Genomic DNA, 72,089 nt, shown 5'->3' with positions numbered 1-72,089 from the left:
GGTATTTAGAAGTAGGACCCCTGGGAACTAATTAGGTCCAGGAGTAAAGCATTATTAATGAACTTAGTGCCCTAAAAAGAACACAAGAAAAATCACCCCCTTTCCCTGCTCTCTCTCGCCCCTATTGTACTTCTCATTGTGTGAAAAATATAGGGAAAGTCTTATCAGCAGTAAAGCAGAAAGAAGGTGCTCATCAGGGACAGAATCAAATCAGCAACTTGATCTCTGACTTACCAGCCTACAGAATTATGAGAAATAAATTTTCTTAAGCCACCCACTCTCTATCACTTTTTACAGCAATCAAGAGGAACTAGAACAGAAATCAGCACCAATAAGTGGGGTGTTGCTCTAAAAAGTACCTACAAATATGAAAGCAGCTTTGAAACTAGGTAATGGGGGGGAAATTGAAAGAGTTTTGAAGTGCATGCTAGAAAATGTCAATATTGACAAGAAAGGACTTTAAAAGGAGAGTGATGAAGACTCTGAAAGAAAAGAAGTCCCAGGAGGAAGCAGTTCTGAGAAAGTCTTTCTCAAATGATATCATTTGCTCCAAAATATGCTTAAAACTTATGGGTGAAAATACACTGTCATATCACTAGTGTTCCCTTTAGTCATTAACGATTTGTCCTATTCATCAACATATTGGACAGTCAGAATATCTCCCAGATTGAAGCCACTCAGCTTTTGCAAGCCATTTGCAGGCTGCCATTCAACCTGGTAAGGTTCCCAAAGTAGAGGGGGTCTTGGCAAACATATAGCTTCATTCTTCCAGGCATCTAATATAATAGCACTGAAAAATATTATCCTTTTGTTCTAAGCCTTCCTTAAGATATTAATGTAATGCTGAATTTCTGTCAATGCTTAACTCAGTTTTTCATTCCTTTACTCTCAGCTATTTTTCTTCTACCTCTTCATTTGTCTTCTATTTTTAGCTAACCCTGTGATAGCCAACCTGACTCCATTTGTCTAAAGTCAAGTGATTCTGGGTGGTCACCTTCCCCTTCTCCCTTGGGAATCCCCTCAGTTAATGAATAAGAGATCCCTGCATCCTGCATGAGTCTGCAACTATATGTTAAGTTTGTGACCTTTTGATAGAGCAATCTGCAACTATATTATCTTTACTACCTTGTGAACAGAAGACTCCTGCACCTGTGTGATATTTTAACTAAACTGTGTGAAATTGCCCTGACCCCCCACTAGTTTAGCAAAGTTCTGCCCCTGTGAAACTCTGCTTGTGCTCCCCCTCTCCCTGAGCCCTCCCCAAATAGAAGAGTCCTTAAAAGGACCCTGCAAACTGCTTCTCCATTGTTCAGAGTTTTTGGAGGCTTGAGCCCACTCTGGAACACTGGCTATAATAAAGGACTCCATTTAATTCAGTGTGGTGCATCTCTATAATTCCAACTCGCCTGGCCCTATTATAACCTTTTGCACATTTCAAAAGACTTTGATATCTCACTACAATATAATTACTCTGGGGATGATGTCCAACATGTTTCAGTTTGATGTAATATCTCTTTTCCCAAGGAGGGGGACAATATTGGCTATAAAGTATGTCCTTTGGTCTAAAGAAAAGTTAAGTTGACATGGCAAATTGATACAGTATCTTCTCAGTATTGAATAATATTTTGACCATTTATATCTACCAACTAGTATCCAAATTTTAGACTGGAGATAGTGTTCATTCTTGTCAGAATGGACAACTTGCATTGGTCCAATATAATCCACTTGCCAGCTATGTTCTCCTTATGGGAAGTGTTCCCTGTGACCATCTACCGTATCTGATTTCTTGGTGGATTAAAGTATAATTGTTATTTCCCTTGAGTACCTAAGATAATGCAATATCTAAATTCAACCAACTTTTTCTTGCTACTGTTGTACATATCATGTCCACTCATCTCAGGTGCCAGGTTAGCACTTTAAAGGAGTATAGGAAAAGTTCCACTTGATAGGACCAATCACTTTCCAAATTTTTAAGAGGGTTTCTCTAATGGACATTAATATTTCCTTTTTAATACATTTCTTAAATTCTCAGAGTGATTTTTATAGAGCTGTACCATATATGGACATCTGTTTAACAATCTTTTTCATCTCCCTGACGTATAAGGACTTGGCTATTGCCACGTGTCAGTGAGTACCTAAACAAATACACTTTTATCACTACTTAATTCTTCCACTTCTAGGAAAACATCATTCTGTTCAGTCTTGATCTTTCCATTATTTGGTCATAATTCATTAGTTTTCAAAATAGAATACTGTTAAGGTTTATATCCAGATGTCCCTGTAAAGCCCCATATGATTGTAGGTGGGGTTTTGAGGAGTTGATAGGAGCATGGGGCATGATACTCCTCAGTGTATTAGTCCACTTATGAGTTTATAGCTAATGAGGTATTCAGAGACTGGGCCTGGTGGGAAGAGGTGGGTCACAGGGGTCATATTCTGAAGGGTCTATCTCCTTCATGGGTCCAGCCTTGAGAATCTCTGCTTCTCAGTTGTTATGAGGTGAGCAGCCCCCCAGCACCCTCTGCCTTTGGAGCCAACCAATTCTAGACTGAAACCAATACAAAGTGTGAACCAAAATAAGCCTCTCTCTCTGTGTTGTGGGTATTGGGTACCAAGGATGTGTCAAAGTGATTTTTAAAAAATGACTAAGACAAATGCGTTCATGAGGAAAATGCCATCTGTAAATTAAGGACTTTTTTGTTGCTTAGTCAAAAGCTGCTCATAGGATCCTGTCCACATGAAATAAGTTCTCTTAGCTCCTCAGATGATTCCAAAGTCATTGTTAGAAGAAAAGAGGATATCTACTCATGATTACATAGGTTCCCCCTCTCAGTGCATTCTTATGGTGGTACACTCCAGTAAAGACTATTTCTGTTGTAGTTTTGTACTTTTTGGGTCACTGTCTAAACTTTTTATCAGTTTCTTGTATATAATCTAAGAGGTATTATGAGTATCTTTGGTTTCATCTTCATTTTGTCTTTCAATTATTGATGCTGTTTAAATTAATAGCAAAAACAACCTAGTAACTGCCTCTCAAATAGTATCAATCAGGCAGAAAAATCTGGAAATTCTGATTCCAGATCTCAGCAGTTGACACTGGAAGTGCTCATGGACTTTCACCATTTATTCCATTCTGTGAATTCTTGTGACAGATACTTGTCAATCATGTATAAATGGAGGTCATAAGGACCAATGGTATAGCTGACCTTTTATCAGGTCCTCATTAATCTAGGACTTTCTTTGAGGACTTTCTATCTATAAGAACAGATAGGCTATCCCAATACTCCTGGGTGTTCAATATTCATTTTCCCTCCCAAACAAAATTCTGAGCTTTTTGTTTAGTTCTAACTGTAGGTAGTAATATGAGATCACTTTTATTCATTTATGTAATAGCCCAGATTATTTCTAATAATTTCTCCTTATTGACAGAGTCTTTAAAATCCATATCTTTGCTCAATTTATTAAGCAGCCTCGATAAATCACAATTGCTTTCAAATCAGCCCTAGTCTACTATTCTATTTCTGACATTATCAAAATGGCTGTTATTTTATCTGGGACCTACATCAAGTCCAAATTTCTCCAGACAAAATTATGAAAATAAAGTGCTAAGTTCAGATATTTTGGTGACAAAACAGTAAACATAAATTACTATCCATCTCATGTGAAGCTAATTGAAGTTGGCTCTTTTCCATGACTGAGATAGGCATCACAAATATCTAGCTGTCAATTATTATCCAATGATTATCTATGAGTTTTTTAGTCAACAAAAACATGCTTTTTCACTCTGTAGCACTAAAAACCAAAAAATATTTCCTCTAAATTTGTTTCTATTACAATGCAATTCTTATAGAGATTATTCAGGAAGCTACTATCAATTCACAAAGTGAGATAATTTCTTCACATTATACCTTCTGTTTTGGGTAGTTTCTTGGTTTAGTCCTCCCTCACTTAGATTATTTTCTTGCTGATCAGCAATGTTAGTGGTGGTTTATCTTGTCCTGATGTGATATTACCTTTAAGGGCAGCTTGGGGGCTAGTGATCGAGCTTTGACCCAACAAAATCTGAGTTTATTCTATCATAAAGACCTAAACAGCACTTTTTTTTCTTTCATTTTATTGTAGCAAATACAACTCACAGTTTTGTAGCATTAGGTGATACAACAGAGTGTGGCCAAGAAGAATCGATCACACACCCTGGAAGTTGGAGGCAGGTTTATTTTGCTAGTGGACTGATCAGGGACTTCCTTGCAAAGCAATCAGTCCCATCTTGGGGATGAACAGGGTTTATACAGATTTGGGGAAAGAAGGTTGAGGATACAGTGGCAAGACACTTAACATTAGTTTATTGGTTGAGGTAGATACAGTCAGCTTATACAATTGGATAGTACTGTATGCTAGGATTCGTCTTTTTTACATATGGCGGTTAAGCAGGGGTCACAGAAACTCTACTGAGAACAAAGGACAATGGAGGAAAACATGCCCAAGTAAGTCTGGGTGAGACCCGGACATGTTTTAGGTGCAGGAGAGGTCAGAGCTAGGACAAGCCTTTTGCTTGCTACCTGGTTAGCTGCAGCATAGGCTTCTTCTGGTCAGAAATCATTTCCCTGTCCAATTTTAGCTATCACAGTGAACAGTAATGAAGCGGTTTTATTATTTTGCATTTCCATACATAGCTAATGAGTCAAGTTCTTGAGAGTCAGGTCTACTCACGTTTTTTAATTCATTCATTAACATTTATCTTAGCAGATGATGACAACACAGCTGAAATTTCATATTATGAGTGACTAGTAAGCCACCTATGGATCAAATGTTCTTCATCCTCTTTCATCTTTTTTCTTTGAAAACCACAGATTTTCCTGGTCTAGAAAATCATACTTCTGACAATAATTACCATTACTATGATCTAATTTACTCACAACTCTTCTGATGCCAACTGTATGTGGTATTTTTCCAAACCAACATCCAATTCTATAACTTTCTGAACCAAACTGAATATACAATGATGCTACTTATTTCTGACACTGACTACCCAGAATTAGTGTTAGACCCTATAGACTGAGGTCTCAGTACCACAAGACAAATCCTAAGTTAGATACCAACTGCAAGTCTAGACCTTCTATATTTCTGATCAATTGGCTATGAATCAGCAGTCTCCACGCCACCCACTTAAGGTTTGAAAATATGTTAGAATGGCTAAGAAAATGCTGGAAAGCACTTTATTTAAACTCATAAAGATGCTATAAAGGATACAGATGACTAATAAAAAAAAAAAGGCCAAGAGAAATGTCTGGAAGGATCTGGATGGATTATGAAAAGGTCTCAAAGCTTCTGAAGTTAGGGATTTCTTTGTCCATGTGGGTGTGATCACTAACTCAGTTTCTCTTCATTTATCTGATTCTCTTCATTTATCGTGTTACAGAGATTTCATTTTGTAGGCATAACTGAATAAACAATTGACTTTTGATGATTAATTCAAGTCACAGTCTCTATCTTCTTTTGACAGTCCCGAGAGATAAGGTTTAAATTTCCAAATATCTAATAACAGGGTTGCTTCTTTTAGCAACCAGTCCTCACCTTGAAACCATCTAGAAACTTGTAGCCACAAACTCAGGTATAATTGGAAAGGGCTTGTTAATGAATAAGAAGATACTTCTATTACCTCTATTATTTATGGCATTATAAGGTGTTTAGAACCTCTGAGCCAAAAAACAAGAATAAAAATTAAATAAATTTGTTATTTCACAATGTTACATTGATTTTAAAAATTGCATTGTAGTTAAAGCAACAGCTGATTTGTTTATAAAACCTTATTGGATGCATGCATATAATTATCTTAATTATAAAAATGTTCTATTATAATGAACATCAAATAAAATTTAGGGACAGAAAAGACTGCATGAGAGAATGATAATAGTAAAAATTGTGTCTTCTTATGGGTAGTCAAGGGTTAGTGTAAGTTAAAATTGAATGATAAGTGAAGATTTACTGGAAATTTTAGAATTATAAAGACAAAGCATATAAAAGCTACGTCACTAAAATATTGGAAGCAGAATGAAATACAAATATGTAGAAAGTTAATTCATTAAATTTTCAAGCTTCAGATAAGAGAGTCAGTAAATACTATATAAATTTAGTAAACTAATATAAATAATTATCCACTCAAAAAATCCCGCACAAGAAATGCTTAAATGTGTTTAACTGTTACCATTGAACAGAGAGTCTGACAGGTTATTTGATAATAGAATTGGCTAGTTTTTCTCCTTTATTTTACTCTTCTGAAACTGTTTTATATATTTAAACTTTACGTTTACATCATTTATAATCACTTTAAAGTTATGTGATCCTTGCCCTATTAATATCTTCGTGGGGCATAATAGAGGGAGAAAAGAAAGTTTTCCATTTCACAATGCCTGTAGTTTCCTTTTCTGTTTTTTACAGGATATTGTCAAGCAATATTTTATCATTTAAAATAATGACATTCCACATTAATTTATTAAAGATTGCTTTGTTTTCAAGATTCTGTTTTATAATTGCTTAGTTTTCACTATCACCTCCAACACCAAAATATTCTGTGCATTCAATCACTGCCATCATTCATGTTTCATTTCTAAGAAAAAATGGTACCCAATTTTTTTTCCCCAGTATTGCAAAGAGACAGCCCATAATGATGGAGGAATGAGATAAGCATGAAGACTTTTCTTAACACTTTAGATCCTAGTGTTTTCCTAGAACGCAGCCACTAAAAATTTCAAAAACAGTGCCACCATATTTTTAGTCTATTCGTTTTCCTCCCTCCCGTATAAATTCTACAATACAAATGTGCCCTCAGGTAAATCTTACATAAAGTCAAAACAGAAGTCATTATCACTAAACTGCCTTCTTTCACATATGTTTGTGTCCCCAAAGGAAATAATTGTCACTTTAAAAAATAATTGGTTTGCTGTTCTAATTTCAATATCGTATCTTTCCGATGTTTGAAGGAAAACATTATTATTTTAATATTTTAAAAGAGTAAAATTAGAGATTCCATTTGACACAGCTCTTCCCCTTCTTGGTATCTTTGCAAAAGAATCAAAAGCATCATATCACAGTGATATATGCACACCCATGTTTATATCACAGCAGTCTGTAATAGCTAAATCTTGGAAACAGCCCAAATGCCCATCAATTGATGAATGGATAAAGATGTGGGAGTTTTATACAATGGAGTATTACTCAGCCATGAAGAAGGATAAACTTGAGACATTTCTAGCTAAATGGATGCACCTTGAGACCATACACTTAAGTAAAATAAATCAGACACATATGTTTAAATATCACATTGTTTCTCTGATGTAAAGAACAAAAAATGTAAATATGAATGAAAATATATAACTGATATTGTGAAATGAGAAGAAAATGTTCAAATGGGAAAGGAAAGTGGGAGGGGAAGACCTGAGAAAAGAAGGAAAAAAAAGTGACACAAAGTTTTGTAAATAAGGAGGGGAAGAGGGGTTGAAGGGAGGGAAGGAAAAGGAGGAAAAAAAATCGCAAGATACATCTTGTGCAAGTACAAATTCACTATGATGAATGTGATCATTCTGTATATCTAAAATGTACCAATAAATCTAATTATTAAAAAAGTAATTATGCTTTCAGCCTAATATTATTAACATAAAAATAGAAAAGAGGAAAATAAAACAAAAACTAATAAACTAAAATATGATTTGATATCACAAGTATTCTGTATAATGAAGATCAATTTATAAATAATTCTTATTTTTATAAAGATTATTTGAAAATGGTGGCCTATGACCTTTATGACATATATAATCTTTTGCATTAAAACCCTTAAAATCAGTTTCTCTGCTAATATATGTCATTATCATGTACTGTAACCTCACACTATTTCCGTTTGTCACTATGTTCATAAGTTTAATTCTTTGAAAAAAGAAAATTTATCTAATATACAAATATAATTTTAGAAAATAATTATATAGAACAGGAAAGAATTTTTCTGTATATAGAGTTAATTTCTAAGCCCACTCCAGCTTCTCAGATTATCATGGATTATATTTCAAAGTTTAATTCTTCTCACAGTCACCATTACAAGGGTAAATGATGCATTTATAAGTCTGTTTATGGATGTACCAGCTATATAATCAAATAGTAATAGGTCAGACTAAACAAACACAAAAAGTCCACTCATATTACCTTCTACTTTTTCTGGCTTATCTCTAACTCTCAATTTTTAATTATTCCCTTTGATCACTTAATGTTGGTTTTAATATTTTAAATCATCCTTCCCTCTTAGTTTATCTTCTAATTTGTATTAGATGTGTTTTTACATTGTCACAATTTCTAATATTTGCATTAACTTTCATTAGTACAGTATAAATATGGCACTTCATTTTACTGTGTGGTACAGAGTCCGGCTTCCTAGCTTTCTGTATAACCCTCTGCCTTCTGGAAGCTGATGTGAGCTGCAGAGGAGATTTCTTGTGTATTGAAGTTTTTCCTTTCAGGAGTTGTTTCTGTAGTCAGGGAGACTGCTCTGGCCATGAAGGCAGTACTGCTATCCTGACATTAACATCCTTAGGGGCAAATGATAGAAGTAATTATCCCCAAAGAAATGGTATAAAATGGATTCTGCACTATTCCTCCAGTGTCTCCAGTGGGATTGGATTTTTAGATGATCACATCAGTGACATTTTCCTTAATTTTCTCCTGATGATGTTTTTTTCTTTCCATGTCTTGTTTTTTCTTCTCACTTAATTGTTTAATGTCTGATTGTGTCCCATGTATGTAACATTCAACCAAGATTTTGTCAGCATCTATTTTCTCAGAAACTTTAACTATAAAAGTGTGTTCTAATGCTTTCTCTCTAAAATAATACTAAATAGTGAAAATAAACGTATACACAGGAAACATGCACACAGTCATGCATAATACAGGATCTTTCTTATAAAGTTCGAACATAAATAAGTTTCCTAAAAGGGGTATATATTAGCCAGTTTCCAATGGCAAACCCCTAATAGAAGTACCGGGAGCTTTGTTTTGCTTTTAATAATCAAAGATATATTTTTCCTCCCTCAAAGAAGAGACAATTTGTATATACTCACACATTCTTGAACCAAATTTGTTGATTGTATTGTAATTGCAATCTTCTCATGAAGAATTAATTTGTGTAATTTGTAATTTGAACTAAGTGCCAACATATTGAAACACATATTTAGACTAAAGAATACCTAATTCATATCCATGAAAATTGATTTTCTTTTCAATTACCTCCAAAGAAATGAAGATAATAGATACACATTAATTTAAATAGGTAAATAGATGAAATATTATTAAGCTTTCCTCTCACAGAAACACAATACTCAACACAATACTCAACATCAACAATTTAAAGGAGGAGAGGTTTAATTTGACTCAATATTTGAAAGGATTCAGTCCCTAGTTCCTGGGCTCAAGGCAGAAGCATCATCATAGTGGAAGTGGTTGACAAAATAAAGATGTTTACTTCATGGCAGAACCAGAGATCAATAGAAGGGACCAGGGACCATATATATTTTCCATTGTCACTTTTGTGACCCACCCAAAATACCCAAAAGTGTGCTTTTCTTTTTTTCTTTTTTTTTTTGTGTGTGTTTTGTTTTTTGGTTTTTTGGTACTGGGGATCGAACTCGGGTCCTTGTGCTTGCACAGCAGGAGGCAAAACCACTGATCTAAATCCCTAGCTTTTCTAATCTCCTAGGCACTTCATAATGAATAGCATTAAAGATTCAATAAAACCTTAACAGTTCCAGCACTGCTTAAAAGTATAAGGCCAAAGCCTTCTGTGACACTCAAGCCAAACTTTTAGCTGTGAACCCCTTATAGAAATCAAAAAGAAAGATAAGGACTTCCAATGTATAATGACATCAGTTAAACTGTCCTGTTCTAAAAGGTAGAATGAGGTGGTGGGAGATTGGCCAAAACAAGACTGAACCCAACACGGAAAACATTAAATCCTATGGCACCATGTCCAGCATACAGGGCAAGATTTACCTAGGGCTGCACTTCAAAAGGCTTGCAAGGCTCCACCCCTATAGCATTGCTGGTTGCAGCCCTCAAGCCTTCATTCTTGTGGTGGGTGGTTTCATTTATTGCCTATAGTAGACATTCTATATTCCTGACTTCTCCAACTTCCTGGGGAATTCACTGAAATTTGTCTTCACTCTCATAGCTTCATGGACTGTAGTTAAGACTTCGTCAAATCTTAGATATGGACTGAATGCAATTAGCATGATGAGATGTATAAGTCTTTTGGATAAAAAGGAATGCTATGTTTTAGATCTAAAATGTTCTCCCAAATTCTCATGCCTTTGGAAGTTCACTGGATCGTAGGAACACTATACTTATTGATGGACTCTACCATTGGTGAGTTCAGTACCTCAATGTGCTGTTAGGAGGGAAAGCCTGGTTTGTTCTACATCACTGGCAGCATTACCTACAAGAATCTTACCTTGTCTTAGTTGTTCCCCTAGTTCTCTCTGCTTCTTGGGTGCAATGGGTTGAACATCTTTATTCTGCCATGTTCTTCCTCAGTGTCATTTGTTCCTTGAAGCCAATTGACCATGGACTGAAACACTAAGCTAAAATAAAACTTTCTTCCTTTAAGTTATTAGCGTTGAGCATTTTTTTTAGTGATGAAGTGGTTAAGACACTCAGCCCATTCAACTTGCAAACCTGTTAATTTTATAACCCCTTAGTAACTCTTCTCCCTTCCTTCTGATGGAGTATCAGCATATTTTTGCATATTGTAGTAGGAAGACAAAGACTCAAACAAATTCTTAGACACATTTCTAGGGTTCTCACTCTGAATATTCCTCTTTTCTGGTAAATGTTCCTCCAATCCTCCTCACTCATCGAAACCTTATATCTTTTATTTTTATATTCATAAAACTCTGTTTTCCACATTGCTCTTTTTCTGTACCACATTCAGGAATACTCTCTAGGGGTCTCTTCTTCAGTTTATCTTATATGACATTCGTTTTCAATGATTTGACTGTTTCTGATTTCCAGAAAACATTACTTCTCATATATTTTGGGTGGTTTGATTGTTATTTATAGCAGCAAAGTAAGTATGATAACTCTTATTCTGTTATGACAACACTATAAATTGTAATATCTGGTATAGATACACATTTTGATAAGAAACACTATATCTCCAAGAAACCCATTGAAAAGAATGAGAAATTCACTTTCAGAGTGACTTTATTTTCACACATATAAACATGTATGTTAAATATTTAAGATAGGGCTGGAGGTTTAGCTCAGTGGTTCTGCTGCCTGTCCTGGGAGTGCAAGGCCCCGAGTTTGATCCCTGGTACAAAAAAAAAAAAAATCATAAATATTTAAGATGGCATCTTAACCAAAATACATATTATTACTAATATTTCAAAATGAGAAAGATTAAAAAGAAGAAAAAGCCATGCTGAACTAATAGTCAAAGGCCTGATAGTCACAGGCTGTCAGGAAATGTGCAGTCAATTTAATACATTTTTTTTAAAAAACAAAAGCAATCTCTTACAGTAGAATTAGTAATGGTTCTGAAAGTAAAAGTAAAATTACTAGATTATTTAAGAACATTTTAGGAATATTTCAGCGTGGGCAAACCTTTTTAAATATTTCATTTGAAATGATTTTCAGGAGGGAAATTATTCTTAAATTCTCAAGAAAGTGGAAAATGATTAAAGTTGATAGAATAATTATTTTTTACTTTACCTATATACATGCACACATTTTTCTTTCCTTTACTTCTTTTACAAATTATCTTTTATATTCACATAAACAAAACTTTAAAACATGAAAACCAACATCCAAATGCAATGTACTCAAGCAATAAGCAAATCTCTTTCTATGTAACTCACTGCAAGCCAGACTATGATCATGAATTCTCTCTATGACCTCTAATTCCAAAGCAGTGTGGTCAAATTGTTACATTGAATATGCATATATTTAAAGAATTTTAATTTTAAGTTGTAAAATATGAAATAAGGTGAATGCTATTTTCAAAATATGTGGCTACATGAATACATTTAAAAGGTATGTATATTTTTGTGATACTGAAGATTGAACCAAAGCCTTTGCACTGAAGCATACCTACTTTGTTTATTTTTTATTTTGAGACAGAATCTCAGTAAGTTGGGCTGGGCTTGAACTGTGGTACTTTCTGCCTAAACTCACCAGAGTGCTGGGATTACAGACATGTGCCACAAACTCCGACTTAGAAAAGCTCTTTTACATAACAGCATATTACCATTCAACTTTCATTTCCAAAAAAAAAAAAAAAACATTAACAAGCTTGGGTACTTTTAGGTAATATTTTACTCTAGCTTTATATCCACACATTTATTTCATCTGTTTATTCCTTGTCTCAGATTTAGGCAAAAATTAATTGATTTTCTATGCAGCAGTCATTTCTGAGAATCTCTTAGAAGTGTCACTGGTAGTTATGGAGTTTATCATTATTAGGATCAAAGATATAAGTATTTTGTCATCTGCCAGTGAACAAGAGTAAGAAGAAACGGAGAAGAAATGTCAAGGTACCATTTCATATAGTATATGAAATATTTGGAAGTGGTATTAAAAATAGAGGTTTACTTATTTAAGGAGAGAGTAATAAAGCAATACGTTTTGAAAAAAAGTTTAAAATATTGGAAAGTTGCTGCTAGAAATAAGAGCTGAAATATTTATATTAGCAGTAAAGAAATATACAAAAAATTTAGCTAGCTATTGGCTATTAAATGCAATATTAACAGTCCTCATCATAGCGTAATAGCAGAGGCATTGATATTTGATTCATATAAAAGCCTATTCGACTTCAGATGAAATAGTATCCAATATTGAAATTTCTCCTTTGCAGCAATTTAACCCATCATAATTTGTACAAACCTGTGAGTAGTGCAGTGAGACTGGATTTTAGATAAAATTCTCTTTTTTTCATTAAGTTTATTGTACATTTTAGGTATACAATACATTTACATTTATCATTGGGAACTTGTACCTTTACATGATGTATCTTGGTTCTTATTTTTTCCTCATTCCCCTGCCCTCCTTTCTGCGCCTCTACCCTTCCCTATTTACAAAGACTTTGTTTCCAGTTTTTCCTTTTCTCATATCTTTTCTTTTCCCTTCTTTCCTTTCCCCTACCCCTCTCACTTCCCCTACTACTTTAGACCTTTTCTTCCTATTTCACATTATCAATCTGAAATGAACAGACATTTCTCAGACAAAGAAGTAAAAGCAGCAAATAAACATATGAAAAAATGTTCAACATCACTGGTGATTCGAGAGATGCAAATGAAAACAATGCTGAGATTCCACCTCACCCCAGAAAGAATGGGTGCTATCAAGAAATCAACCAATAATAAATGCTGGTGGGGTTGTGGGGAGAAAGGAACCCTTCTTCATTGTTGGTGGGAGTGCAGACTCATGCAAACACTGTGGAAATCAATACGGAGATACCTCAAAAAACTAGGATTAAAAATTTCATTTGACCCAGGTATTCTTCTGCTGGGTATCTTCCCAAAAGAACTAAAAGAATCATACCACAGTGGTATATGCGCATCCATGTTTATAGTGGCACAGTTTGTAATAGCTAAAGCATAGAAACAGCCCAGTTGTCCATAAACTGGAGACTGGATAAAGATGTGGGTTTTTTACAAAATGGAGTACTGCTCAGCCATAAAGAACAATAAACTAGACACATTTATAGCTAAATGGATGCACACTGAGGCCATACTCTTAAGGACAGACATGTAAATATGGAATTAATTCTCTGGTGTGAAAAACTGAAAGTGTAAATAGACAAACTTCTTATTCTTCCATGCCAGAAATTTTATTTTGAAAATAGAAGACTCATCTGTTTGTATAGTTTGTTACTGCTTTACTCTAGTGCAAATCTAATGGGGAACATACATTTAATCTAGTTTTTCATTAGTTTTTCTTTTTCTTTTTGGTACTGGGGATAGAACTTGGGACCTTGAGCTTGAGAGGCAGGCTGCAGAACCACCCAGCTAAATCCCCAGCCCTTATTTTTCTTTTCTAATGAAAATTTCTTAAAATATCTGTTGGAGAGCTGGGTGTGGTGGTGTATGCCTGTAGCACTTAGGAGGCTGGGGCAAGAGGATTGCCATGAGTTCTAGGCCAGCCTGGACTACATAGCAAGTTCAAGCCCAGCTTGAACTACACATAGCAAGACCATGTCTCAAAAATTAAAGAAAAAATAATCTGTTGGGAAGGAAATTTGTGACTAGTTTTCTAGAGGCAAATCTAAAATTCAAAAAGCACAGGATTTAATAATTGAAGTATAAATAAAGATAAAATGCCTTCACTTCTCATTTGTGAGATACAGATTGAATGAGGCCAGGAAAGATTATCCATTTGCTCGCTCAATCTTTCATAGGAAAATAATTATTTTACACATCATAACCTTTTTTGTTGCTATTATGGTTGATAATCATTAACAAGGTTGAATTTTAGCTCATGAATTTTTGTTTCTGTTGGATCTTCTGTGACATGTTCTTCTAACTAACTCAAGAAAAACTCAGTTATGGTTTCCAGTAGTATGAAAATCTTCAATTCTAATTTTTCAAGAAAATTTAAATATTTGCTACTACTTTAAAACAACTAGTAGTTTATCATTTATATGTGCTCACAAAATGTTAAATACCATATTTATTTATGTATATAAATCCAGAAATGTTTGAACTGTAGAAGATTTATATGTTGCAGTTTAAAAATATGCTAAAGCACATATGTGTATAAATTTGGAACTCTTAACTAGAATCAAATATATAAGAGAAAGAAGCAAAACTAGAAATAATATTTTTATCTGTTTTAGTCTGAAGAAAATCAATAAAAAGAAGTCAAAAAAGCTGTTACTAACTTGAATTTCATCCTTAAATTCATCAATGAAGTAAATTTAAAACAGTGTTTTTATTTATAGGAACTCAGCCTACGTGTGATTTGTTCTTTTTCACTAATTTTATTTATTTTATTATTTAAAATTTTACTTGTAGAAGTTTATGGGATACAATCTAATAATTTTTTATCTGTACAGTGTGTAATTATCAAAGCAATTTCCATCTTCTTAATTTTTAAATATTTTTATTAACACATAGTAACTATACCTATGTATGAGGTACAGTGTGATACTGCAATAGTTGTGTTCTATATATTCTTGATGACTTAGCTAAATTCATTTTATCCCCTAACACCCATTAACTTTTTCTTGAAAAATACCTTTTACCTATTATTAATCAGTTCATTGTTATGATGCATGACTTAATTTAATTATACTTATATAAAGAAACCAATGTTTTCATATTTGAGGACTGAACAAAAGACTGAGGTGACAACATAGTAAAAGTATTTGGAATTAGATAAGAAGGTTATAAGAGATTAGGAAGTGGATAAATAATTGTGATTCCTATAAGAAAATAACTGAACGGCTCCCATACTTCTAAAATGTGAGAGTTGAATCATTAGTAGAAGTTTCCTATCTACTATAAACATTGTAGTTTAATATAGCATGTGATGAATAATATATATCATTTTTATTATTTATAATACTTAATTAAATTAGATATTTTCTATTCTCCTTTCATCCAACTCTCAGCATTTTCTCAAACATGAACTATTCTTCTCACTAATGCACTCTTGCATTTTTTGCTGGTAATTCCATATGCAGAAATGAAATCAAATTATATTTTATTGAGAATTTAAGGACTTTTTCCAGGGTAAAGTTTTTAGGTCATCATTTAGTTAGTATTATCTTCTTGTGATATTTATTTATAAACAACACAGCTCCAGCGAAATGTTTAGAAAGTTAGTTTGCATACTAAGATACCATTTTGTTTAAAGATACCATACCTCACTTGTGGAAAGTTTTACTTATTACACAGTTTGCATAGACTTCTGATTTTACCTTGAGATTATGGAAGGAGGTTAGTGAAGCATTAATCAGAATTACAATATGTATTGGGCTTAAATTTCAAAATTTCTTTTATTTTTTGTTTTTCCAATGGCTTTTCCAAATATTTTATTTAGTTATTCATTTCCATATTGGCTCTCTATTTGATGGAAGTAGGGCCTGTAATCAGTAACTTTTTGATGTGGTATAGCACTCAGCTTCACTTGGATAAATTTAAGAAAAAGGAAATCATCAGAGAGGGTTGTTTTTGACTATTCAATATAATGTTCATTTCAGGTAAAATATTTTTTCTATCTTAATTTCTACTGATTTGTATCTTGTCATGTGGTAAAGTTTAATTTTCTTCCTACAGCAATATATGTAGAAAACAATTTTTGCAATTGTTATTTGATTTCTGCTTCGTTTAAAATCCATTTAACTTTCTTATATATCCAATCATATTTCATATTAATGTGATTTAAAAATCCAGAATATACCAAATTCATGGTCCTACCTTGTTAAATGATTACAATAGAATTTTTCAATTTAACACAATTATAAAGTAGTATAGAGATAAAAAATAATAAATCTTAGCCAGATAACAACATAAAAGCAATCAAACCATCCTCCTATCATGTGAAAAACTGGACATTCTTTATAAAACTTATGAATAATCTAATAATGATGCAGTAAATTCACTTACATGTAAACTTGAATTTCTTCATAGGCTTCCATTTATAATCTCAGTATTCATTTATTAAAATCCCTGTATTTATAAGAGAGTGAATCCATGTGTATTGGATTTTTTTGTAAGAACAGAAAATAATTGAAAACTTAAGGTTTCATTCCAGAAGGAAAAAAATATTGCAATATTGAAAATTAAGGCTTTTATAGCCTTTCACATTTTTGGTTTTAGTTAAGGGTTTATTCATATTTTATATTAAACACTAATATTGGAGTGAGATAGTTTTAAGGTATTTCCTGTACTCATTTGGTTCTACATATCTTTTTCTGGGCACACAGAAAGAACTCTTTTCAGGATTTCTGGAGCACTGAATACCTCTGCTACTGAGTCCACATAAAGCATCAGAAGAGATGATTTAATTACTTCATCTGGTAGCATAGGCTTTCCATTGTAATTTGTGAGAAGATATTTTTTGCAAATAGAAAGAAGTAAGTTAGAGTTTTTAGGAAAATTTCAAATAATATATAGCTATTCCAAGCTACGATGTCCTTGTGTATTTCCAAGAAATTCTAGAGTATTTCCTGAGGTATAATTGTGATATAATTCTTATATTCAGCTCCTAAAATATTTCAAACAAAAGTCTTGATCTCACAATAATTGCATGAATTTGGAGATTATGAGTCTACTAACCTTTTTCAATCCAAGTATTCCTTCTCTCAGTGATATTCACCCAAAACATGTTTCTTCAATATAAGATATAAACAGAAAAGGCTGTTCAGAGCCCTATGCCAGGAGAAGGTGTTATAAAGTAAGCTCAAACTTTTGAGAACACATTCTTATCATAAAGTATTCTATAAAAAAGGACAGTTAAAAGAAATGACTGACCTAGTTAGATATTTAATCAGTACACATAGGTTTAATTTTGCACAAAAGAGTCATTTATCTGAATTAAATTGCTATTTTCCATTTCTTTGTCAGATCAATTTGAAAATTAAAGTAAACATATGTTCTTACTTTTTATATTATAGAGAACCAATAAATTATCTATATTAGGGAGTTTTAAATGCTGTTAGTCATTTTTCAAAGGGATAAAAACATTTCAAAATATTTCAATTCAGTGATACTGTCTTTATGAGAAAAAATAGCATAATAAAGCTATTTCTATTGATCTTCTATAAACCTTGTATCCATAAATTATGGAAAGTAACTCACTGATAATGAAAATTTTAAATTTTATTCTTACTCTTTTGGTTTTGGCCTAATGTTAGTCCTTTTGCTTTCATTTTCATTAAAATGTAGATATACTAAGAATGGGGCTATTTCATTTATTCATTTACACTTTTCTGTGAACAATAAGTATACAAACAATACTTCTTAATTGACACTGTCAGATGATTTATTTTAAAAAAAGCATATTTGATCTTTGGATAAAATTGAAATATGAAGAAGCAATTCCTAACAAGGTTACAGTACAGAAAGAGAAAAGGATAACTGTTCAAGGAACTGAAAAACGAAATTTACTCCCGTGTAGACAACACTTTCAGAGTAAATGTAATAACATGGATAAGTTCTATATTTTCATAATATGCTTAGTGATGAAAACATGTATCAGAAATGGCTAACACTAGAAAGAATTTTATATTAGTTACTAAACATTGTAATGAAATATGAAGAATGATTTGAGATTTAAAATTTCCCATGGTAATAGCTCAACAGTAAAAGAGAAACAGATTTCTTCCTTTGCATGAATAAATGTAAGGAGGTGAGAAGAAAAGTTTTTTTCCAAATTTTTATGTGTATATTGAAATGAAAGGAGTACAGACTTTTTTATAGTCCTTGAATATTCTAGGAGGTAAAAATTATGTTGGCTATTGTATTAAATGGTTTTCAGTAGGAAACAATCAGCACAAATTGGGTTACTTGAAGATAGTTTAATAAAGTGAGTGTTTTCAAAATTTTTGAAATTTAAAGAGTACAATTTTCTTCATTGTCAGATGAATTTGTGTTAGCATTACATCACTGTGGCATAATATTCAGGAATAATAACTTAAAACAGGTAAAATTTATTTTCGTTCATAATTTCACAGATTTTAGTCGATGGTCATTTGACTCCATTTGTTGTCGGCCTGTGGAAATGCAAAAAGATTATGTATAAGAGTTTGGCCAAAGGACATTAAAGAATAAAGCCTGCCTCATGAAAGTCAAGAAAGAGAAAAATAGAGAGAGGGAGAGAGAGAGGAATGGGAAGAGAGGAAGAAGTAGAGACATAGAGAGAGAACCAGAGAGACTGACTGAACAAAGGGGATAAGCACAAAATACATCATTCAAAGCCATGTCCCCAAGGATCCACTTCATCCAGTTTTCTTGCACCTCCTCAAAAGTTCATTGAGCTATTAATTCAACTAATGGATTAACTCATTGGTGAGGAAAGAGATCCCCTTATACAATAATTTGCCAAAAGCTTGTTAGCTACAAACAAGCTTTCAAAACAATACAAGAACATTCTAGATTCCAGTCATAACAGTTTATATGTATATATGGACTTTTATAACCACAATCACACATAGTATACAGAACAATTTCAACACCTAAAGAGTCAACTGTATTCATAGTCTTCAACACACCTGTCCTGTGCAGCCATTTACTTGTTCTTTGATGCTGTATTTGCCATTTTGTATAATGTATAAATGGAATTATACTACATGCAGTATTTTCAGGATGGCCATTTTCACTTAGCATAAATGCAGTTGAGCATAAATCCATATTCTTGCATGTATCAATAGTTTTCTTTTTTATTAATTATAACATTCCATTGCTTGGAGCTATAGAAAAAATTATTTAGGACATCTGTTAAATTGCTAAGGAAATCTTTATTCAAGGGAAGGCTATTGTGATGCGTGTATGGAAAACCATAATGATGTATTTATTGGCAGACTGAGACTGAGCTTGACATCAAACACCTCATAGACAAGTAGAGGTTTATAGTCAAGAAATAGCATTGGTTCAGAGGATAGAAAATAACTAAATGAAAAAATGGGTGGTAAAGAGGATTCTGACTGAATCTATGGGACAGGATTCTTTCTGAAGGTAGGCCATGTAGATCTGATATCAACACAGGAGCATAAAAACTTACATCAGACATTGAGGGCTGTTAGAAACCAATGGGAAAGTGGATTTCCTAAAATGGCCCAGCAGGATTCTTGATTAAACTGGAGTGAACAAGCATAATCATTGGAACATGAATAGAGTTTAGGGTCTTGGACTAGACAGAAGAAAAGACTCCGTGCTGGATGACAATAGGTCTTAAACTATGGAACCCTGCAATTAGTACCCAGCTGCATAGTACCACAAATAAAACAGTAAACTTTGTAATTTTAAGGAGAAAAAAATTATAAAAATGATAGAATATTACTTAGATTTAGAGAATTTATATCAACTATTCATTTAAAAATATAATTGATCATGTAGCATGTGGAAAGACTAAGGAGAAAGTATTTCTTGAATGTAATGTAAGCCTTTTGATATTATTTTCCCCATTCTGCTCATTTACCATTGAGGACCCTCAATATTATTATAATTGACACTGGCTATCATAGAAATGAATTAGATGTTTTTTATGCTTTTACTTTTTATGCTTTTACTTTTTTGCTTTTACTTTTTATGCTTTTACATATTTATGCTTTTACTTTTTTATGCTTATACTTTTAAAAGATATATTTTTTATATTTTAAAAGATATATTTATATTTAAAAGATATATTTATATTTAATATATTATATATATTAATATATATAATATATTTATATTAAAAAGATATTTTTTATATTTTAAAAGATATATTTTTTATATATATATATATATATATATATATATATATATATATATATGATTTGCCAAGCAATGGCCAAATATTAGAAATGCCTGGTGCTATATCATCTTTTTTCTATATATATATATATGTATATTATATGCACTCAATTTCACTCTTATATCTGCTTCCTAGAATCCCCTGCCCACTAGATTCTAGTTAGGGTCTTCCAGGGGGAGAAATTCATAGTATTTATTTATTGATGTTTATGCATGTTTATTAATTTGCATCTTGAATTCATGCTTTTATAATAATTTCCAAAAACAGCATGGAGAGATTGTAGGTACTCATTTGTTTTACTCATTTTTTACACATTATACAATTCTGGTACAATATAAAAAATCAGATATTTGACATTTATAAAATGTGAGCACTAGGGTTGGGGATTAAACTCAATGGTGCCACCGCCTGCCTTGCAAGCTCAAGGTCCTGAGTTCTATCCTTGGTATCAAAAAACAAAAATGTGAGCACTGATCTCTTTATATATATATATATATATATATATATAGAGAGAGAGAGAGAGAGAGAGAGAGAGAGAGAGAGAGAGAGAGATTTGTGTAACCACCACTATAATCAAAATACTGTATTATTTTACAACACATTTTCCTCATTTTATCCCTTTACAGGCACTCCTTACCCCACCTTGTTCCACATCTCTAGCCCCAACTCTGGCCACAACTAATATGTCATTTAACACTAATATGTTTGTCACTTTGTTATATAACAATGTTACCCTGAAGAAATTGTAAATTATGTGCCCTTTTGGGTTTTGTTGAGATCATGAAATGGATTTTGAGAAGAGGGTTTTGAAAGCCAACAGTGAGTGTTGAATGACTTCAATGTCTTTGATCTTCGATAGCAGCAGTAGAAGAAGACTTTCAGTGCTGCTCGGGCCATAGACCTCAAAGCTTTCAGTGGAACGAAAGGCTAAAACAGAGAGTAGCTACCAGCTATAGCAGCTTCTAGAAGTTCTGACATTGGCAGTTTACAGCACATACACCCAGGGCTCAGGAAATAATCATCTCCTTTCCTTTAGTCTTTCCAACTCTCTGGGATGGGAGAAACTTCTAGAAATGATGAAGTCATTGTTCAAAGTCTTCTCCTTGATCTTTGTACCCTTCTAACCCCACCCTCTTTTAAACAGTGATTAGTTACTATTTTATGAGTTACCTAGCATGACTTCACTTTTCCTGGCCCTTTAATAGAGTCACCATCAGACAACTCTAATGGTAAGGAACTAGCAATATTAAATTATAAAATATAATGATAGCATCAGTATTATTGAGATTAATAATAAATGAGTTTTTTGTATTGAGAATCTATTTTGCGCCAGGAAGTTTGTATAACAATTTCCTTTCAAAGTGCTTACACATAAGAAACATTGAAAAATGTTGAAAGAGAAGAGTCATGTTTTTGCTAGCTTTGAATATATTCCCTTTGAATTGTAGAAAAGCATTTTCTATGTGAATAGGATGAGTAAAAAATTAATAGTCAATGCTCTGAGTCAACTATTTTGAAGTAATCTATCTCATGTGACAGCTCACTTAGGAGTCTAATGGTCACCCACTGTCAATATGGTTAAGTCTTTGATGTTTGATGATGGAATCAGAATATGCTGCCAATGTAAAACAATCCGGTGGTCTAGTATTCACACTGTGCAACATTACCCTGTCAAGTATCTAAGCTGCCAAGTCCAATTCAATATTCTTTAACTTGTGAAAATACTTTTGGCATTACACTTTATGTGTGCTGAAAAGTTGCTTTCAATATGAGGAATTTGGTGCTGCCATTTGAGGCCTTGTTCAGCTGGCAACTTTTTGTTTCCTGCACAGGCTTAGAATGACAATGATGCCAATGGCCTAGTTTAATAACTGATTATCTTTTTGGGAGAAATTTTATGTTTTTCTCTGAGTTGCTACATTTTTTAAAAAAGATTTCTTTAAATGAAAGAAAACTGCGTAAAAATCTTTGAATTTAATAAAATGTCAGAATTTTAAAATTTAAATTTCTTTGAAAAAAACTTTCAGCTGTCCTTTAATAATCTTTACTTATCTAATCGCTTTCTTCTTTTTCTTTTTTAATTTTTTTTGCTTCTTGTGCAATACTATGTACTGAACACTGGAGCTCAAAAATGCTAAGGAAAAATAACCAGCTTCTGTGATTATCACTTACAAATTCTCCTTGAATTTTAAGTGATGACTCTAAATTGAATTTTTCATAGAAACAAATTGCAATTCATAATACTCATAGGATATATCTTGTAATATTTCATTTTTTTGAAATTAATTCCTAGCCTCTTTGAATAATTGTATATATTTATATTAATATAAGTATATTAATAAAATCTTCAACTAACTCCTATATATGTCTATTTTATGTTCTCAATTACTATTTTAATGGTGAATTGTTAAAGGATTCCTTGCTGAACTAGAGAAGTGTGCAACTTCAGAATATGGAAACCATTTGATCATGGATCCATGCGGTTTAGGTCCCCTGTTTGTCAAGCGATTAAACTGGAAACGTATTCAGTAAATATTGACGCAGTATTAATGCTCAAGTGGAAACAAAGAATTCAGTGCAACATCAGAAAAGATCCTATTGTCATAAAACTCTGATTCAAGAGAAATATATACAAAAATACTAAATAAATAAGAATTTCATTATCCTGTATATTAAAAATCTTAAAAATACATTTATCTAAAAATATAATTTAGGGCCGGGTATTTAAGCTCAGTGGTTCTGCCACCTGCCTCACAAGCGCAAGGACCCAAGTTTGATCCCCGGTACCAAAAAAATAAAATAAAATAAAATAAAAATATAATTTAATGAAAAATAAATTTCTTCATGATAATGTTAAAGAAAAAAATAATAGAAAAATTTGATTTTAAAAAAAAGGATTTTACTCAAATAAACCAAGAAAGATTTTCCACAGGCATTTCACTACACAAAACACTACAAAGCTGTAGTAATTAAAAAACCAGAGTATTGACATGAAAAAACAGACACATAGGATAATGAATGAGAATAGAGAGCCTCAAAGTAAAACTAGATATCTGTAGCCAACTGATTTTCAACAGCAGTGATAATAATAATTTTCAAAGGAGGAGGCACTGAAAGGACAGTCTTTTTGATAAATTGTGCTGAGAAAGGTGGATACCCACATACAGGAGGCTGAAACTAAACATGAATAAAAATTACCCTGAAATGTACTAAAGGCTTACATATAAGCCCTAAAACTACTAATCTTATAGAAATCATAGGGAAATGACTCCAGGACACAGAATCGGGCAACACTATCTTTTTGGATTTGTCCATAAAAGCATAGAGAACAAAAGAAAAAATAGACAAATTGAATTACATCAAGCTAAAAAGCTTCTTTCTGTACAGAAAAAGAACAATCATCAGAGTAAAAATATGTTACATAATGGGAGAAAATATTTGGAAACTGCACATCAGACAAATATTAATTTCCAAAATAAACAATGAACTTTAAAGCTCAAAATCATAAAAGTTATAATCCAAATTTACAATGTGTGATAAACATTAGTAGACTTTTCTTAAAAGAAGAAATGGCCAACAGGCACATTAAAAAAGGCTCAATATCAACAAGTATCAGGGAATTGTAAGTGAAAACCACAGTGAAATATAACTTACCCTTGTAAGAATGGTTTTTACCAAAAAGACAAACAATAATGAATGCAAGCAGGAGTGTGGAAAAAAGGGAATTCTTGAAAACTGATGGTGGAAATGTAAATTAGTGCAGCCATTATTGAAAACTTTGTAAAATTGCCTCAAAAATTAAATATTGAACTACAATATGGCCCATCAGTCCCACTACCAGGTATATAGCCAAAAGAAATAAAAATCATTATATGAAAGAGATAACACAACACTATTGCATCAGCCATGAAATAATAGTTTCAACTATGTGATAAAGGGATAAAGTAAGTGTAGAACATCTATAAAACAGAATACAGGACACTCATAATGGAGAACTCAGAACATGTGATTTTTTTCCCAATGTCTAATAATAGGACTACCTATCGAGCCATACTATGATTCTATAGTAATATTAATAGGCTCTTGAGGGAGGAAATATGGCAATGTTTAGAAAGAAGCATCAGTATAGTCAGCTAGAAATGTGAGAACTAATATATTTATGTGGCAGATTATAGCCAAGTGCAAAGGAATGTTAGTTCTGTGATCTACAGTTGGTATGACTCAGAGTTTAAAAATTCTTATTAGGCCATTAAAACCCAAAGGTATAGAATTAATGTAGCTTTAAAATGAACCTCGTAGTAAACTGTTCTTAATGTCTTCATAATTTTTATCAAACTATATACTGAATCACAACATTTCTGATATCTGTCCAGATAATTCATCAATGTGTAGATTGTTTCCCCTTAAAATTAATAAAACAGTCAGAAATATAATCATTTAAACAAAAAACATGAAGCTAATTTCACATAATCAATCCTGAAAACTCTTAAACTTATTTCACTGAATCTAATTTTCTACATCTAAAGTCAACTCAGAAAGTCTAGTAACAAAAATCATTCCTCTGGATTTAAGAAAAAAAAAATTTTACTCAGAATTTTTAATGTTTTTAAAGGAATTTACTATCCTATAGTCTTAACAAATTGAGACCAAATCCATTCTTAAATGATGCATTCCATTAGTCTCAATTATTTGAGGCCTTGTAACATATACAGGCATGGCACAAAAATATAAAATATAAATATTTAAAAATTGATTTTACACTAATGTGCATTCCATTAATAAAACAAAGTTTAATATACTGAATTAGATACAATAAAAATAATGTAATTAATGCAATATATCTTTCAATAAAAATCTCTACAGATACTAGTACAGTAAAAATGGTAAGAAGAAATATATTCTTGTTCTTAAACTTTAGAATAACTTGGCATTATAAACAAATTTAATCATTTACTTTAGTGAATAAAGAAGGCCCATATATAATTAATTAAAAGTGAGTTATGAGGGCCAGGGATTTAGCTTAGTGGATCTGTTGTCTGCCTCACAAGTGCAAGGTCCTGAGATTGATCCCTGGTACCAAAAAAAAAAAAAAAAAAAAAAAAAAAGAGTTATTAAAATAATCCTAATTCCCCTGGCTATTACAATAATCTATAATTTTTATTTTTTTAACTACTGATATCATTCCTATTATTGGCGTGCTTGTGTTCAAATCACATTGATACAGATTAACCCAGAAGAAATGAACAAAATGTTTTTAAATAAAAATTCTCACAAAATCTAACAATTCCACTCATCTTCTTCAAAAAAGTTATATTTCAGAACTGAGGAAAGACTAAAATTAGGGCCTTTTCCTTGAGCTATATTCACAGCCTTTACTTATCTCTTTGTTTGTGTACCTATTTATTTCTTTTGAGGGAAGTTCTGCTAAATTGCTAAGTTCCCCAGGCTGGCTACCTGCCTCAGCCTCCCATGGAGTCCTAGGATGACAGACAGGTAAAACCACACCCAGCTTCTTCAAAATCTTATTGTGCCCATATATCATAACCTTCCACCTTCACATTTGCATTTGATTTTGATTGATGTATTCTTTAAAAAAAAAAAGATAAATTATCTTGCTTCTTTATTACCACCACGCATTTTTATTATATTACTATTCTGATGTATTTTGTTCTTCCTAGTAGAGATAGTTCAATATCAGTGTCAGAAGACTAATTTCTTTTTATTTGTCTTTTGAATTTTACATTTTTAATATAAAGATACAAAATAAGCTTAGACTATGATGACATACTGACTAGTTCATGTACTGTAATAAGAATAATTAAGTAGATACTCAAGTTCAATGAATGTTCAGAGCAAATTCTTAAAGAAAAGTAATTAATTTTTTTTTGATTCCTCAAAGATGTAGTTTTTAAAAAAAATTTTATCCTAATGTTTCAGTTTGGATAAAGCAGTGTTCCAAGATAAACAAAAATTACGTCTTTTCCCTTGATCTATTCGTCCTGCTGATGATAAAAAAAAATCAGTGTTTAAAGAAATGATTGCATGTTGTGGCTGCTACTATGGAGCCCAAAGCTAGAAATTTGATTGCAAATAAAAGGATAATCATCAAAACATTCTTGTCTGCATTGCCTTATTGCATTGGGAAAGAAAATTACAGTCAAATGAGTTTAAAAGGTGAATCCTTTGCTAAAGCAACTTGTCTGTCTTGTTGGGCTATCTTTATGTATTTTCAAATATTAAAGTACTGTATAATAAAAATGATTTTACCTTTTTAAAAAAATTCCTCTAATTCCACACAACCATATTTTTTCAATAAAGATTTTATATTAGAAGAAGTAATGCAGGTTGAGAATACCTTATCAGAAATGCTTACAAACAGAAACATTTTGGATTTTTTCACCTTTATAATATTTTGATATATATTTATATATGTATCTTTAGGATGAGATCTAAGTACATATAAGACATTGATTTATGCTTCACATACACCCTACACATATGCACTGAACACTGAAGGGAATGTTTTTTTTTTTTTTTGGTACCAGGGATAGAACTTGGAACATTGCACTTGCGAGGCAGGTGCTGGAACCACTGAGCTAAATCCCTGGCCCTGAAGGGAATTTTTTTCAGTTTAATTCTCAGATTTAACCATTTTAATTTTTTATGAAAATCTAAAACAAAAATTCATAATAAAGTAAGAATAACAATAGGTAACACACTGGGTTTAATTATCTTTAAAGTAGTTACTCAGAGACAAAAAATTCTCTCTTAAAAAGAAACAAACAGATAATGGCACAAAACTTTTTTAATGATCTAAGAGAAACCACTAGTATAAATGAAATGAATTAGCATATATATTAAAATATATTTGATATAGCAGAATAGCTATTTTAGGGAATTATTTGAACTTCTCTCTACTCCTTATTTATTTTTTCTTTTTCCCTGTGTACATATAAGGTAGTTTTATTAACACCTTTAATGTGCATGCTTTTTAACTACAACCCATCACATTAGGCTAGGTATGAAAGTTTCCACTTGTGACTTGATGTTAGCCTTCAAAAAAATTCAGATTCTAGAGAATTTCTGATTTCATATTTTTAGATGAGAGATACTCAAACACATTGCATTGGCAAATAAATTAATATATTTTAGATTTTCAGAAATCTATGAATAGTACACTATAATCAGGTTCTCCACTTGTATGATATTTAGCATCATAAATTACTATGATACATTGGTTAAAATTCATGAACTGTTATTCATCCACTATTAGGAGTGAAAGTTATATCTACCAAGATTTTGTTTTTCATTTTCAAAGTCCTATTTAAGACACAAACTTACATAAAACTCAATAGTAACTGATGAGCCAGTATTTTAGATTTTTGCCATTCTTATAATATTTTAATGGTATCTTATTGTTTTAGTTTACAATTCCATAAGAAAAATAAGTAAAACATCTTTTCATATTTATAAATGGGACCTCCATATAATATTTGATAAGATATATGTTTAGATATTTTCCCATTTTAAAAAAATGTGTTTTTTCTTTTAGTGAGTTCTATTTTGTAAAAGTCTTGGATGACATATATTTTTTAAAAGTATTATCTTTTACAGTATAGCATGGTTTTTATTCTCTTACAGAATTCTTCATAAAAAATTTAAAATGTCCATGTTATCATCTTGTCTTCCTTTTTTTGTTGAAATGTTATTATCAAACTGAGCATCAGCTAGATTTTCTCTTAAGTTTTTCCTAAAAGCTTTATAGTTTTACATATATATCTTTGATTCACTTTTTGAAGTAATTTTTATGACACATATATGTTCTTTGTTTTTATTGTTGTCGGTGGTGGGGGTGGTATTACATGTCTGTGTATGTGTGTCTATGCAACAATCTCAGCAAAATATGTCACAAACATCATTATTCTACATTAAATTTCCCTTATTCCTTAACAAAGACCTTTAGATTAAATACCTTTTTCCCTTGTGAACCCAGGTTTCTCTCATGCTAGGCAACCATCTTTCATTTGATTAAGTCCTCGTGGTTCTAGACTCTCTGTTCCATCCCATTAATTTATGCATGCTTCATTTTCATTGAAATCACACAATGTTGCTTGTTGTAGATTTATAATAAGCCTTGCAATTTGATTTTGGCTACTGTTTCTTTATTCTTCAGTATTACTTGGATATTTTCTATTTTTTGCTTTTCATTATAAAACCTAAAATCTACTAGTCAAGAAAACATTTTTAAGAAAACATTTTTTTGGGATTGTGATTGAGATTATATTGAATGTTTTAAGTCAGAAAGAATTGGCATTTTGGTAATATTGACTCTCCCATTTCATGAGCACAATTGTTTTTTGTTCACTTTTCCCATTGATCATTTTGCCTACTGATCAACCCTAGCTTTTTCCTTTCCTGTGTGGTATGTGCCCCCTCCACTGGACAATGGTGAATAGCAAACTATTCTTTCAGTAGCAGCCTTCTTCAGATTTGTTGCTCTCACCATAAATAATAATAAAACCTAGGGGAAGTAAAAAAGGATCAAGATCCAATGTGTATGTACCATTTCCCCATGGTGGATGTGTTAATTATGTATCATAAATATGTCCAGTACTGATAAAAGTGGAAAAAAATAAAGCATTGAAAAAAAAAAGCAGAGAGGAGGCTTCTGGGTCAATGTGCCACAGCTCCCAACACAGAGGAGGAGGCTTCTGGGTCAACATGCCACAGCTCCCAGTGCAGAGTGGGAGGCTTCTGTGACAACCTACCAATGCTCCCAGCACAAAGGAGGTGGCAACAGCACAGTTCCCCTCCCTTCCACCCCTCATCAAAATGAGGAGACATGTAAACAAGCCTCAGAACCAGACTTCCAGATCATTTACAGCAACACCAAAGGTAAACGAGATGGAACACTCTGATACTCAACCACATGGACTCCCTGAACTAACAACAAAACAGGATCTGAAAAAAATGAAATCAGAAATAATTTTTCACATAACAGTAGAGATTGTGCCCATAGTGCAAGACATGATTAATAAATCTGGATAGGATACAGATAAAAAAATAGAGGAGTTGAGGAACATGATGGAATCCTAACATGGGAAACAAATGGAATCCATAAAACACATCCAAACAGATTTGCAGCAGATTAAAAATTCCACTGAAAGTTTATGCAACAGAATGAGCCAATGTGAGGACAGAATTTCAGATATAGAAGATAAGATTGCAATCAGTGATAAGGAAAAGAAAAATTGCTTTAAAATTGTAAGGGACCAAGAGAAATCAATTCAGCAGCTGCTAGATGATGCAAAGAAGAATAACATAAGACTGATTGGAGTTAATGAAGAGACACAAGAGCGTACAGATGAAATAAAAATCTGTTCACAGAAGTAATGGCAGAAAACTTCCCAAGGAGGGGGAAAGAACTTGACATGCAGATAAGTGAGGCATATAGGACGCCAACTAGACTTGATCAAAAAAAACTACACATAGGTATATAATTGTTAAGATTCCAGAAACCCAACAGAAGAACAAAGTTCTACAAGCAGTCAGAGAAAAGAAACAAATCACGTACAAAAGAAAGCCTATCAGAATCACAGCAGACTTCTTAACACAAACCCTCAAGGCAAGAGGAGCTTGAAGTAACATACTTCAAGCCCTAAAGGAAAACAGCCCCCAATCCAGATTGATGTATCCTGAAAAAAGATCTTTCAAACTTGATGGAGAAATAAGATATTTTCCTGACAAAGAGCACCTTAAGAACTTCACGAATACAAAACCAGCACTCCAAAAAATTTTAGACAAGATCCTAGGAAAAGACAACAGGGATCACCAACACCGGATGCCCAACAGAATGAATTGATTGGGCACAACTTGTGAAGGGAACAATCCAAGAGGAAGAGATGACAATCCTAAATATATATGCACCAAATACAAATGCCCCTAAATGTACAAAACAAATATTAATGGACATGAAAAACCAAATAGCACTGATACAATTGTAGTGGGGGACCTCAACACTCCTCTATCACAAATAGACAGATCAACTAGAAAAAGAATTAATAATGAAATTCTAGAACTGAACCACACTATTGAACAAATGGACTTAATAGATGTTTAGAGTGTTCCACCCCACAAAATCAGAATACACATGCTTTTCATCTGCATATGGGTCATTCTCCAAAACAGATCACATGCTAGCTTATAGGACATGTTTAAGTCAATGTAAAAGAAGTGAAGTTATCCCCTGTATATTATCAGACCATAGTGCAATACAATTGGAGGTCAATAACATAAGAAACTGCAAAATTCCCACAAACACATGGAAATTGAATAATACCCTCCTGAACAACCAATGGGCCACAGAAGAAATTAAAGAAGAAATTAGACAGTTTCTACAAGTAAATGATAATGCCAGCACCACATACAGGAATAGGTTGGACACAATGAAAGCAGTTCTATGTGGGAAATTCATAGCAGTGAATGCCCATATTAGGACAACAGAGAGAACTCAGTTAAATAACCTAATGAAGAACCTCAAGCTCCTAGAAAAAGAAGAGCATAACAAACCCAAAGCTTGTACAAGAAAGGAAATTATAAATATCTGATCAGAAATCAATCCAATGGAGATTAACAGAATGATACAAAAAATTAATGAATCAAAGAGTTGGTTTTTTGAAAGTATAAATGAAATTGATAAACTTTTAGCTAAACTTATCAAAAAAAGGAAAGAAAAGGCTCAAATCCATGCAATTAAGAATGAAAAAGGTGAAGCAACAACAGACCCAGAAGAAATCCAGAGGATCATCAATACCTATTTTGAGAACCTGTATTCTAATAAAATGGAAAACACAGAAAAAATGGACAGACTCCTAGATACATACAAATTACCAAAGTTAAATGAAGAAGATATAGAAATTCTAAACACCCCAATAACAATGAGTGAAATTGAAAATGTAATAAAAAATTTACCAATAAAGAAAAGCACAGGTCCTGATGAATTCACTGCTGAATTCTACAAGACATTTAAAGAAGAACTATTGCCATTACTCTTTAAACTCATCAAGGAAATTGAAAGGGAACCAAAGCAAGTGTTACTTTGATTCTAAATCCAGAGAAGACCCAATCCAAAAAGAGAACTACAGGCCAATCTCCCTAATGAACATAGATGCAAAAATCCTCAACAAGATACTGGCACACAGAATATAGAGTGTCATCAAGAAATCATACACCCTGACCAAGTTGGATTTATCCCAGGGATGCAAGGATGGTTCAACATATGTAAATCAATAAATGTAATACACTCTCTTAACAGAGTTAAGGACAAAAACCATATGATCATCTCAATAGATGCAGAAAAAGCATTTGACAAAATCCAACACTCATTCATGATAAAAATGCTACAGAAAATTGGAATAGAAGGTCTTTATCTTAACCTGATTAAGGGTGTCTGTGAAAAACCAACAGCCAACATCATACTAAATGGTCAAAAACTGAAAAATTTCACATTAAAATCAGGAACAAGACAAAGATGCCCACTATCACCACTCCTGTTCAATATTGTTCTGGAAACATTAGACAAAGCAATTAGAAAAGAGAAAGAAATAAAAGGAATAAAGATAGGAAAGGAAGAAGTTAAACTATCATTATTTGCTGATGATATGATACTTTACATAGAAGACCCAAAAAACTCAGTCAAAGTCTTCTAGACCTAATTGACAGATTCAGTAGAATAGGTGGATACAAGATCAACACTCAAAAAACAATAGCCTTCTTATACACAAATAGCAGGCTCATTGAGAGAGAAATTCGGGAAATAATTCCTTTTACAATAGCATTTAAAAAGTGAAATATCTAGGAATCAACCTAACAAAGGAAGCAAAAGACCTCTACACTGAATACTACAGTACTCTGAGAAAGGAGATTGAAGAGGATATAAGAAAATGGAAAGATATCCCTTGTTCCTGAGTAGGAAGAACCAATATAATGAAAATGGCCATACTTCCAAAACTACTGTATGGATTTAATGCAATGCTGATTGAAATTCCAACAATACACTTCACAGAACTACAGAAAACAATCCAAAAATTGATTTAGAAGCAGAAGAAACCTAGAATAGCAAAAGCAATTCTAGCCAACAGAGACATACCTGGGGTTATCACAATCCCCAACTTGAAACTCTACTACAAAGCTACTGTGATAAAAACAGCATGGTACAGGCAAAGAAACAGACCTGATTATCAGTGGAATAGATTAGAAGATGCAGAAACAACTAAAGACATACTCAGCCACCTCTTCTTTGACAAAGGAGCCACCACCCTCATTGGAGGAAAGATAGCCTCTTTAATAAATGGTACTGGAAAAATTGGGCTTCAACTTGCCAAAGATTAAAACTAGACCTGTATGTCTCACCATGCACTAAACTAAAATCAAAATGGATTAAAGATCAAAATATTAAAATAGAAACTCTGAACCAGTTGGAACAGAGGTTAGGTAGAACCCTTGAAGACACTGGTGTAGGAAAAGATTTTATGAATAAAACCTCAGTTGTCCGTGAACTAGCACAAACAATCAACAAGTGGGATCTCTTTTTATTAAAAGGTTTCTGTACAGCAAGAGAAACCACCAACAGGGTGAAGAGACAACCCACAATGTGGGAAGAAATTTTTATCAGCTGTGCCTCAGACAAAGGTCTACTATTGAAAATATATAAAGAATTGAAAAAAATCAGACCCCCCAAATTCAAAGACTAAATTCAAAAATGGGCATCCAAAATAAACAGACATTTCTCAGACAAAAAAGCAAAAACAGCAAATAAATATATGAAAAACCGTTCAACATCACTGGTCATTTGAGAGATACAGATGAAAACAGCACTGAGATTCCACCTCACCCAAGAAAGAATGGGTGCTATCAAGAAATCAACCAATAAAAAATGCTGGTGCGGGTGTAGAGAGAAAGGAACCCTTCTCCATTATTGGTGGGAATGTAGACTGGTGCAAACACCGTGGAAATCAGTATAGAGATACCTCAAAGAACTACGACTACAGGTCCCATTTGACCCAGCTATTCCTCTACTGGGTATCTTTCCCAAAGAATTAAAAGAAATCACAGCAATATATGTGCACCTATGTTTATAGCAGCACAGTGTGTAATAGCTAAAGCTTGGAAACAGACCAAGTGCCCATCAAATGGAAACTGGATAAAGAAGATGTGTTTTTCTATAAAATAGAGTACTACTCAGCCATAAAGAATGAGAAATTAGAGACATTTATAGCTACATGGATGCATATTGAGGCCATACTCTTAAGTGAAATAAATAGGACACACCTGTAAATACTGAATAGTTTCTCTAGTGTGAGAAACTGAAAGTGTAAATAAGGATTAAAATGATTAAAATGAATAATTTATAATTTGCAATAAGAAAAGGTCCAAAGGTATAGGGGTGGTGGGAGGGGAAGGGGAAAGGGAAGTAGGGAAAGGAAAAATTGTGAGAAAAGGAAAAAAAATGGTAACAAAATCTACGTAAATAGGGAAGGGTGGAGGGGGTGGAGGGTGCACAGGCAATGGGGGGAAAATAAGAATTAAGATACATCATGTTCAGGTAAAAGCACCCAATGATAAATGTAAACATTCTGTATACCTAAAATGTAAAAATAAAAGAATTTTAAAAAAAGAAATTAAAAGCAAAGGGGGAGAATCCAACAAAAAGAAAAGGTCATGACAAGGATAAGTCAATGTGCATCAGTTATAACCATCAATGTTAATGGTCTCAATTCATCAAGCAAAAGAAATAGACTTGCAGAAAGGGTCAAGAAGCAAGATCCAACAATATGCTGCATACAGGAAACACACTTAATTGAAAAAGAAACTCAAAGACTGAAAGTTAAAGGGTTTGATGATACTGGAACCTGAAAAAAAGCAGGAGTAGCTATCCTCTTTGCAGATCAAGTGGATTTCAAACCAACACTGACTAGGGGAAACCAAGAAGGACATTACATTCTTGTAAAGGGAACAATCCAAGAGAACGTGATGACAATCATAAATATCTATGCACAAAACACTATTGTGCCCAATTATATAAAACAAATACTATCTAACATGAAAAATCAAATTAGCACTAATATGATAGTAGTGGGGGAAACTCAATAACCCACTGTCATGAATACATAGATCACCTCGACAAAAAATAAGCAATGAAATACTAGAACTCAGTCAAACTCTTGAAGAAATAACCTTAATAGATGTTTACAGAGTGTTCTAGCCCACAAAATCAGAATTCACTTTCTTTTCAGCTGCACATGGGTCCTTCTCCAAAATAGACCACATAGTCATTCATAGAACGTATTTAGGTAAGTGCAAAGGAATTGAAGTTATCCCCTGTATATTATCAGACCATAATGCAATCAAATTGGAGATCAATAGAAAAAGAAACTGCAAAAATTTCATAAACACATGGAAATTGAACAACACATCTGAATAATGAATGCGTCTCAGAGGAAATTAAAGAAGAAATCAGACAGTTTCTTCACTTAAATAACAATCACAATACAACATATCGGAGTCTATGGGACACAATGAAAGCAGTCTTAGGAGGGAAATTTACAGCAATGCATACTCATATAAGGAAAATAGAGTGAGCCCAATTAAACAACCTGATGCTGAACATCAAGCTTCTGGAAAAAGAAGAGTGGGACAAACCTAAAGCTCACACAAGGGAGGAAATTATAAAGATCAGAGAAGAAATCAATGGAATGGAGACTAAGTGAATGATACAAAAAAATCAATGAAGCCAAGAGTTGGTTCTTTGAAAGAATCAACAAAATTGACAAACCCTTAGCCAATCTTATCACAAAAAGAAAAGAAAAGGCCCAAATCCATGCAATTAGGAATCAAAAGGGTGAAGTTACAATGGACCCAGAAGAAATCCAGAGTATCATCCATACCTACTTCGAAAACCTATACACCAATAAGAAGGCAAACGCAGAAGAAATGAGCAGATTCCTAGATAGGTATGAATTACCAAAGTTGAACGAAGAAGACCTAGAAATTCTAAACAACCCAATATCAATCAATGCAATTGAAAATGTTAATTAAAATCTTACCAACTAAGATAAGCCCAGGTTCTGATGGCTTCACTGCTGAATTCTACAAGACACTTGGAGAGGAACTACTGCCACTATTGTTTAAAGTCTTCAATGAAATTGAAAGGGAAATAATACTCCCAAATTCATTCCAGGAAATAAGCATCACCTTGATCCCCAAAGTAGGGAAAGACCCGACCAAAAAAGAGAACTATAGACCAATTTCATTAATGAACATAAATGCAAAAATCCTTAATAAGATACTGGCAAATAGAATGTAAAAGATCATCAAGAAGATCATACACCCTGACCAAGTGGGATTTATCCCAGAGATGAAGGGATGGTTCAACATATGCAAATCCATCAATGTAAAACACTATATCAATAGAGCCAAGGACAGAAACCATATGGTCATCTCAACAGATTCAGAAAAAGAATTTGACAAAATCCAACATGCATTAATGATAAAAACCATACAAAAAAATGGAATACAGTCTCTACCTCAATCTGATGAAAGCCATCTATGGAAAACCAACAGCCAGTAACACACTAAATGATCAAAAACTGAAATCATTCACACTAAAATCAGGAACAAGACAAGGATGTCCACTATCTCCACTCCTGTTCAATATAACCTTGGAAACATTAGCCATAGCAATTTTACAAGAGAAAGAAATAAAAGGAATAAAGATAGGAAATGAAGAAGTCAAATTGTTATTATTTGAAGATGACATGACATTCTATATAGGAGACCTCAAGAACTCTACCAAAAGTCTTCTAGACTTAATAACCAAATTCAGTAAAGCAGCTGGATACAAGGTTATTGATATAAAAATCAATAGCTTTCCTCTACATGAATGAAAGACTCACTGAGAGAGAAATAGGGCAAATAATTCCTTTCACAATAGCATCCCAAAAACTTAAATACCTAGGAATTAACCTATTGAAAGAAATCAAAGTCCTCTTCTCTGAAAACTATAGCACTATGCAAAGAGAGATTGAAGTCCATATCAGAAAATGGAAATATATCCCTTGTCCTGGATAGGAAGGATCAACATAGTGAAAATGGCCATACTTCCAAAACTGCTATATAGATTCAATGCAATCCCAATTGCAATCCCAGCAGCATATTTCAGGGACCTTGAGAAAACAATCCAAAAATTCATTTGGAACAAGAAGAGACTGAGAATAGCAAAAGCAATTCTAGGTAACAGAGACATGGCAGGGGGAATTACAACTCCCAACTTGAAACTATACTACAAATCTACTGTGATAAAAACAGCATGGTACTGGCAAAGAAAGAGACCTGAGGGCCAGTGGAACAGATTAGAAGATGCAGAAACAACTCCAGACACACTCAGACACTTCATCTTTGACAAGGGAACCAAACACCCTCACTGGAGGAAAGTCTCTGTAATAAATGGTGCTGGAAAAATTGGGTTTCAACTTGCCAAAGATTAAACTAGACCTATATGTGAAGAGTCAACCCACAGTGTGGGAAAAATTTTCACCAGCTGTCCCTCAGACCAAGGTCTACTATTTAGAATCTATAAAGAACTTTAAAAAATCAGACCTCCCAAATTTAAAGACCCACTGCAAAAATGGGCATCTGAAATGAACAGACATTTCTTAGACAGAGAAGTAGAAATAGCAAACAAACATATGAAAAAATGTTCAACATCACTGGTCATTTGAGAGATGCAAATGAAAACAATGCTGAGATTCCACCTCACCCCAGGAAGAGTGGCTGTTATCACGAAATCAACCAATAACAAATGCTGGTGTGGCTGTGGGGAGAGAGGAACCCTGCTCCACTGCTGGTGGGAGTGTAGACTGGTGCAACCACTGTGGAAATCAGTATGAAGATATCTCAAAGAACTAGGACTGGAAGTCCCATTTGACCCACCTATTCCCCTGCTGGGTATCTTCCCCAAAGAAGTAAAAGAATCAGACCGCAGTGATATATATGCACCCATGTTCATAGCAGCACAATTTGTATTAGCTAAAACTTGGAAACAGCCCAAATGCCAATCAACTGGAGACTGGAAAAAGAAAATGTGGGTTTTTTTTTTTCTAAAATGGAGTACTACTCAGCCATAAAATAGGAAAAATTAGAAAATGGTATAGCTAAATTGATGCACATTGTGACGATACTCCTAAGTGAAATAAATAGGACACGCGTAAATACTGAATAGCTTCTCTATTGTGAGAAACTGAAAATTTAACTAAGGACTAAAAAGTATAATAGATAATGTGAAACAGGCAGAAAGTGGGCAAAAGGAGAGGGGAATTTGGAGCGTAGGGGAAAGGAAAGAAGGGAATGGAATTAATATGAGAAAATGGAAAATTGGAAACAAAGTCTTTGTAAATAGGGAGTGATGGAGGTGTTGAAGGGAGGGCAGAGAAAGGGGGGAAAATTAGAACCAAGAGATATTATGTAAAGGTGTAAATTTCCATTGATGAATGTCATTATATTGTATACCTAAAATGTACAAATAAAATAAAATTGAAGAAAAAAAGCAAAATCTATAGTTTAAATTGTAAGTAAGAATATGCATCTATCTAACAATATATCTATTTTATTTGGCAAAATACTAAAAAGGTTAAGTGAATTATAAATGTAGTTTATGTAATTACTCTTACTTATGTGATATATATATTACTTATATGATATATATATTACTTATATGATATATATATATATATTTATCAGTTGTCTCTAAACCATGAAAATTTAAATAAATTACCAATTGGCTAAGACTATTTATTTCTTCACATTCCTGATGATAATTTATAATATTTGCCAATATGCTCAGGTTAAAAAATTTTTCTCATCAACATACATTTTTGATTACTTGTACTGCTATGTATCACATTTTACTAACATTTAAGCATATATTTCTGTGTAAAAATGCATATTACTCAAAATTCTTTTGTTGCTATTTAAGTACCCTTAATGATAAAGTATATTTAAAACATCATAAGAAATATTAGACAAATATGTTTTCTCAAATAAAAAATTTTTTTCCATATGTTTCTAGGTTTTACTGTGGTTTTAAAAGGCTTTTAGGGCTCAAACACATTCACTAGAAGAAAGATAGCCTCTTTAATGCTGGAAAAAAACTAGCTTTCTTCATGCTGAACACTAAAACTAGACCTATGTCTCTCACCATGCACTAAACCAAAATCAAAATAGATCAAAGATCTAAATATTAAAACAGAAACAATAAACCTGTAGGAAGAAAGAATAGGTAGAATGCTTAAAGACATAGGTGTAGGCAAATCTTCATGACTAAAACCCAGACCACACAGGAAATACTACAAAGAATCAATAACTGGGATTTCATTTTATTAAAATGTTTTTGCACAGCAAAAGAAATCATCAACAAAGTGAAGATACAACACAAAGAGTAGGAAAAGAATTTTACCAGCTATTCATCAGACTAATATCTAGAACATATGGAGAACTGAAAAAATAATCAGACCCTCCATATTCAAAGGCCCAATCCCAAAATGGGTATTTGAGATGAATACACACTTCTCAGATGAAGAGGTAAAAATGGCAAATAAATACATGGAAAAAATATTCAACATTACTGGTCATTTGAGAGATTCAAATTAAAACAACACTGAGATTCCATCTGACTACAGAAAGAATGGCTACTATCAAGAAATCAACCAACAACAAGTGCTGGTGGGGGTGTGGCGGAAAAGGAACTCTTCTCCACTGTTGGTGAGAGTGTAGACTGGTGTAACAGCTGTGGAAATCAGTATGGAGATTCCTCAAAAAACTAGGTACCATTTGACCCACCTATTCCTCTTCCCCAAAATAATATATGCACACCCATGTTTGTAGTGACACAGTTTGTAATAACTAAAGCTTAGAAACAACCCAAATGCCCATCAACCAAGGATGGACAAAAAAGATGTGATTTTATATATATACACTCTTCAGAAGAATAAAGAAAGTTAAACTTGAGACATTTATAGGTAAATGGATGCGTCTAGAAGCCATATTCTTATGTAAAATAAATTGGACATACATGTGTAAATATCATATTGTCTCACTGGTGTGAGAAACTGAAAGTATAAATAAGGACAAAATATATAATAGATATTGTGAAATAAGAATTTGTTCAAAATTATTCTGAGTGTGTGATAGTTTACTAATAAGTAAAATGTTTTATACAAAAAAGCTATAGTATTATTATTATGAGAGATAGATTAGCAATTGAAAATATATTCTATCATGATCATGACACACAGTGTATTTACCATTGTTATTCTCTAATTATTTTGTTACAAAACATTTTTCCTTAGAATTGTTTATATATTTTTCTTTATTAATATCTACTTGCATTACATTAAAATTTAAAAAAATTAAAAATTAAACAAATAAAATGGCTGGGGATTTAGCTCAGTGGTGCAATGCCTGCCTGGCAAGCACAAGGTCCTGAGTTCGATTTCCAGTACTGGAAAAATAAGAAAAATAAATAAAATAAAAAAGGCTTTTAAATATTGTCTTCATGAATCTGTTATTTCCTTTAAGAGTGCTGCCTTGCTATTAGGATTATACAGGTCTTCTCTAGAGATATCTACATGAGTTGCTGACTAAATTTCTATAATATTTTAATTTTCTCTTAATATACAAATTTATATTTCCTTAAGAATTAGGGGACTAGAGTGGTTGTACTTTAATGAATCAATTTTTATTGTTTCACTCAATCCATAACATTTATCCAAAATAAAATAAAATAAAATAGATTAATAAAAGGATTTTATATTCCATCACAACATAGGAGTTATTACCCTATATTCTCTGCTTGCCTATAAAAAATATGCTAGCTAGTCTTAATCTTTTTCCACTTCTGAGTACATGGGTAGGTGACTTTAGAAGGTTCACTAGAGGAAAAACTATATTGTGAAAGGGAACTAGCCAGAAACATATATGGCGATAGAACATATGTTTTTTCCTACACTTATTTTATAAACAGCTAGTAATATGATCTTAAAAGTTTCTCTCCATCTTGTGGCTGAATACAAAGGATACCAACATTTCCTGGAGCAAGGTGGCTTCGGGAAGTATCCCACAGATTTAGGATAATTATTTTTTTCTGAATTTTTAAACATTGCTCAAATCATGTTTTCTTCAAAGCTAACAAAAATAATTTTTCTGGGAGATGTCTCAGTGTTTTTTGCTTTCCATAAATTTCATCTGGTACATGTTGACCTCTTTCTTGTTCAAATTAAAGCTCTTGGTTTGACATTTTTTTATTTCTATTTTAGGACACATTCTTATTTTTGATTAATTGTCTTACTTTGTTCAGAGGTAATAATTAGCCAAAAAATACTGCTTTTCAGAATCTATTCTCTATGAGCTTTGGGATCAAGTTGACCTGCTTTCACATCAACCATTTCATAACTAAACTTCTTGGGGAAATAATTTAACCTCTCTCAAAACTTATGTCTACATCTATAATCCCCAGGTTGTAGAGTTATGGTAAAAGAAGTATATAGTTTCATTAAGATGTAAAATATATTTAAATGCTTACTATAAGATTTGTTTTTTGGTTTTGGGATTTTTTTTCTTACTTTTTGGTAGCAGTGGTGTTACTGAGGATTGAGTCCAGGGCCTTCACATTGAGCTACATTCCCATTTATTTATTTATTCATTTAATTAACTAATTAATTAATTTTTGAAACAGGAATTTGTTCAGTTGCTAAGTTGCCCAAGCTGGTCTTCAACTTGCCATCCCCCTGCCTCTCAGAATGCTAGGATTACAGCTGTCCATAACTATGCTTTATTAATACTTACTATATTTTAATCAGCTCCAAATGATAGTTGGCATATTTTTAGTCTTCTGTGTCCCCTCAGGCTCTTTTTTCCTTCAAAATATTTCCCTACAGGCAAGTCTGTGGCTAGAAGTGGTGATGTTCTAATCATGTTAGATAAAGATGATACTGAGACTCCAGTAATAAGGGAGGCAACCCCTACCCTTGAAGATGGAAACTGTGAACCAGACAAGAATTCTGAGTCTGTTGACCAAAGTGCTGAGCCAGAGAATAAATCAGAACCTGTGGCATCCACTTGGAAAAGACCAGAGGTCAAACCTTCCAGTGACCTTGAAACTTCCAAAGTTCAGGAGACTGTTTCTAAAGATGTAATCCAGACTGGATGGGGATACTGGAGAAGCTGGGCCAAGTCTTTGCTCTCCTCAGCTTCAGCCACAGTGGCTATAGTAGGACAAGATATTTCAAATGTCATTGAGAAGGCAGAGACTTCCCTTGGGATCCCTAGTCTCAGTGAAATTTCCTCTGAAATCAAGTGTGCAGCAGGAGAGACAAATGCCAGAGTGAATGAAAACTCCTCTCTGGTGGCTGGTCCATTTGGTGTATTCTCGACCATTTCTACTGCTGTTCAGAGCACAGGAAAGAGTGTTATCTCTGGGGGTTTGGATGCCTTAGAATTAATTGGGGAAAAGACAATGGATGTAATAGCAGAAGGAGATCCTGGCTTTAAAAGAACTAAGGGGCAGATGAACCAAAATTCTACTCTATCTCAGATTTTACAAGAGGAGAAGGAGAAAGAAGAGTTATGGACCTCCAATGAGGTTACCATGAAAACTGACAAGAAACCTATTATAGGCTACTTTTTGATGAATTTCAAGACCTTTCACATCTAGAAGCTCTGGAGATGCTTTCTTGAGAAAGTGAAATAAAGGTGAGGTCTACACTTAATTCTCTGAGTGGAGAAGAATTAGAGACCCTAAAACTTGAATTAGAGCAACTCAAAGAAGCATTTTCCCTACCAGAGTTTTGTGATGAAGAGAAAGAAGTGAAAAAAGGGGATGAAGATTTTACCAAAGAGATAACAGAGCTGTTTTCCCATCTGGATGTCTCTTCCAAACCAGAGAAACTTGCCAGGACAAGAAATACTGCTTATGAATGGATCGAGGCAATTCTGACAAACACATTAGCAGAGAAGAAAGGAGAAAAGCAGTTGGAGGCAGAAAATACTGAGGAATTGTCTAAAAATTCAATAGAGGATATCCATGCATTTGCAATCCGGACCCTCACTGAATTCACTCCCTGTTCAATTGAACTGTTTCACAAAGCAACAGCCTTGGTTCTCCATGGCCAGAAGCAGGACATGACTGCCACAGAAAAGAGCCAGATTCTTTCTCAGGTGACAGCTGTGATGTGTAAAGAGTTGTCCTCTCTATCTAAAGAGTTCACTACCTGCCTGACAACTGCTGGGGTCAAAGAAAAGGCAGATACCCTTAACCCATTAATCATTGCAGTATTTCTAGAGGCATCAAACAGTGCATCCTACATCTAAGATGCCTTTCAGCTACTCTTGCCCATGTTGGAGATCTCCCTCATTGAGAACAGGACTGAATCACCTGCACATGAACTACAAGTCCAGAAACCTTTGTCAGAACATTGAAGAACAGAAGATTTTCACCTGGGATTTAGGGTCGCCAAGAAATGACCACATAAAAAGGCAGGAGAACAGGTTTAAAGTACAAGTTTATTTCTTTACTTGGCTGAAGAAATTATTCTTGGCTGATGAAATTATATCGTCCTTATATTATTCTTTCTAGTTGTTAGAATTAATGAATTATTTTAAAATGAATATTTGTAGAAAGTCCTAGAATAATAGCTTTAACAAAGACTAGTGGGTCACTCAGGCATATTTGTCTTTGATATATTGCAAAACACTCAATTTTGTCATGGATATAATTTATAGCTAATGGACAAAACTGGTTGTTAAGTGAAGAACAATTTAATTTGGTGTTCTAGAATTCACAACATGCTTGGTTTATGTTAATGTTAATGTCATATACTTGCTCCTTTCTAGAATAAGGTCTATCACTTTAAGAAAACTGAGCGTATATAAACTCTGAAATGATTGCCTGTTATCATGTGAATTCTTGGAAATGCTCAAGAAATTTCATCCTGTCTTTAATTCTCAGTAGATATTTGGCATTGAGGAGAACTTTCTAGAATATTATACTTCCAGACACATGACCTATACCAAAGCACCCTTTGGCTTCAAATAACTCTCCCACGCATGGACGACAAGCTTCAGGTTATAGGCAGCTCTCACTCAACTGCATTCAAGGCCAATAAATGTGATTTAGAGAAATAGTTTCATGTTTGCAGATACTTCAAGTCACTTCAGGTTGTTTTTTGTTGCTGTTTTTTATAAAGCCTATATGCAAGATAAATTCTTTAACAGCGAACTCCAGAGGAGTGCTGAAGTCCTTTTGTTAATGGGCTTTTATTGTTTGAGTATTATTGAAGTCAATCATACACTCATAGAAATGATATTCATTTATAACAGGATTTAACCTCTGAAATACATTTTTTTCCTTGTTCTTTTTTGTTTTAGTGTACTGTTTAGCATGCTTTTAAAAACCTCCAGATCTCAAGCTTTTCTTGTTCTCTTCAATAGCTAAAAGCTATTTTGGTATTCATTCTTTTTTAAAGAAATTTTTCAACTTTGTGGTTTTTATTGGTTGAAGTAACTTTTGTGAGCTCTGTCCCTCATCTTCTAAAATTCTTAAAATATAATCTAATGTAGCCACTTAAGTGCAATATTTCACAAATATCAAGAATTAAAATCTTTTATTGTATTTTAACATGCTTTGCATTTTCATAAAAGGCCTAAAGATGAAGCATTGAGAAATGAGGACGTTCTAAGAATAAGCCTCTTAGTGAATATGTCATCAAGCCCTCTGTTGAATTTATAGGGAGTTTGTAGGGGGAGTTTTGAAAACTATATCCTCATGCTTGCTTGTCAACATCAATGGGCTCACTTCTCCGTGTTTTACTTGAGGCCCCATCCTCACTCATTATCAGATTGTCTGGTCAAATCCCAAATCCCTTCATGTCTAACTATTCCTTTCCCTAGTCAGTTCATCTGGAAATTATAAAAAGAAATCCAAATGCGCTCTCAGCATACTTCCTTTGAAGTCAAAGCACAGGAAGTCTACTGTGGTCACTTCATCCTAACAAATCAGTGTTGCCCTTTCCACCATTGAAGTTTCTAGCTGGCCTACCTTTCTAAATTGGGAGACATCATCATCTCTTTCTATTGGACAGCCCCACATTTGTCTTTCTGTGCACATTGGCCATTGCTATGCCTTTAAACTAGTTCTGAAGCAGAAGTCATTTTTTTAACTGACTGTGAATGCAAGCAATATGGTTGACTTTTTCAAGCACATTTGTAAACTGAAATAAACATGGTTTGTCACAGAAAAAACAAAATTCCCTACATTGGTCCCTATTATATTTTGTGTCTAGATGTTTCCCCAAAGCCTCATGTGGTCATAATTGAGGGCTTTTTCAGAGGAGGCTAGATCTAGAGTGTGTGGAGCTGAGATTAAGAGTGTGTGATTATTAAATCAGTCCACTTACTGGTTTGGCACTGCCTTAAGCATGGTAACATAGGCAGAATATAAAAGGGGCAGAAGAAAAGCTGCTAAGGTTGCTTGGAATTGCTACTTGCTTTTCTCACTTGCCTGCTTGCCATGGACTATTTCTCCACTGTGATGACCCTCTACCACGCTGCTCTGCCCTGGAGCCAGCCAACTATGGAAAGAAACCTCTACAAACTGTAAGCCAAATAAACCTTTCCTCCCTGAACTTGTGGGTGTTAGGTGTTTTGTCTCAGCAACAAGAACAGTAATGAGACAGCCTGTTACCCATATTTTTGTAGGCCTTTGATTATTTCACTTTTGTATTAAATTTAAAGTCTTGTTCACAGAAAGTTTTTTATTCATCTCACCTAATGGGGATCCTCTGCTGTTATTTTCTATCTTGTTCCTTCAATTTCTTATTTGATAACACATCACTATTTGTCATAATTTGGTTTATATTTCAAATAGATCTAAATGCATTTTTGGTCAAGAATAAAGACATTTTAACTATAGGATATTTTCATTCTACCTTTATCTCCTTTTCCTCTTTCTACCTCTCTCTTCTCCTCTTTGTCTTCTTTTTCTTTCTTTCCTTGTCAAAGCCAGTATTTTCATTAGCTGACACAATTCCAAGAACACAGTCAGTGTTTAATAAACATGTGAATTATTTCAGATGGTATACTCTTTTTTTTTTATTTTTTGGTACCAGGGATCGAACTTGGGTCCTTTGGCTTGCGAGGCAGGCAGCGGAACCACTGAGCTAAATCCCTGGCCCCACATGTGAATTATTATTTCAGCATCACAATTTTGTATTTATCCCAAAGTTCTTAAATTTGCTGCATTGATGATTTTATTTTTGTCAACTTGTAAAATTTCCTTTCTTCTAATGAATCAAATTTATGCATCATTTTTCAAACTCTATCAATCTTCTTGAATTAATTTCTTGACTTCATGTCTCCTATCACTCTCATTTCCTTAAGAGAATAATAATTTTGCCAAAATATATTTTTGAACATATAATTCATCCTTTCTTATTTTAGTTCTTCCTATAAGTTTTACATGGCATAATTATTATCTATTTTATTCATTCAACTTTTTCATAGGTTTTAACTTTTCTTTTCTTTTTTTTTTTTGTTACTGGGGATCAAACTCAGGACCTTGCGCTTGCAAGGCAGGAGCGATGCCACTGAGCTAAATCCCTGGTTGTAACTTTTCTTGTGATATCATGCATTCATTGCTAAAAGAGATTTCCAAATAGAATAACTGAACTGTTTCCATAACTTCTCACTACTCGTGTGAATGTCTTTAGAGCTTTCCTTGTGATCTTAACCTGCTGAGGTGATTATATATAAATTCTGCTTCCTTACCTGTCTTTCCCATCCACTTGTCCATCCATCCACACAGTCTTCAAAGCTCTGGCAGTTTGAGAAATAACTTTTTACAAACATTTTCCTGATTTTTCTCTCTTTTTGTCCCAAGATCTTTCCAAATTGGTATCAAGATTTAAATTTTTATACTCTATATACTAATATGGAGAATGAAGTAATAACTTATTTTATAAGTATCTTGCTGAATTCAGGACTTGTATTTCTGCTGATGCAATATAAAACAAAGCCAAAACATAACAACAAACACAAAGCATTGAAAAAAGATGACAGTTTTGTTGGATCTGAGACAATTTCAGGGGATCAGAAGCTATTTAATTGTTATACATGTATATGCTAAATAACCCCCTAATCCAGTCTATTTTTGCTCACATTGTTCTGCCCAGTGGAGAAGTCCCTTCCTTTCTACTTGAGGGTCCCAGAGGATAGCCCAAGGAATGTTAAAAGCAGAGAGAATGAGATTGAGGGCATTTATTTCCTTGAGTGGTCTACATATTAGGTCACCTTGGCTTACTAGATCTGTATCAGTGGATCTCTACAAAGGATTAATTTCTGAAATCTGGTAACAATTTTTTTCCTTCCTTTGCATGTTCAGGCTACAACTCACCATGTCGACTTCTTAAATCTCATTTTCTTAGTGGAGTGCTTTTATGATATATCTGCTATCTTCTTATGTTGAATCTTCAACTTGTCAGGTGGCAAAACATTGGGTCCAGTAGGCAATGAGGTTTACAGGTGCTCTTTGTACCTCCAACTTTCCATCCAGATCCATCTTCCATCTGGCTGTATGAGCTTGGCAAACACCTCTGAATGTCAGCCATCTTCTATCTAGTTCATTGCTGTGGATGTTCATCCCATAACGTGTAGAAGGTATCTCATTCTTACCAGAGTTACTCTTCACAAGCCTTTTCTGCCTTGTCAATAAGCACCCTAATTCATGCTGTGATGGTACTCAGAATACTGACATTCCACCTAACGAACATAGAGGCTGAAGATTTTATGTTTTTTTTTGTACTGGGGATCGAACTCAGGACCTTGTGCTTGTGAGGCAGGAAGCAGAACCACTGAGCTAAATTCCAGGCCCAAGATTTTATGTTTGATTCAAGAGAATACTTACTGAATGAACATTTGATTGGATACACCCGCTGACATTCATTTCTAAACTACTATCTTAATGTCCAAACTTGCTTTGGTCCCAGAATGAATGCAGAGGTGTCAGTTTTCCTAGGGTTTACTAAATGGAGCTGTATTTTGCAAAAAAAGAGAATGTTCTAACTACCTCTGCTCCAACTGATTTCTGAGAATATAGTAGTGAAAAGTCTAAATGAAATCTCTATTTGCTGGGAGAAGTCTGTATTTTCTTGGGAGGGGAAATTTAAAGTTTCACTGGTATTATATATAATTTTTTAAAAATCTGTTACATTGGCACTGTGTCCATGTATAATCAATTTTCTAGTTATTTTTCTAGCCAATTTTGGGAAAATTAGAACTTTTTTAACTGATATTTCATTCTTGACTGAGGATCTTTCCTACAGTGTTTTTTGTTATGATAGCAAGAGATTTATTCTTAGGCAATACCTGTCACTTGCAAGTGCTATTGTTATAACTGCTCATATTTTTATTCCATTAATTTTTCCCATAAAAGTTAGTTCATAGGGATAAAATATCTCCTATGGTAGAGATGCCTGCATTTTTCTCTGATACAAATAATGCTCTAGACTTCACTATGCTGACATATAATACTTTCACTTTGATTTAAGATAGAGCTTAGTGATGCCTGAGTTATTTTAATCCTTCCTGTTGGGAAGCCACTCAGAGGAAAAATCAGCTATCCTAAGCTTTTCCATTTGTTGTTACAGTTTTAGAATGATTCTCTTTCATTAAAGAATAGTTGTTTTTATTGGAGGGTGCAGATTTGTCCATAAAATTCTTTCTTCTTCAATGTTCATCCCATCAAAATGTTTGCTTCCAAACTTTAGAGATTTTAGGTGATTTTCTTCATCTGTTTCACATAACACTGAAATGTTTTTGTAGAAACGAGAAGTATGTGTTGGAAACTTAAAAATTCTTTCAACGTGAAAGTAAGTTTTGAAGAAATTCTTTTATTCATCACCTGATCTTCATTATGTTTTAATTTCAAAGCTCAAGAAAGATCTTTTTACCTGTTTTGGAATAGTCAGTGATATTGTAATTTTGAAAACTTCTTATATTTTCTTCTCTGAAATTTTTGAGGTTAATTTGAATGAATTAAAAGGGATTAACCAAAGAGGGCAAATTAAATAATCCTCTAGACAAGAAAAATAGTAGGAAGAATTAAATATAGTGTCCAAAGTAGGGTATCATGTTAGTTAACATTTTCTTTGTCATGTTCCCAGAAAATAAAGTGAAAGATTTCAATAACAATGGTATATAGAATCTACGAAAATGGTAGTAATCAACTAGTTTACTTTCTACATAATCAAAGTTTTCAATGTAAAGTAGTACTTTTTTTCTAGATTTACTGTATCTAAATTCATACAATTAAAATTTTACATCTTTGAATTTTATATCCATAGGTGGAAAACAAATCCCTTAAACTTCAATTGTATTTCACTAAAATTCTAAATGTCTTGTTTTCCTATATTAAGAGTTTTCAGATTCAACAGAATATCTGTTAGACAAAATAATGAAAAGTATCATTTCATAAGTCTGTAGGTCAAATTTTAATGGTGTGACACAAGCAGAGAGTGTGATTTAATAATGTTTAATATTTGAAATGCACCTGTGACGTATTAGGCAATTTGCCACACAAGAATTGCAGAATGTGCACTTTTCCCTTTGCTGTCCTGTAGGAGAACTCAAATTCACCATATGAAAAGAAGCATCTCCTTCACGGTAACTATATTTTAAAAATCTTATTATTAAATTTTAAAGGAAAGGGGATTTATATCTTTTTAAAGCTCTTATCACTGGCTAGCGACAACTATTCTTCCAGAAAATTTTCTAAAATATTATTATTATACATTTACCATAATTAAGAATTAATTTGTTGGGTCGGGGATTTAGCCCAGTGGTTCCGTCGCCTGCCTCGCAAGCGCAAGGACCCGAGTTCGATCCCCAGTACCAAAAAAAAAAAAAAAAAGAATTAATTTGTTTCTGTACTTTAATTCCTCGAATTTCTCATTCATTAGTTTTCTCCGCTATTCTTATCAGTAGCCTCATAGCAAAGTGAAATAACAAAAATGTATGCTTCTTCCAAGTGTGCTACTTGGAGCTCTGTGTCATTTTCATTTTTTCTGGAACTCAGGTTGTTTTCTTCAGGAGGAAATGAGTTGAAAAACTCCACCTCCTGCTCAGAAAAGGACAATATTTCACATTTGAAAATGTGATACAAACGGAGAATTAAATTTCAGTAGAACTAATACATGTTTAAACTCGTAATTACCACTTATAGTGCTGTCCTTATAATGTCTAAAAGCCCCTTGGCTTCCCATACCATTTATGCTAATTCTTTGCCAAGAGTTTCCAAAACTTATAAATCTTTCAAAATGGCCATGGAAATACTCTTTGTGACAGTATACACACTGTTAAATTGACAGTGATGAAACTGTGTGCACAGACACTTCTTAAACCCATGGATCTATACCACTTAGCAACAGGCACTCAATATGCTACATAAATGGCAAGCTCAGTGCATTATGTCCATCATGGAGAGGGAGAGGTAAAGTTCCGGGAAATCTCACCCTCATAAGCCTTCATAAGAACATATAAATAGAGTTTATGTGTTTCCCAAATAACGGTCGGACTAAACTATGTTTGCTGCAGCAAATATAGTGATGAATTAGTATGTATTGAGGGACAAATGGAATTGTTAATTACTAGTCACATGCAAAGTCTCCAGTTTCTATGTTTATATTACCTTGATTTTTTTCTCAACTGCAGTCTCAGTTCATTATATTTAAATGTCATTAGTACATTTTATCACTCTGAAAGCTCAATTTTAACATGTATTCTGTGATTTTAAAAAAAATCTATATTCCACTAATCATTCACTGCCAAAAACTCTTTCCAAATACTTTGTTCTCTGATAGTATATTTGCTTGGTAATTTATGTGGTTGAAATCTTATTTGTCACTAATACTTGGAATATTGTCATATCACAAGGATGGCTCATGAATAATTATCTAGCTCTTTGATCTTGAACATCTTATATTCACAAGTCTCATTTCTTTTTACTATAAATTAAAGTTATTTGATTAGGTATTCTTGTAGCCCTACATATATTAGTATATACTTTTTTCCATTATTTCCTTCTATAACTGCATTGCCTTGTTTATTTCCCTAGTTCCTATGCACCATAATTTGAATTCCTTTCTGTGAAACTGAGCTTTTCAGAATACATTTCATAAAATAATATTTAGCACATATCATTCCTTAGTACCTTAGTTTGTACATATAATTTCATGCTAGGCATTTTGTTTACCTCTTAAAACATTGAAACTTACTCTATTGATGAATAAGCAAAGAAACAAACAAAAAATCCCATCTAATCATTAACTAGACTATCAGGCGCTAAAGAATAGTGTTATATTTTACTGGTAATCTAAACTTCTTGTGTTATAGCTGCAAAATAGTTTTTTTAATCATGCAATCATTATAAAAAAGAGTTTATGCTGCTTGCTAGTGGATTTATTGATGACAAAATTACATGATCTGCATTCTATAAAATGACTTTTCTGATTATCAGTACAGGTTAATTGAGTAAATAGAAAGAACAATAAATTATACTTATGTCCTTATGAGGCTGTTATATAAATAGGTTAGTGGTAGCTCATGCATATTGGCCTAAAATTACTGTGTGCTTTTCCCTTGATCACAGTAGCCAGGATCATAAGGCCTCTAGGCTCATTGGTGTCAAACTTAAATTCTTACACAAGAAATTATTTTAAATGTAGTCCAGATAACCATGTTTAGCCATTTAGTGACTATTTTTCATAGTCTTCAAACTGCTCCTCCCCGTGGATAACTATAGATGTGATAAAACTGGCAGCTATAGAAGATACCAAACCACCAGTGCCCTTCAGAACTCTGAGCCATAGCCTTAGGACCTTATTTCTGATTCGCATGTCCTATACACATTTAGTCCTATCACTGACTTTCTCTTCTCCCTTGGGAAGTCCTTTATAGGCTGGTGAATTCATGCTGCCATCTCTAGAAACTCTCTCCTGGGAGAGATTTCTCATTCATAAAACCATGTGTCAGCACTGTTCGATAAATCTTGCCAGTTGTTAACAACTGTTTTTATGCTGTGTCTTCATAGATTAACTGCAAAATCTTTAAGCTTATCAGGTAATATACTCATTCAAATTAAAGAGTTTCTGAGCCTTGGTTCAGTTCAAAAATTTGAGCGAGTAAACCAAAATGGTGGAATAAAAGCAGAGTATTCCAGACCCTTTCATGTGTAATCAAAACAACCAGAGAATAGCTGCTCAGTGAAGTGGGTGATGTAGGGAATGCACTCATGTTCAATATTGGACAGTGATTTAGAAGACCCAGGGATTCAGGTTATTAAAAGAGGGTAAGGAGGAGCACATTGTCTCTAAGCCCATGGCCCTGGAGTAACAGGAATGGAGTAACACCATGGGTGAAGGGGAAAGAAGAGACAGGGAAAGAGACAGGAGAGATGGAGAAGAAGACACAGAGAGAAAGAGAGAGAGAACAAAGTTGACGTGGAAACATATAAAACAAAAAGTCTAAATTTACTTGATCTGGGAGCTATACAGCAGGCCAGCGCTTGGGGAATATTTTCTTAACTTCATAGTGCTGTGACAGGGAGCCATCTTATGAAGATCACAAAGCTTACTGCTTTGGGAATATCAACCACTACATTTTTATTTTCCTGAAAGTCATGGCTGATATCACTGTACTGTCCCAGGTAGCATTTACCTTGTTTTCCTGTGTGGTCCAACAGGAGTGCTACAGGAACAGGTCCACAGAAGAATATATACAATATGGATAGGGGTCAGAGATACACAAGGAAATACAGCTTCCTTTTTGTTTTAAAAGACTGGCAACTTAGGTGACTGGTTGAAGTAGACCAAGACAGCTGGTCCCTAAACTTTTTGGAATGCTGTTTCTTGGAAGACAAGTTTTGCATAGAAGGAAGACAAGTAGTTTTAGGATAATTCAAGGGCATTACATTTACTGTTTATTTTATTTATATTATTATCACCTTGCAACTTATAATGAAATAATTATATAACTCACCATGATGTAGAATCATTTGAGCTTCTTTTTCTGCAATAAGATGGCCTCACCTGAAGGTGATAAAAGAGAACATCAAATGAAATGTACTCCTTATGTCCAGTACTCCATACTCTCATTTTGTTTGCTCTCACTAAAGAATACTTTGGTTTGTAAAGATAAGATTTTGAAAAATTAAGCGGGCTTTTTAGTGCTTTTGTGTCAATCTCAGGGTACTGTGCTTTGACGTTAACCCAGAACATATGGAGATTTCAAGTTGTGTCAAGCACACTTTTAAGACCACTATCATTTATGATCTAAAGCAGTTGATTCTTTTCCAGCATGGATCATATTGATTAACCTGGCTTATTCACAAATCAATTATGGATCTGTTCCTGGGGGAACATTTGTAGTTAAGCAAATAATGCTCAAACTCTTTTGAAAGCTAAGTTAGGGGATTATGAACCAGATGGAAGAAAGAAGGAGGTGGCTCAGTCTCTTTTAAAGTCTTTCTTAATGTTTGAAACACATCAAAAAACTTCAGTGTTCATTCATTATCCCCTCCCAATTCCAGTTTGCCTTTAAATACAGCATCTTTACCTGACAATTGAACACACTTGCTTTCCTCCTCTGAAGTGACAGATTGGGTTCATTGAGCAGATTGATTATGTCACATTAGGAAGCAAGTTCTGTGACCCATTCAGTGTCACTGAAATGTGTTGCCAGTGGTGATTGTTTTTCTAAAGGAAATCTCTGGAGCAAATTTCATAACTTAAACATTTTGGACAGTGATCTACCTTTAGAAAACCATCTCACTTCTGTGTATAAGAGATGCTGTGTGTGCCTTGGCTCTACTCCTCACTGAGCTAACTGAACAGATGTGACTTCAGGGCATGTTTTCTATAGTGGGCAAAAATTTTAATCACATCCTGCAAACCGCTGTTAAGTTCACATGACAGTTTTAAGCTAGCCAACATTTCTGTAGGGATGACACAGTACATAGACTCAGACTCATAAGTAACTTCTGGGACCTGAGTAGTGAAACCAGAAAGCAGTCTAGTCAAGGGATCTGCTCGTTCTATGCATATACCTACATAAAGCAAAAAATATAGTTTTTGTGATATGCAATCATTCAAAGTATTATATAGTTCTGCAGTAGTGCTGTTGATTGGCAAAGTGGACATAACCTTATGTACAATATCCTGAAAAATATTTCCTACAGAAAAAAGCATTGTTGTCTTGCTGTCAACATTAGCATATTCATCAACCTGGTTACAGGCAATGGTGACTTGTTCATCTTCTCCAACAATTGTGCCTCAATATTCTCCATTATTTTTATCAAATTATATAGACATGGTGCTAGATAAAAGAGGAAACTGTGAGACCCTTTAAATTGCAGCATCTCCTAAAAGTTCATGACAAGTTTCCATTAAAGCATTCAGGATCATTACTTCACCAATAGTAAAGGGTATCTAGATTTTGCAATGTAATTAGCCACTATGAATAATGTTCTCAATTTAGGCACTTTTGATGAAATGATGGCCTTCAATAACTTTTCTGTTCTTTGTGTTCACATTTTTTCCTTTAAAAAAAGTCCAAAGGCTTGTCTTTTTACAGGGTGCTTGGTCTCCATGTGGCAAAAACAGTTTTAAGGGTTTTATGTCCTCTTTAGATAGCCAATCACAGCATATTCTACAAATCAGCCTTGAAGAATGTTACCCTTCTCTTGCAAGAAAAATGTAATTTAAGTAGAACTCTAGATATTTTTTTTCACAAGTAGTTTTCTTTTTGTTGGCAATTTAGTCTTCTACTCTCTCCTCACTGAGTATTTCTGCATTTTCAAAGAAGCTCTCCAGTGACATTTGTTTTTTTCTTATTTTGGTTATGTTAGATTGTAAGCTTATAAAAACTGTGACTGAAATAAGTATACAATGCAAGAAGGAAGCACATTTGAAAGTGGTAAATAGCAGGCCACACATAGACTAAAATAAGTGTTGGATTTTGACTTAAACCTTACATTTAATGCAGCTTTGCAACTGACACACATCAATTCATTTGCCACTGTGATGCAGCATAACTGTCACTTGGCTCTCATAGATAGGGTTTTGATATGAGCCTGCAAGCAATTGATTTACTATGGTCTCTCTCTGCTAATGATAATGTATATTTGCAACTACTCTCCAGCCCTGGCATCACCACCACAGCTACACCTCAGATCATCAGGGGACAGATTCTCACAAGAATTGCACAATCTAGACCCCTCCCATGTGAATTCATGGTAGTTTGCATTCTATTCAGAAATTAATGCCACTGCTGATCTTATAGACTAGTAAGCTCAGGTGGCAATGTGAACAAGGGGGAGTGATTGTAATATAGATGGATTCTTGATTGCTGGACACTCTCTTCTTGTTGTGTAGTCCAGATTCTGCCAGACTGCTGTCTGATTGCAGTCCATGATCTTGGAATTGGAGGCAGTTGGATCAGGACACTGAACTGACACATAGGACTGAATGTGGGAGCTGGGACCCAGAAAATGTTAGTCACCCGAAGTGAGTTGTCAGGGATTATTTGTATCCCCTGCACTTGGGAGAAGTCATTTTTACCCTGTCCAAGTGGGCTTTTTTGGGGGGTACTGAACATTTAGATTTATAACAGAACTCAATGGCATCTCCTGGGAGCTCACTGAACTAATGTGCTTGAAATGAACTCTAGCCAATAAAACTTTTTTCATGCTACTTTGTACTGGTGAGAGAGAAGCTTACAATCACTAAGACCATCTCTGGTTGAAAACTATCCCAGCTGTCAGCCTAGAGAACAATATAAAAGGTAAATATGGTAAATAATTTCCAACTTTCTCTCCCTGATGGGTACATAGCCCCAGAAGACATGGGAAGAAGTGCAAATTGGCAGGAACAATGGATATTCACTCTTGTCCACATGTTCAATCAAGTGAGAAGATAATTTTAATTTTCCTTAAAACTTTCATTTGGCATTTGTTGATTGGTTTATGTACCTATATTTTTTCTTTAGTCTTCCTTTTTTGCACTCTTATTTTTACTCTCTATTACTTGTTCTGTGATTTTTATTACTCTTATCTCTTTCTAATATTGCTTTTCATTTTTTAGATTATTAACTTTGTTCTTTCCTTTTCTTCTTTTGTATGTATGTGTGTGTGTGCATGTGTGTATGTGCGTATGCACCTGTGTGCGTGTGTGTGTGTGTGTGTGTGTGTGTGTGTAATGCTGGGTTTGGTATAGGGGTTATCTACCATGAGCTACATCTGCAGCCCTTTTTATGTTTTGTTTTAGGGTGGAGTCTCTCTGGGTTGTTCAGGCTGATGTTGGTCTTACAGGTTTCTGCCTCTGCCTCTCAAATGACTGGAGTGACAAGTGTGCACCATCATGACCAGAATTATTTCCCTTCACTTTCTACTTTTCTTCTACATTCTCACTGTTTACATTTTGAATAATGTTCAATATGCTTGTTTTGTACTTAATTCTGTTCATTCATTTTCTATTGCCTTAATTAATTATGTCACTATCTTTTAAAATGTTTAGTTTATATTATTTCTGCCTCATCATTACTTCACTTGTGTTTTGGGTTGTGGATGCTGTAATGGTAATTTTGTTTTCACCTTATTGTTATATCCCACTCACAGTATTTATTATTATTACTATTATCCATTTATACCATCCTGTGTGACACTTGTGATTGCACATGACACTGAGTATATTAGATGAGTGCTCTGACTCTGAAATACATTGTCAGCCATTATGACACAATGCATCTTACTCCACTTAAAACCCAGCCATGCTCAAAGCTCTGAAAAAGCTTTACTTCAAGGGTCAGAGATTAAAAAAAAGAAAAAACGCCAACAAGGATCCAAGTAGGCATCACTATGAGGAGCCTAAAGATGCACCCCTGGAATCCACCCCTCTATCAGTAACATAGAGAAGCAAGTAAAGATGATGGAATTTCTCCTGCAATAGCCTCATCTTAGGTAACACCCAAAATCTTTTAGAAAATACATTGTTGACATGATTAGAGGAGGAATCACAGAAGGTATAACCCATATATTGTACTATTTACAAAACAATATCTTTATCCAATACAAAAATCCCAGTCTTATGATACCTAAAGAGGAAACTGAACTGTGAGGATCAAACAGAGTATTATTGTGTCAAAATAAACTGATCACAATGCAAGAAGTAACATGAACTATATCACAAAATTCACTTGGAAAAATATCCAAAACTTCACAATAATCCAATATGCCAGGACACATCATAAAGCATAGGCTATTCCATAAAAGACCCCCATGTAAAAATGGAAGAAATACCAAAGCTGACAGATATGTATACCAATCTAAAATTGGAAGAAATATAAAAATAAAACATCATTCTTCCAAAAGTTCATAATTCTTTACTTATTGCCTACAAAGATACTAAAGTGGATGAAATGCCAGACAAAAAATTTAAAAGAATTATTTTTTTAGAAGATTGGTGAATTCAAAGAAAATAAACAAAGACAAATGAAATAAATTGAGGAAGACAATACAGAGAGAAAGAGAGAGACCAAATAGAAATCTTTGAAATAAAGAAAACCCAGGCATGGTGGCATATATCTGCAATCCCAGTACTCTGTGAGGATCTGCACAGAAAATTACAAGTTTGGGGCCAGCGCAGTCAACTTTTAGACTTAGTCAAACCCCGTGTCAAAGCAAAAACTAAAAAGGGCTGAAGATGTAGTACAATGTAAAGATCCTGAGCTCAATCCAAATAACCACAAACAAGAAAGAAAGAGAGAGGAGAGAAAAGAGAAAAAGAAAATTCAATAAGGTAAATTAAAACTCAGGGTAAAGCCTTGCCAAGATTAAATAGAAGACCAAATTTGGAGGCTTGAATATAATGCTGATGAATTAATACATTCAGCCAGTAATACAAAAATATGGAACTATAAACTATGTATGTAAGACTTATGAAACACAATGACAAAAACTGAAAATATTTGAAATACATAAGGGTACTAAGATACATACTAAAGGGATATAAAAGCTAATTCCATGAAATAACAGCAGAAAAAGCTCTAAATTTTGAGAACAATACATATATTCATGAATAGGAGGCACTTTAAACCCCAAATAGAGATGACTGGAAGAGAATTTCCTCTCGTAATATTTTTGGTAAAATACCAAGAATATTTTAAACAAAAAAACATTAAAAACTGTGAGAAAAAATTGCCCATCACCTATAAAGGCAAACCCATCAAAGTAATAGCAGATTTCTCAGTAAAAAATCTAAAAGAAAATAACTTGCAAATAAGATTTTTCTATCCGGCAAAGTAATCCTTCAAAATTGAAAGAGAAATAAATATCTTCATAGATAACCTTTAAGTAAAAGAATTCACAATGACTATGTCTTCATTACAGAAGATACTTTAAATTATCTTAACACATAAGAAGAGTAGTGGATTAGGAAATTAGAATTAGGGGAAAATATCAAAATTGAGATAAACAACAAAATGGCAGCAACTTATACATACCAATCAATAATAACTCATTAATGTAAATAGTCTTAATCTCCAAACTAAGAGCTACTGAATTGCAGACTATAAATATTTTTTTCAATCCCAATCCTGGGTTCCTGAAAGGAAGTAGATTGAAAATGAAAGGTAAGAAAAAGATATTGTAAAAGGTAAAGATAAGAAATCAAACCCAAGTAAATGAGAATAGTTAGACTTGTAACTCACAAAGTAGATTTCAAGTCAAATGTATTTTAAACAGGCAACAAATGATACTAGGCATTGTTAAAAAGAACACTAAAAAAGATAATAATTGAAATACCTGTTCACTACTGGAAATAAAGGGACAGATATACATCTGGGAAAATTATAGTGGGGATATTGATGAACTTTTCTATCTTTAGGCCACAATACCCAACACACAATATTTGAAGTACGAGATGTTTAACTTACCTCCTGATTACTGATCATTCAATTCATGGTAAAGTAGCTGGCTTAAAGGCAGAAACATTTTGTCTGAAGGTTGTGGAAAAATAAAGATCCTTATTTTATTGTGATCAGAAGGACAGGAAAGAAATTGTGCCAAAGAGGAAGAGGCCAGGAACTATATAAAGTACCTGTGATCATATCTACATTACCAACTCTGACATACCAAATTATGTTTTAATAATCTGCTAAGCATTTTTTAATCCAATTGAGTTGACATACAATGATTAACAATTATAAGGAATAACAGGGTAGCCCTCTCCCAAATAATCAAAAAAGAAATTTCAAAGTTAAATTACACTATTTATCAAATAAACTGAACAGACTTCTACAAAATATTTAATCCATTATCTAAAGAACACACATTCTTTTTAGGAGTTTATAAACCTTCTCCATAATGGAACATATTTTAGGTAATAAAGTAAATTTTATAATATAGAAAAATTTATATAATTGAAACATTTTTCCAGGTCACAATGGAATGAAACTAGAAGTCAATAGTAAGATTAATCAGAGAAACTGTACAAACAAATGGAGATTGACAATTTACTTTGAGAAAAATGACTCACTAAACAGATAATGCGGGAAATTAAGAGAATTCCTGAAATCATTGGTTGGAATATAAACTGGTATAACCACCATGGAAATCAGTATAGACACTCTTCAAAAAATAAAAAAAACACACTAAAAGTAGAAATTCTATTCCACTCAGCAAACAGGAAGATAAATCTTTTATGAAAGGGCAGGCAACCAAGAGATGAAGGAGGTAGAGGATGGAGAGCAGGCTAATGAGATATTAAAAAACAGATGTGTTATGTACATGTATCAAATCCCCATGATTAATGTAATCATTATGTACTGTAAATGTATGAATAAAAAGTTAAATAATTCAAGTAATCAAAAATGGGAATCAAATGTCAGAATCTATGGAATATAATGGATGCAATTCTATGATAGAAGCTTTTAGCTATAAGTCCCTACATCACAAAATCAGACAGATCTCATGTAAATCAGCTAATGATTTTAGTATTTTAAGAAAATAACAACAAATCCAAACTTAGTGGAAGGAAAGAAAGAAAAATTATCAAAGGTGAAATTAATGAAATGAGGATTAAATGAACAATACAAAAGATCAATGAAACAAAAAGTTGATTCTTTTTTGGGGGGGCAGAGAAAGATAATTACTTTATTATCTCACACATATGTGGAATCTAGAATAAAGGGAAATAATAAAAACAGAGAGTACAGGAGAAATTATAAGGGAACAAGACATGGCAAAAAGCAGGAGATGTCAAATAAAGAATACAAATCTGTAGTTATAAGACAAGTTCTAGAGGCCTAATATACAGCATGATGATACCTACAGATTACATATGTATATATAAATATCACAATGTTTATCTTGAGTATGCACAATTTTTAATTGTCACTTATATCTCAACAAAGAAAAAAGGACTTCAGTATGAGCTGGGGGAATATGCAGAAAGTCACACCTAGATATAGTAATTTTAAATACTTTCTAAAAGCTTACAAAAAATAAAAAATTGCCCACAAAGGAGTAAGTAGCTTGATTGTATACATATAGTCAAACATGCAAGATTTCAGAGAGAGTAAGAATGACATTTTTTGAATTTATTTTTTAAATTATTTTATTGGTACATTTTAGGTATACAATATGTTTACATTTATCATTGGGTGCTTGTACCTGTACATGATGTATCTTGGTTCTTATTTTTTCCCCAATTACCTGTGCGCGCTTCACCCCCCTCACCCTTCCCAATTCACATGGATTTCATTACCATTTTTTTTCTTTTCTCATAATTTTTCCTTTCCCTTCTTTCCCTTCTCCTTCCCCTCCCACCACCCCTATACCTTTGGACCTTTTCCTATTGCAAATTATAAATTATTTGTTTTAATCACTTATGGTTGATTCTTTTAAAAAATGGAAATAACTATAAGCACCCATTTTAACCAAAATGGAGAGAAAGTCAGTGATGCCAGCAATATGGATGGCAGACTGAGGAAAGCTCCGAGCAGTGAGTGGAACCATCCCAAGGGAGTGATTGTGTGGGCTGTAAACTGCAATGCCTCATGTGTAGGGCACCCAAGCCCATTGGAAGTCACATATCACAAGTTTTTTCAGGTACTGTACATATAGCCACAAGATTATATGTTTGTTCTAGTGTTCTATTTCCTTTATTTATGTAATGGGATGGACATGAGTCTTTTGGTGGTGACAGGGGCAGAATATTACATTTATACTGAAAATGTCCTCCAAGAGTCTTCTGTTTTTGGAAAATGATTAGATCATGGGGAAGCTATACTGATCAGTGCATTCATCCATTGTTGTTCCTAGCTCTGCCCATCTCTCTTGCTTCCTTGCCACTACAGATTGAGTAACTTTCCTCCACTATGCCACTCTGTTATGCCACTTCTGCCTTTGAGCCAGCTAACCATAGATTAATCCTCTTATTTCTAGAACAAGAAGACTTTTTAACTTTTAGTATAATCTTTTAAAAACTGTGTAAAAATGAAGGTGCTATAGTACTAACAGTAAATAAAGATGCATGTCTATCCAATTGATATGCTATTTGCTCTCATTAAACTGTACAAAAATTTTCTTCTTGGAAGAGAAAGCTGTGGAGAGAAATATATGGTACTCAGTGTTGGAGTTTTCAAGGAAATTTATGTGATACACTTTTTGTGGTTACTTCTTTGAACAAATGAGATAGAAACAGGAATAAGGCAAGCAGAAATAAAATAATTTATTATTTCATTTCTTATCTATGAACAGATGTTTCAAAAAAGAGCACAGAAAGTTTGCATAAAATATCCTTATTCTCTGTCCAAACTCATCCATCAGTGAGGAGTAGCAGAGAGGAAGGCAAATTCTTCCTCTAGTGGAAGTGTTATCATGAAAACATTCAGTAGTAGTTTAAGAGTATCTCAAACTATTAAAAGAAAGAGGCTTTATATAAAAAATTGGAAAATCACAGCATCATTGTGTATATTCTAAATGAACTTCAGAACTTATCAATATTTCTATTCTTCTGTTTCATCTTCATCTATTGTAGGAAATAATAAAATCTGCTTCAGAACTTATTGAGGATATTAATGTGAACTTTCTAAAAAGATGAACTTGATATCTGGCACTTTGGAAATAATGTTAGTTTTAGTTGTAGTGATTATATGGTAGTAAAGTAGTACTGAGTTATAGAGTAAATCTGAAATGTTTGCATTATTTTATAAGCTGCTGCTTATTTCCTGATCATAAACTTGCTCCACCACACCCTTATGCCATGATGTTCCTGCTTTGAATCCAGCCAGCCTCTCATAGACTGAAACCTTTGAAACTTTGAGACAAATAAACCATTTCTTCCCTTAAGTCATGGGTGTTGAGTCTTTGGTTCCAGAAATGGAAAGGTAATACAAAAAATTTGTACTGGGAGTGAGGCCAGCGTTGTAAGTGTACCCGATCATGTGGTTTAAAAGCCTTTGTACCTGGTTTGCAGTAGGAGTTTGGAGATTCAAGTTAGAAACCCAAGAATGATGTAAACAGAGCTCAGTGTGTGATTCTGTTTGGAGCTCAGAAGAACTGAATGCTGATAGGAATGTGAACAGGAAAGGCTAGATTCAGGAATTTTCAATTAGGAAAGGAAAATCTATTGTGAAGTGGACTAGACAATATACATTTTGGACTCTGGAAGAAAAAAAAAAGTTCACCCTTTTCTAAGTGTACTGAAATTTTGCAGGAGGTTGAAATTTGTAATTAAATTACAAATTTACAGTGGATTAATTTGTCTGTAGAGAAAATTTTAAGATAGCCCAACATTCAAACTGTGGCATGAGTACTGCTGGCTGATTTTAGCCACATGTAGGAAAAACAAAAAGCAGAACAGAAATTTCAAAAAATTAAAATTTTCCCAAAAGGAATCACATGTTAATTTGAGGCCAAAGTAGTCTTGTTTTTCATCTTATTATTTTCTTTGAAATGGAAATATTTATACACTGAACTATTGTACATTGAAAATATGTAACTTGATTTTACAAAATTCTACTGGTGTTCATTAAAAGTTTGCCTTGACTCACAGGAAGACTTGGATTTGGACATTTGAAAATTCTAGAACTGCTCCAATTTTGGGGAAGAAATTATTTCAGTCTAGTTGTACACAAGATAGTTGTGTCATGTTAGGTGGTGTTATTAATTTATTATTATGTTTATTTGGAAGTTAAATATGTTTTAAGATATGTTAGGATGTCAAGTGAACTGATGGTAGTATTTGATGGTTAAACTTAATTTTCATTTTAAACTGGTTTGGGAGGTGCCAAAGAGATCAATAAAGTACACTTCTGAGTATCTGAGTGGGTCACGAAGCTCTGAGTTTGTTACTATGTATAAATCCTGGCTCTTTTCTCTGTAGTGCTGCTCCTCTGTCCTGGCCACAATGAACTAAGTATCTATGCTCCACTACGCACTTTTACCATGATGTTCCTGCCTTGAGGCCAGCTGATTATGGACTGGCACCTAAACAAGGCATTTCTTCCTAAGTTATGGGTGTTGAGTATTTTGTTCTAGCACCAAGGAAGCTGGTTAATACATGGTTAATCTTGGTAATCAAATAGAATGGATTCAGAGATGCATAAATCCTTGTTGAAGCACACTTCTGATTGTAATTTGAAGGGTGTATCCTGAGATAGTTGGCATGCAGAAGACTTATATTGAATATGACTGGTATCACATGGAGCAGCAAGTGGAAGAAGGTGGACTCTTAAAGAGTACAAGCAAGTTCAAATCTTCAGGAGGTGCACTTTTGCTGCTGCCTTTCCCAAGACATCAAATTGTAGATTCTTCAGTGTTTGAACACAGAATTGTACCAGCAACAACTCACCAAGGAGCTACCAGGCCTTGGGTTTTGGATTGGGACTGCACCATTGATCTCTCTTCTAGGGATGCTTCCAGTTTTTTGGATTGAGCAGGTACTGATTTCCTTGGCTCTCTATCGTGTAGCTGGCCCTTGTTGAACTACCCAGTCTCTGATTTTTTCAGCTAATCAAATAAATTCCTCTTATAGTTACATATGTATTCTGTAGATTTTGCTTCTTGAGAGAACTCCAATACAGATTTATTCATCTTTTTTTTTTTCACTGTTTCAAGTACTTTAGACTTGATTTCTGGATATATACTAAGAAATTAATGTACTTACATTATCAATTATTTTGTACTTCAACAATCTTCCTTGCTACTAATTTCTATCTTTGCTAACAATTTTTTTAAAAATTATAATATACTGTGCTCCATTTGTCTTTTTTTAATAGAACAGATAGATTTGTTGGACAATAATAATTTCTGAATCTGTAACAATTTTTGTTTTGGAAACTTAGCATCCCAATTTTTCTCTATGAAAAATTGCTTCATTCAAATTCAGAGAAAGTAAAAGTGATACATTTTCCCTTAGCATTTAAACCATGCAGTGTCTCTCATATTCTGATTATGCTAATACTTTGATTAATTTCTCCACAGTTTTGCACACACACAAATAAAATGGTATTTCAAATAAAATAGTTATATGTTTTATTTGATCAATATTTATTATTCCAGTTTTATCAAATCTTACAAGTTGAATAATAAAGATATTCAATATATTTTCAAATCCATTCTCCTAATTACGATTGTTTATTTTATTATTTTAATTTATTGCCATATATAAAAAACCCAAACCAGCATTTTCATGTGAGTATGCACTCATGTTTGTCTGCTTCTGTGAGTAGCAGAGACTAAATCATTAAATGGTTAATAGTATGCGAGTTGACTCACACATTCCTTTTGATAAATTCCTACAAAAATCACAACAACCAAATGTATTCCATAATTGAAAGAGAGGGAAAGAGGGACCCTTAGAGAAAACACTTAGGTATCTAAATACTCATTCCCAGTTTTACCTAGAAATAAGCCTAACATCTAATTTTTAAAAACATGATTGATATGTATTTTCTGTCATTTATGCTGGTCTTTTTAATAAAGTGACCCAGTTCTTCCACAGAAAGGGAATTGGGTGTTTCTATCTTTTTACATAGAAGTTAAGCTATTATTGGCAATTTTGCAAATCTTTTCATGTGTTTCTACTGAATTTGTTCATACTTGAGGAGAGTAATAGAGGAGGCTCAAAGAGTTGTTAAATAAACTAGAGAACACCCAGTTAACATTTCAATTTCAGAGAAACAGCAACTAATTTTTGCTATAAATATGCCAAACATTCCATGAAACATAAATATTTTTACAAATATAAACGTTATTTATCTGAATTTTTTTTTTTTTTTTTTTGGTGCCAGGGATCGAACTTGGTTCCTTGTGCTTGCGCAGCAGGTGGTGAAACCACTGAGCTAAATCCCCAGCCTACTTATCTGAATTTTTAAGTTAACTGGGATTCCTGATTTTATTTGTTAAATCATGGAATCTGAGATACAGTATTTTTTAGGAACTGAGTTATATGAACATTGTCAAAAACTTTGCAATTTGCTTTCATAAAGACATTTTACAATTTTAAAAAAGATAATGATATATTAAGAAATTATCTTATGTCTTAATTATTTTCTTTTTATATAAATTAATGCTTTGGAAGATGATAGTCTTTTGCTCCTTTGAGTATCATGTATGTATTCTTCTCTGATTATAAACTTTAATTTCTTTAACAGAATGAGAAACAGTAAGATATTCAGGTTTATCTTTAAATTGTCTGGTTTCAACTACCTTCCAAAGATTTATTTCAGCAAATGTATTATTCAGAATGTAAGATCAATGTATATATTTAATAGATGGATGTGTTCTAAATCACTGGTTGTATGGAGTTGTTGCTATTTATAAATAAAAATTATTTTTAATTTTTAAAAGTGCATCATATGCCAAGAACTTTTCTAGTCATTGAATATACAAGTACAGAAAAAACTTTTTGCCTTTGTGGAGGATATTTTTAAAGTCAATGTCAGATTAAGAATAATATAAATAGATAAAGTGAATAAGTAAAATATATATTATATAAGATGATGTGATGTGCTAGAGAGAAAACATAAATCCAGGGTAAAAGACAAGGAATGCAGGGACAAGGGAGCATTTAATTTTACACTGTGAAGAGGAAAGACTCCCCAAGAAAGTGGTAAGTAAACTAAGACTTGCAGAGCAAAAGACAACAAGCAAGCTGAGTGTCTGTGGAACATTCAGACAGAAGACCAGTTTGTACAAACCTCCGTGGTACAGAAAGACAAAAAGACTTTCAGTGGGGCTGAAATAGAACAAGTTTGGGAGAGAATAGTAGAAGTCACTGAAAGAGAAAAAACCATGGGCCTGAATGTGCAGATCATTAATTGTATTATTTACATGGATATTAGATTCACCAAGACAATATCAGTATTATGAAGGAGAGACCGAGTCACTAGAAAATTAAATACTTTTTGGAATACTAAGAAGTGCTTAAAAATTGTCAGATGACCTCACAAAAGAAGGTGATGATTTAATGTTGTGATATCTATCTTCATGACCAGTGGTCTCCAAAGAATGGGTGAAAAAAACCGCCATTAGTGTAAGCTGGATCGAGCTATTGATTTTTCCTTGGTGTAGGAATATAGGCTTCTCAAAGAAGATAAGTAATTTAAAAGATTATAATAGTTCCTGGCGGAGAAGACATTTTCAGGAGTTAAGTAGGAAGAAGACAGATGGAACAAAAAGATAAAGGTGAGAGGCATTAAGTTAAGTTCCAGGTCTGAAGAAGGGTCTCGGGTCTTGCATTTTATGGTGAGGATGAATAACTGATAAGAAACAAAAGCAGAGGTCATATGAACATTTGTGCAGATAAAACCAAGGAAGATAGTGGATGTGAAGCTATGAATGTTAATGAAAACTGAGGTTTTACCCAAATAGTTGAGAATCTTGGGCCTCTATTGTATTCCATCTGTGACAATGTGAAGGTGAACAAAGAGGAGGACTCCGGGGCTAATTGTTCACTCTAGATGTGATCCATACCTCCTGATATTGACTCTATTATTTTTAAAATAGTCTAGAAACTGGAATTCATGTTTCTCTTCAGTATCAGTCTTTTAACCTTGTAATTTCTGTGTGTATTAGTTGATAATATTATGTCATTTAAAAAAGTAACCTGTACTTATTATATCAACCCTAAAAAAACCACACTGGAGATAATTTTTTTTCATTAAATTCTTTTATTGGTACATTGTAGGTATGGGCTAGGAATGGGGATAAAATTTTTTTTAATCTACCAGGGAAAGATAAGTGTAAGCAATATTTCCATGTCTGTCTCTGGGCCCATAAATGTGACTATGTACAAATGTAAATTCATTTATGTGTGTATATATGTTTATACATTTTTATATGTTCATATTTTATATATATCCATAATAAATAGATTTTAAGGAGAAAAAAGATACCAGAGAGACAGAAGGAGATGTCTTTTGATTAAAATGTAGAAAACTGTCTATTTATTCTTTGGTTAAATCCAACCTTGATCGTATTCAGAAAAAAAATTTCAAAGATAAATTCTGGATATTTAAGTGCCACTATTTGCTTTTGTTACCATGGCACGTCTACACACAAGTTGATCACAGTTTATTTTTTCTCTTCTTTGATAAAAAAAATCTTAGAAAGTCATTAGAACTATCCTGATACATGATACTAAACTGTGACATTAAGAATTTTATGCAGGTATTATGATGTTTGCATAATGGATTTTCTTTAAATTGGCTGCAGAAACATTTATTACCTAGTGCTTCTATAACAGTAAATTATAAAGTATTACACTGAAAACATTGATCCCATCTGGTTTAAAGATTGCCAAATGGTTTAATTATATGTGTGTTCTAGAAGATTTAGAAAGTGTACTACATGGCTTGAAAGACACTTAGTTTTATGAGCTTCAGCAGGAATGGGATTGCTAAAACACATTTATGGAGGCCTAAACTTGTTTATACTCATAACTTGCTTGGAAATACATCTTTTCTTAGTGGCCTTTGGGACCAGCTAGAGATTTCTCTGTTAGTATTGCAGTTTAAGCAAAGAAAGAACATAGAAATTTTGCTGCCTGTCTTATTTCATGGATGTACTGTGCAACTGAAAATAATATGGTAAGTATTATTACTCAAAAGAAAGTCAAGTGGGCTTTTAGTTTTAATATTTTTTTAAAATTTAAGTTTGCTTTTAAATCTTTCACACGTGTTTGTGGTATATTTGAACAACAAATAAGTTACCTAAATTGGGCAGGATTCATGCAAACACAAGAGTTAGTACTTTGGCTCCAGCATGAAATTCTAAGATCCTCCCTCTGGTGAACTAAAATGAATTTTCATCCAATTCATTACTTTAAACTTCAATTTTCAAAACATATTTTCCCTGATACTAAAACGATATCATGTGAAGTTTTCTGAATATTTATTTTTTAAAAAGGAAAAAGAAAATTTTCAAATTCCAAATCTATAATATCCAAAAAGATGTAGATGAAGAATCTCATATTAATAATATATTCAAAATAAGAATATTATTAAATTTTAAAATTTGATGTTTCTTTTCATTTTTTTACAAAGTTAATTTTATTGGTACATTTTAGGTACAATATAATGACATTAATCATTGGCGATTTGGTACAAATCCTTTCCATTTTCAGACAGCAATGATGGTATGATATAGAGCACTAACCCATTTCATTGAGCTACATTATTAATATATTTATTTATTCTTACATATATTTTATACAAAACTACACCTTTAGGGAATCTTCATTTCAATACAAAGGAGTATCTTATAGAAAATTAGTGCAGAGACCAATACAGCAGAAAAAAACACTAAAAAAAAAGAAAGAACACTTTCAACACAGACAAAATTTGTAAAAATTTAGAGAATATTCATTTCAACAATAAATTGGGGAAGAAAATAGTCCATGGAGAAATATAAACACACTAGTATATGATATTCAGTAACTATTTCTTCTGCAAAGTTGGCCAATTCCTAGTGTGAGGAAAAACCTCAAAGATTCTTTGAAGAAAGACAAAAAAATATTTATTAAGTAAAAACAAGACCAGTCTGCACTACCAACAACAATGGAGAAGCGTTCCTTTCTCCCCACACCTCTGCCAGCATTTGTTATTGGATGATTTCTTTATAACAGCCATTCTGTCTGGGTTGAGGTGGAATCTCAGTGTTGTTTTCATCTGCATCTCTCAAGTCACCTGTGATGTTGAACATTTTTTCATATATTTATTTGCTGCTTTTACCTCTTTGTCTGAGAAATGTCTGTTCATTTCAAATGCCCATTTTTGTATTGGGTCTCTCAATTTGGGGGATCTGATGTTTTTTCAGTTCTTTATATATTCTAGATAGTAGTCCTTTGTCTAAGGTACAATTGCTGACAATTTTTTCCCACATTGTAGGTTGTCTCTTAGCTCTGGTGGTGGTTTCTCTTGCAGTGCAGAAGCTTGTTAATAAGAGGAGATACCAGTTGTTGATTCTTTGTGCAAGTTCCCGTGCCACTGAGGTTTTGTTCATAAAGTCTGGTGCAATCACTGTGGAAATCAGTATGGAGATAATGTGGGACTGCATAACTCTGTAATCATAAAACTCCCCTAGCGCCAACTGTGATTGAATGTGAGTTAATAAATAAAGATGCTTGTTAGTTCCAGGACACTAGATAAGATCTGTATCAGCCATAAGGTCCCAAAGTAAATTATTCAATTCTTTGTTTGTTCGAAACTGATGCTCCGGACACCGCTATCTATAGAACAATCTACAAACATCTGCTGATCATCAGTAAGTGTCAGCTGACCACTAACCTTTGTTCCTCTTCTGTAAATTTCACCTGTTAACTTCCCCTGCAACCCCTTATAAAAAGAGCCTTGGACTCTGGGCTAGTCACCTCTCTAAGCTACTTTGCTTTGGGAGTGCCGTCTGGCCAGACTAAGGTCTGTTTTACTTTCCAACTTGTCCGGTGTATTCCTTCCCTGGTGTTCTTCGCTGCAGTCAGCTCCTCGGAGCGTTTGGTAAGGCCCTCGGTCTTACAATACATCAAAGAACTAGGTTTAGAGGTCTTATTTGACCCAGCTATCCCCCTGCTGGGTATCTTCCCAAAAGAATTAAAAGAATCATACCACAGCAATATATGTGCTCCCATGTTTATAGCGGCACAGTTTGTAATAGCTAAAGGTTGGGAAAAACCCAAGTGCCCATCAACTGGAGACTGGACAAAGAAGATGTGGGCTTTTTTTTTTTTTTTATAAAATGCAATAATACTCAACCATAAAGAACCAGAAACAAGAGACATTTATAGCTAAATTGATGCATATTGAAGCCATTCTCTTAGGTGAAATAAATAGGACACACGTGTAAATACCGAATAGTTTCTCTGGTGTGAGAAACTGAAAGGGTAATTAAGGATACACATGGATGAAATGGCCTAATAACATATTTCTCGGATTGCGTTTCCATCGTGTGTCATATGACGGTATCGAAATTTAAGTTAGGAAGAAGCTTGGCTTATTTGGAGTCTGCTAGCTAACTGGAGTTTTTTTCCAGACCACTATTTGTTCAGTGTTGGTTTGGGGGATCTTTCTGAAACAAATCACATCCTCTGGTGTCTTGTTGGTGCTTGAGATGTTTTTGTAACTTATATGGAAAAATGTTTAAGTGCTTTTCAGTTTTCTTTTGGTTGAGTTCTACTGTATTTGAATATTATTGTACTTTTTTTTCCTTTACATTGTTCTTCTTTGAATGGTTTTAATTTCTGTATGTGTATGTGTTTGATAATAAAGTTATTTTTAAATTTAAAAAAAGACCAACCAACATATTAATAACTTCCTGATCATGAGAAAATATAACATTAATTTTCACTGTTAACTTTCTAAATAAAACAGGAGCTATAATTAGATCCTATTTTTGATAAACACTTCTCCAACTTATTTATTCAATTGTAAAACTATAAAGAAAGAGGCTGACAAGCCTAGCTAAACACCTATGAAAATAAGAGTAGTTATTTTGATATTCTTCAAATTCTAGGACAATAATGATTAAAGGTAGCTATTAATGTCAAGGGCTTGTGAGTGTGTGGGGAGTGGTAGGTATCTTCACAAAAGGTCCCAAACATCCAAAAGATCCTAATAATCCTCCAATTGGTAATGCTTTAATTAAAATAATCAGCCTATTGTTTTAATAATAAATGTTCATTTATTTCAGAGTGATTTTATGTTCACAGCACAATTGAGGAAAAGGTACAGGGACTTCCTACATACTTCCTAGTCATATTTATCAATAGTTTCTCCTATTTGCAACATTTATAAAAAGAAAGTACGGAGTCAATCTATAGAGATCCTCCTTGCACAGTACAAATTTAAAACACAATGTCAAACATTTAAGGAAAAATTACCAGGCACAGAAAAAGTGGAATATTTTTTAAAATGAAAAAGAAGGGAAGTGAATTATATTTGTAGGAAAATTGATGCACCTTGAGACCATAATGTTAAGTGAAATAAATGGAAACACAAGCTTAAATATCACTTGGTTTCTCGTATATGAAAAACCCAAAATATAAAGATACAAATTAAAAGATACTAAGAAATAGGGAAAATTAAGACGTACATTATCATCTTCCCATGAGAAAAGTAGTCATTATATTCAGCAAATATGTATGAATAAAAAAATAAAATTAAATGAAGGACTCTATGTAATAGAGATATTGGAGAAATGTAGAAGAAAATATGGAAAAAGGAGCCAAAGTGATGAAAATTACACCACATACTGAAATCTATATTCAGTGGAAATTTTAGGAAATAAATGCATTTAAATTAAGAACTATACTATGGCATGTGTGTAGATGTCCCCCAAAAGCCTCATGAGAATAAGGTGGGGATATTTCGGAGGTCAAAAAATATAGTGTGCAATTGATTCATTGTGCAGTGATAGGTCCAAGAGCACTAGGCTTAAGGGTGTGAGTGCAACCTGCTCTAAGTAGTGTGAATAAGATAAAAGGGACTGGAAGATGCTGTTAAGGTCCTTTGTTGCTTTTGCTGTCTTCTGCCACCATGAACTGTTGCCCCTCTGCCACCCTGCCTTCGAGTTTGCAGATTATGGACTGCAACCTCTATGAACAGTAAGCCAAATAGGTCTTTCTCCCTTTAACTTTGTGTGTCAGGTATTTTATCTCAGCAATGAGAGAAAAGTAACTAAGACAAACCGGAGAAAACAACTTAATATTTAAACACACTACAGGAAACAATAGATTAATGAGCTATAAACTAAATTAATATAAAATTTCCTAGCCACAAGTCAGAAAGAAAAGTAACAACAACAAAAAGAAGATTGAGTAAGCTTCACCAAATAATTTATCATTGATTTGAGACTTTAATTAAAGCAGACTACCCTTCATAATGTGAATGGTCCTCATCCAATTGACTAAAACTCTTAAAGCCAAAGACAAGTTTCCTGAAGA

At 33.4% G+C, this 72,089-nt stretch overlaps 1 pseudogene; it reads left to right on the top strand.

Annotated features, from left to right (window-relative positions):
* Positions 1-41,500: 41,500 nt before the first annotated feature.
* Positions 41,501-43,023, top strand: LOC101721285 (protein FAM114A2 pseudogene; annotated as a pseudogene).
* Positions 43,024-72,089: the final 29,066 nt, after the last annotated feature.

The sequence above is a fragment of the Heterocephalus glaber genome, unplaced genomic scaffold (assembly GCF_053883595.1).
Source record: "Heterocephalus glaber isolate CG9 unplaced genomic scaffold, H.glaber_assembly_v1.0 deba00000122, whole genome shotgun sequence".
Classification (NCBI taxonomy): domain Eukaryota; kingdom Metazoa; phylum Chordata; class Mammalia; order Rodentia; family Bathyergidae; genus Heterocephalus; species Heterocephalus glaber.
Note: the sequence above shows the minus strand (reverse complement) of the source record. Positions and strands in the feature narration are given on the sequence as shown.